This window comes from Vicia villosa, linkage group LG5 (genome assembly GCF_029867415.1).
Source record: "Vicia villosa cultivar HV-30 ecotype Madison, WI linkage group LG5, Vvil1.0, whole genome shotgun sequence".
Taxonomy (NCBI): Eukaryota; Viridiplantae; Streptophyta; class Magnoliopsida; order Fabales; family Fabaceae; genus Vicia; species Vicia villosa.
In genome coordinates this window covers 158,932,743-159,004,012 of record NC_081184.1, presented here as the reverse complement: position 1 = coordinate 159,004,012, position 71,270 = coordinate 158,932,743, and the positions used below count along the sequence as shown (strand labels likewise).

Here is a 71,270-nt window from a genome sequence, read left to right as displayed (position 1 = left end):
GTTTTAATTAAAAAAAAAAAATTTTGTATTTTTAAAAATGATTTTTATAAAATGTTTTTCAAATTTATAAGTTTTTTTCAAATTCATTTACTCTAAATTAAAAGACTAATTTTAACATCTAACATAAATATAGATTATTGAAATAACTTCAAAATTAAGTGATTTTTAAAATTTTTGATATCTTAAAAAAAGTTCAATAAAATAGAAATATTTAAAATAACTATTTAAAGCAAATTTTCACAACTTTATTTATAATTGTTTTTACACAATTTAATAACACTAAATATTATTTTAGAAAAAACTAACACAAACAGGCCAAATAACTCAAAATTATGGTCCATAGAAAATACTCTATCATGATATTTGTTGGGAATTTTTTATTGTACCCTTCCTCTTTCTCTTTGGTCTTGTGTGGAATTTTTAAAATGTCTCTCTATTTTTAGAGATGTATCTTTGGACGCACCAAATCTCCATTTTAACTACAGGTTAATTCTGAGATGGATCTTCGAAGGGCTTTATAGGGTGTGTTCAGATATACATCTATGAATACACATTTTTGTTTAAATTCAACAAACTATTTCGAAGGTGCATCTCCGAATTAAGTGAACATGTATAAAGCTTGCGTCAGACTCTCTCTCTTTCTTCATTTTTCAAAAACTCAACTTTATCTCTACCTCACTCTATCCATTTCCTGTTTTCACTCAAGCTCAAGTTTTGAAGCAACATTTACTTGTATCTTTCCATTTCCAACTCCCTATAACTATTGCATTCTACATTCGACCACCTTACACCCTAGTCAACATATTTTTTTAGCAAGTTTCTCGTTTAATTTATTTTGATTTTTGATTAATGTATTAGCTCGAATAGGTTAGTTTTAATGCATTAGATAACATTAACATTTGAAATAGATTATGTGTAAACTATGTTTATATGATTTGGATGATACTTGAATGGTTAGGGCATTTGCAGAAAAGTTTATGCCATTGATTATATTCAAACGTGTTGTTTGTGAAAATATATTGTCTCGATTGCTTTATCATTATCAGTGCATATAATGATAATGATAAAACAATCGAGATAATATATTTTCACAAACAACACGTTTGAATATAATCACAAGAGCAATGTATTTCCAATGAAATATATAAGTACAAACACAAAGGGGAAAATTATTAAACACTTGAGATGCAATCAATGTTGATAATATTTTTATTATGGTTTTGTTGATTTAAAACTCAATTAGAATCTTATGAATTGTAATCAAATCAACAAAAGTCTTAAAATGACAAAAAGTTTATCTAACCGTTTCTATTGCACAATCAACAAATTTAACAACTTACAATTGAAAGTAAATGAGAGAGATAGAGAAAGAGAGATAGGACACAAGGATTTGTGTAGGAAGTTCACCAATCGTCCTCGCTATGGCTACGTCTACCCCTAATTCTAAACGGAATTGAGATAATCAATCTTACTTAGCAAAAGTTATTTACAAGAAAACAGTAGCAATCCAACCCTACAACCCCTATGTTTGATGTTGATTCTAGCTCCTCCTCCGACAGAACCTCAAGATTTCTAGACGATCCTCCAGTTACCGTTACTCCTTTGGTAGAACCACCTTCTTCGAAGCTTTCACTCGGCTGAATCCAAATTGTAAAATATTATGCAAGACTCCCAAATCAAGACCTTGATCTTGGAGGGCAAACCCTAAATGGTTTTTCCAATGAAACCCCCAAAGATTCTCAACCCAATTTACAATATAACAACCTAAATTGGACGTTATTAATATGAATCTAGATGGCACCCAACAAGAATGATTATGTGTAATTGTGGTGTGTATGCATAGATGTGAGAGATTGAAGATGAAAAGAATTCTTTGTATGTTTATGGTTTCATCACATTTAAAGTGATGCATGTACGAGGTATTTATATGTATGCAAGTTAGAGGCAAAAAGAAAATTCAAAGTTTAGAAAAGAATGCAGGTTTTCAAAAAAATTTAACACATCTAAGGCATGTGTCGACTCATCTTGACACATGTGTCGACACTTCCAAGTCACGAGTCGACTCATGGCAGATAATTTTCTGTTATGTGTCGGCCTAAAGATCCTTATGAGTTGACTTATGCAAACAAAAGCCACAAACTTTCAAAAGAAAGTACATGTGTCGACTCATAAAAGAAAATTTTCTTCTATGTGTCAACACATGCATTACAAAGCCTACAGGATTTAAAACACATGCACATGTGTCGACACATAGATTGTATGCGTCAACACATGCAACTTGTTTTTCACATAAAAAATATGTTTTTAATACATAAAACCTTTTCTAAATGCATTCTAAGATTCCTAATACTAAGATGCACATTAAGACTTAGAGATACCGTCCAATATACAGAAATGCTAAAGTTTTCCTAATTTTGACATCATGCAAAACATATTTAATGGGATAGTGCATTCACATTATCTTCAATCATTTGAATTTATGTAACTGTTTGTATGGAGACCCTATCTTAAACTTCAAGGTGGGAATCCAACTGAAAGTGACACGTGTAGTTCAACAACACTTTTAATCTGCTTCACTGTATTTGAAATCCATCATTTAGATAGGATTAAACTCCAACTTGGCATTCAACAAGATATACTGGATCCTCCAAGATCCATGGAGGAGTATCACACATGTCAAGCGTCCGACCAATGGAAATTCAGTAATTAGAAAGACCATTACAGACAAGAGCGTCATCAATGGCGAAACCTTTGAAATACTGTCTTACATGGTGATATCATGTCAGAAGAATGTAAATCGAGTAGGGATTACATGGATTGGTATAAATATTTGTCAAATTTGTACCACTCACAAGATAAATTCTTATTTGACCCTCGTAACCAACCCACTTCTTCAAACTTCCAACACACCCGGCCATCAACAAACACTTACACCCAACAACATTGCTTTAACACCTAACAACCTTTCATCCCAACACAACCACCTTATACCCCAAGCCAAAAAGAACATCAACAATACCCATCATTTAACCCAACCCCCTACAACACCCAACTACAATATCCAAATTTTACACCCTCAATATCACACACCCGACCACTCACCATCCACCATAACCAACACTCATTCACACAACCTACCACACAAGACACAACTATCAAACGACCCAACCACAAATTCCTTTTAACCAGTCACAAACATTTACCCAAGATCAACAACCCTACGTCCAATGAGTGCATAGCTCAATGCAAACTACTACCCAACCTAACTGAAATTACGAGAGAATCAAATTAAGTTATGAAAGTACGACAGAGATGGACTTGTTAACTGATGACATGGTCGCTAATTTCATGGATCATAAAAATGATGCGAGGGCTTCCACTCAGAGGACTGCGCGAATTGGACAAGGTTGTCCGTGTGGAACCGACCACCGCTTACCACGACCAGGTCAAACTCAACACTAAATGAAGTTTATTGTAATTTTATTTTCATTAAATAAATAAATAAATATCACTTTAATTAATATTTATATTTATCTATATTATTATTATTATTTTATTTATTAATTAAATATACTTTAATTATTTTAATTATATTTTTTATATTTTATTATCTACACAAACAATTAATATAAACAATTATAACAAATTTAAATTAGTTAAAATCTATATATTATTTAAATTAAAATTAAAATTAAATTCTTTTATAATTAAAAAAATATGTTTACACGCTTTGTCAAAAAAAATGGTAACACACTAAAAAATTTCTTATTCTACACCTATGCTCTTAATATGTTAACTGCTTTCTGTTGCTCTGCATTTTATCAGAATGTACTCTTGTACAAATTTACAAAAACCATAAACAATTTTCTATCTATTTTTCTATCTTACATTTTATACATCCAAAATATATCAATATTAACTTTTTCATTATAATTTTTTTAGGTTGTGATTACTCTAAAACTTCTCCAAATATGTTATCATTTTGCAATTTCATCTTTTTGTATATTGTTGATATGTTTCTTTTCAAATCTATTGAATATTGCTTTTTTGTGTAACAAGTAGAAATACAGTTCAACTCAGGTGTTAATGTATAAATATTTTTGATATTTTCTTCTCTTTTTGAGTGTAATTTGTCTATACTATGATCTGATCCTTCAATACTTAATTTTTCAATAATTTTTATTCTATTTAAAATATATAATTTAAGATATATATGTTTTTACCCGTGCGAACGTAAAATCTTCTACTAATTGTTTATTAATGATTGATTACTCCAACACTATAGAGTATGATCTCATAACCTAGGAGCAATTCTTGGGCGGTCGAACTCCATAACAACATGGTCACGAGTTATGTCCTTAAGTGAAGGGCAGCCACAAAGTGCCATGGTTATTTCAAGCTCATCATGAAGCATCTCAAGTACTTTCCTTACACCAGCCTCACCATCAGCTACCAATGAGAACACCACAGGTCTTCCGATCTGGCATATTAATCACATCACAGTTAGATTATTGTGATTGTTCATAAGGGTAATCAAACTTTCATTCATATATACTCACAAACACGCCAGTTGCTCCAAGAGCCAGTGCTTTAAAAACATCTGTCCCTCGACGGATTCCGCCATCCATAAAAACAGGAACTCTTTCTTCTGCAGCTTTCACAACCTTTTCAAGTGGGAAAAATAAGTTATCCCGATAGGCCAAAGAAAAAGAAAACTAATAATGATAACACTAGAGGCCTAAATCATACCTCTTCCAAAGCCATAATAGTTGCAGGGACATAGTCAAGTTGGCGAGCACCGTGATTGGAAACAACGATTCCAGACGCTCCTGCTTGTATAGCTAACCTAGCTGCATTATTTGCATAGAACCGGATTGTCAATTGAAAAATTAAATTCAAGATGGTTAAAAAAAATCAGACAAATATCAAAATGGAGAGGAAAACTTACTATCTTGGGCAGTAAGTACACCCTTTATTATGATTGGCAACGAGGTTATTGTTTGAAGCCATTTTACATCCTGTTACAATGTTCGCTCTAATTTATATTATGATTTCCATATTCAATGAGACGTATTAAGAAAGATTTATATATCTTATATCACCTTCCAGCTGAGTGATTGGTCATATAGATCACTAACAATGGAGACGGGATTAGAGTCTTTAGTCTGCAAGGTTATATCCAATTTCCCAAATATTAAAATAACAGAACAAGACGAAGAAAAAAACATCTGGTTTGAAATATTCATACTTATCAGTTATCACACACCTTTTCAAGATCCATGTCTTGATGATTCTTAAATTTCACATATGATGGAAATGTAAATCTGTACAAAACTCCGTCTAAGAAATTAGGATATTTAATTTTCAAAATAGAGATACTCATAAATTCAACTGAAAATTTTCAGTTATTGTGAACCTGTTTTTTATGTTAGCCTCCCTGTGACCACACACCGGAGTGTCTGCAGTAAGGACAATTGCCTTGAAACCAGCATTTTCTGCTCTTCTCACTAGTTGAGTAACTAGATTTCTATCCTTAAACACCTGAGGGAAGAAAAAAAACATAAACAAATTAGGTTATAGAACAAATAGTTGAAAATCTTGATAATCAAGGAAGAGACAAGTGACTCACATAGAGTTGGAGGAAACGAATGCCAGGTCCTGTTGAAGCAACATCCTCAACACTAGAAGAAGCCTCTGTGGCCAGTGTCTGGCACAAACTAATGAAAATGAATCTCCAAAGGTTGTAATAAAGACATCAATAACAGAAGCTTTTTCACACCAAGTGAGATTAATGGTAAATCATGTCCATAAACAAACCATTTAAATCTAAATCATTTTTATACCATGATGGTGCCGGCTGCTGATGCCGCTCTAGCAGTAGCGCACTCTCCTGTACAAAAATTCATGATTTGTTTTAACTTACATGTTTTTGAATATTACAACAAAAAATAAACTTCTATGGCTAACACATAAGGAAAGAATCATCAGCTTCTCTTTTAACACGACCAATGAGTATTGTTTTAGGCCGGCCAAAAGCCTAATAGAGGAGGTCCACTTAAAGTCTAATGACTACTTGGTCAAGATATATAAATTTCTAAATCCTTCAGGTACACACACTTTTCATATTTCACTCTACTTTTTATTAGACTCATTAACTGACTTGGATGTTGAGTGCTACTTTTGCAGGTCTACCACATATTCATCCGGACCGGAGATTTACAGAACTACATCAGAAGTCTATATCTCAATTCAAACATAATTTTTGATTCCGATCAAGAACAAGTATGAAGACGCACGTACCTTCAGGGTGAGCCATCTTTTGCACGGACGTAGGAGCAATCATAATCGGCATTGATATTTTGAAGCCTAATACTGTTGTTGTCAAGTCTATCTTGCTTACATCCACAAGAATACGTGGCCTGAATCTGTTTTCAGTAAACATATATATTAAAAGCAGTACACACTACACAGTACACACAAGGTTGAACTGAAGGACAAATGAAAAATCAAATAAAACAAATTTGTATAGATTACAGAATCCTTGAGAATGCATTTCGGTTTTCTTTCAATGTCCACTCATCCTCTGCCCCTGATGCATAGTGGTCATAAATCATCTTTGGCAACTTTTCCTTTGCAATTGCTTCATACTCGACAACTTTTGTTATAATCATCTTCTTATTCGTTATTGAGTATTATGTTATGTCGACAGGATCTTCTGAAAGTGAGATTAAAATGCATAATTACTCCAACATATACCTTTCATCAAAACAAAGCAAAAAACTATGAATGAATACAGTAAACACAAGATCATATATACTTGTGAAGGAGAATGGATAACCATAGAAAACAAAATGAGACATACATATAGCCAGTTGGTTGGCAAAATCTCTGGTAAACTGGAGCTGTGCAGTTGTTTGTTGATGTAGAAAGAAGGAGAGGGAGTGTGAGTGGGAGATGGATAGAAGGTAAAGAGAATGAAAAGGAAGGGACAGTTTTTTGATAATTGAAATTAATTTTTGGCCAGTTCAATTATTACAAAGGAGTACATCAATTATTTATACACTCTAAATTTAGAGAGAAAATCTCTAACTCATTTTTTTTTCTTCCTGATTTGCTAAAAACTAAAATAGCGGAATAGTAATTACAAAATAAATTAGAGTCTAACACCTCCTAATATCAACCTGACCATGTTAACAAGAGATGAAAAAGGATCAAAATGAAATAGTTTGGTAAAAACATTTACCTGGTTTGCTGTGTCAATTGTCATGACGTGCTCTTGAACTTTGTCACAAATCAAATGACAATCCATTTCGATATGTTTAGTGTGGAATCATGTTTTGTTGGTAATCAAATAAGCTCTTGATAAAATGTTTTTTTTATGATGACAACTAAATGTCAAAAATTATGACTTGATGTCATTCTTCATTGTATTACTTCTATTTGTAATTACTTAGCATTTACAACAATTAATTACACATATTCTCGATTTAAGTTTCTACTCTATTCTAGATATATAAAATATACCCCCTCCGTTTTTTATTATAAGTCGTTTTAGACTTTTCACACAGATTAAGAAAAATAATAATTGTTGTATGAAAATGAGAAATTATAAAGGTTTTTACAAAATTATCCTTCATTAATGACATGTGGAAGATAAATTTATATAATTGAAAGGAGAGAGAATAATAAATATTTAAGGATATAATAGGAAAAATAGCATTAATTATTCATTGGAATTGTAAAGCGACTTATATTAAAATACAATTTTTTTTTCCAAAACGACTTATAATAAAAAACGGAGGGAGTACACAAGAGGAATCAAATCATTTCATATTAACATCCTCCTCATATTGATGTGGCTGGTCAAGAAGCATCAATTTGTTAACAAACAATGGATGACGTGGACGAGGAACCGTCTTCGTAAAAATATCTGCAATCTAACATGAGAAAGTGATATTATTTGATCATCATAGGCATCACATATTGAAGGACAATCGACTTCAATACGCTTGGTGCATTCATGAAAAACGAGATTTGCAACAATTTGGATGACACTTTATATTGTCAGGATAACGTGTTGTGGGCTCTATTTGAGAAAATCCGAACTCACTCAAAACACCGCGAAGCCAAATTACTTCTGAACAAGCAACAAACATAGCACAATATTCAGATTCAGTGGAAGATTTAGAAACTCTTGCTTGTTTCTTACTTTTTCATGAGATCAATGAAGAGGCAAGAAACATACACTAACTGGTGACAAATCGTCGAGTGTCAGGACACCATGCCCAATTAACATCACTATAAGCACTCAATCGAGAGACCATTTTGGAAGAAAAGAATAAACCATAATGCGAAGATCCTTTCAAGTAGAGATTTATACAGCAAATTATTGCTAGGTGAAGATGGGTAGGAGAATGCATGAATTGACTTACTTATTGAACAACAAAAGATATGTCAAAGAAAGTAATAGTCAAGCAATTAAGGCTACCCAAAATTTGTCGATAAAACAAGGGATCAAACAAAAGATTACCGTCATTGCGATGATATTTTACATTAACCTCAAGAGGAGTATCCACCGGATTAGTTGTTTGGAGACCATCCATAGAAATCAAATATGTGACATACTTGTGTTAATGGAGGAAGATACCCTTAGACCTAGAATGAACCTCAAGACCAAGAAAATAATGCAAGTTTCCAAGATCTTCATATGAAATGAGGCTTGTAACTGTTGTTTAAGTCACTTAATGGAAGCATGATCAAAACCAATGATAATCCTATCATCAACATACAAAAGAAGTAGAACAATACCCTTAGTTGTGAGATGAATAACAAGAGAGGAATTATATTGACTCTGGGTAATGGAGAACTCAAGTAGAGTGGAGCGAAATATCTTATACCATGTCCTGGGCGCCTGTTTTAACCCGTATAAGGAAGGTTTAAGCTTGCACACACCCTTAGATGAAGAGAATAAATTTTGATGGGAAGTCATATAAATATCTTCAATCAAGTCACCATGAAGAAGAGTATTTTTCACATCCATTTGACAAAGAACCGCCCATTAGAAGCATCTAAAGAAATTAGAGTATAAATAATTGTCATTTTGGCAACTGGCTCAAGTGTCTCATCATAATCAATTTCATATTCCTTCTTATTTCCCAAGGCAACCAATCGAGCCTTGAAACGATTGTGGGACCCATCATAATTCAGTTTCACGGAATACACCCATTTGCAGCCAATTGATTTTATATTAGTAGAACAAAAGACAATACCCCATGTGAAATTCTCTTGAAGAGCTTGAATCTCATCATTCGTTGCCATTATCTAATGCACATCTTTAACAACCTATAAGTAACAAGTAGGAATATATATTCTAGAAAATGAGGCAATTATAGAAGTATGTGAAGAATCATACATGTCTGGTGAATATCTATTAGGTGCTCGAAGTATTCGACGAGAACAGAGTGGTTCAACAAGTATCAAATCAAGAGGCAGATCAAGTATCAAATCAAGTGGAAAATTATCGTCGGGAAGGGGAGTGTGAACAAGTTGTTGGTGTTTTCTAACATATACATGAACTGATTTATAACGCGTTATAGATTGAGGCATAATACAAAACTTAGGGAGAGAGACAATATTATTCATGACAGGAGAAACACAAGGAAACATTAACTGATTATCAAAAAAATGTCACATTCCTAGAAATGTGAAAACGTTGATTAGAGACGTCGTAATACACAAAACTCTTATGAGAGTGACTATATCCAAGCGTATGACTTTCAAATGGAGTTAAGTGAACAAAACACACACCCAAAAATATGTAAAGTACTATAATCAGGATGAATTTTAAAAAGACGAAAGAAAGGAGAATCAAAATCAATAACCATGGACGGAAGATGGTTAGTCAAGAAGATAGTTGTGGACAGTGCTTTTACCCAAAACTGGGATGACATAAAAGCTTGAAGAAGTAAGATGTGTGTTACATCAAGCAAATGAGGATTCTTGCATTCTGTCACCCCATTTTTGTTGAGGGGTATTGGGACAAGATTTTTGAGACAACATACCTTTTTGTTGAAGGTACTCATGAGTAGGGGTGGCAAAACGGGCCGTCCTCCCCGCCTAAAGCCCGCTAAAATGCGAGCAGGGCGGACAAGCTCGCCAAGTAAAATAGGCATAAAAATCATGCTCCCCCCCCCCCCCCCGCTCCAAGGTGGCGGGTTGGCGGGCGGCGGACTTGTCCGCCTATTTTTTAATAAATTAATAGTCTTTTTTTTACCTTTCAATTAAATTTTTCACTTATTTTTTAGAACAATTTTTTTATAAAACATCTTTTAAATAAATTTTACATAAAAAAGTATTGCATATATTTACAAATAAATGTATAAAATAAAACCATCAAGAATTTTGAAATGCAAACAATAAGATAGACATGCATCAAGTTCAATTTCACACATAAATTATGTTTTAAAAAAACCTAATTCCCAAAATCATAAAATTTCTCCACCAAAGCTATATCTACCTAGGAACCCACCTTTACCAAGTGAAAATGATGAAGGATTGAGTTAGGTTCTTGATGATCCAAGCTTTAATCCATGATTTCTTGAAGTTTTTCCTCTTTTCTTCATTCTTTCTCCTTTTTTCTCTTCTCTTCCTTCTTACCAACTTTTTTCTCTTCTCTTACTAACAACTGCTAATAAAAGGCAAGAGAGGGATGTGAGAAAAAGCTAGGGCAAGTAACTTGTCTCTAGTGACAAGTATCCATAATTATGTTACCAAAATAATATGCTTTCAGTAATTAGCAATTATTAAGTTAATTGAGTAAAAATTAATCTCTTTTGAGTTTATTAATTATTTTATTTGTCTCAACTGATAACAACTAATAACTAATAGAGCATTTAGGAATTTAGTTTGTCCCAACTAACAAACAACTGATAAAGATTAAAGTGTCCAAGAAAATACAAGATATTATAGTGGTAATTGTTATTGTCGACGATTGGTGCAACTAGTGTTGCTTCAGGGTTCTCCCCTGGATGGAGATAGAACACACTGCGAGGGTTGAACACCAAATCTTTGAGAACAAATGCAGAGGTTAAAGAGTGGATTGATTATCGAAGTACATCGAGGAAGATGTGGAAGCACCAAAATTTGAGGTGCACTAAGTAACATGACAAGAACAAGTAACATGACAAGAAGGTTACAAGAATGTGAACTAATAAATGACAATGAAGTGACCGAAGAAGGTGACTTGGTTTATATGGCACTCATGTTCAGCCCATCAACCATCATTAAGCCTGAATGAACAAGGCATAGCAAAGGGATATGAAAGAAGAGATAGTTATATTTGAAAGAGATGATACATATGGTAGCCATAATAGTTAAGAGTTTGGAAATTGAATCATAAAATTTGATGAGGAAGATAAAGAAATCAGAAGAAGAAAAAAAATTAGAATACCAATAATATATTACAACTCAGTATTGAAGGAGATCTATCTGAAATGCCTCATTGTATTAATCAAGATTGTCAATGTACATTATAACAAAAAGAGGTCAAATTTACATATAAGTTGATTTTCACAACAGAAAAACTATAAATGGTTAACAACTTAATAACCAACCAACCTGCCTAATATCTCAATATGAGATATTAACTCTGAACACTTCAACTTAGAAAATGGATATGAATTACATTTTTTACATTAAGACACACTCATTTTCCTATCTTTCATAAAAAACATGTTGCACCCAAATTTATGGTTTCAATTTTTTTTTCCATGACCCTGTACACTACAATCACAACCATAAAACAACATCAAACACTAGCTCTATTGCCTACTCTATCAAGATCTCCAATTCAGAAGCAGCAAACATTTTCAAGCATTGATAGTTACACTGCACAAACACACACCAGATGGTTTTATATCAGTAGTCCCCCACTCCGACCCCGGCGATGCATTTGGATCATACAACAAAGTCCTATAAGTAGGATCTTCTTTCAGCGAAAACAACAAAAGCTTACCATTCAGTATCCCAAATCTAAAACCAACACTCGAACTCCCCGTCAGAGGGACCGATACCGTTTTCCATGAATGATCATCAGGATTGAATATCGATAACTTTCGTTGATTTTTCCACTCCATACAGAACAATTTCTTTTCAAGTACTGCATGAGCAGTGACCATGACACACCCGTTTTTCATCTCACGCCAGTTTTGCTTCTCAGGATCGTAAACATCGACCGACTTTGAGTTTCCGATTGTAAAACTTGACCTTCCGCCCATCACGTAGAGCTTCCCCTCGAATCCGCAAGCAAAGCAGCCCCATCTTGGACGGCGAAGACTCTCAATCAATGTCCACTTGTTAGTATCCGGATCATATACCTCCGCGCTAGAGAGACTGTCGCCTTCTGCTCCATATCCTCCAACTGCATAAACCAGGCCATTGACTTCTGCAGAGGCGAAATCGTACCGAGCCACATTCATGTTTGACAATCTACTCCAGCTGCAATAGCAATAGCAATGACAAACTTTAAATATACAGCTATTGAAAGTCATAAGGACTCATTTCACTAATAAATTGAGATGATTTCCTCGAATCACATACTACAAACATCAGGGCCGTCGTCTAAAATTTGTCACAGTTAAAACATAATTAAACAGGGTCTCATAAAATTGCTAAACTGCGACTAATCTACACAAAGCCTCAGACGGCTATGACAAACATACCTGTCGAGGTTAGAATTATATTGGTAAACCTCTGGTGAGACAGAAACAGCTCCATCAATTGATGAATGGCCAGCCATAACAAGAAGTTGTCCGTCAAGAACCACGACACCAAACTCGGCCTTCCGTGGACCAGGCATTGGCGGAACAGACCTACGATTATGACCAAAAGAATCCATCACCTCCCAATGACTTCCTTTTCCATCACCATCTGATGTCAATACATAGAGCCATTCCTCAAGCAGCCCAGCCAATTTTCGCACCGTTATGAATTCTTTGCTCTGAATAAACCGCTTCCATCTCTTAGAGACACCGCCCATAGCCAGAAAACTCGAACGAGGCACGAGTGCAAGGCAATACTTCGAAACATCATCAGACAACCCAGCAAGAATAGGACTATTCTCATCATCATCAAGAGCCTCAGACCTCACACTACCATTTCCTTTCGAAACAGCTAAATTATCATGATTAGCCAAATTAGAAAAACTCATTTTTTTTGCTGTAAATTTTTTCTCAACAGCAATAAACCCAGGCATTTTTCAATCAACCAAACAATTGTGATTTCAACATTAGGAAATGAAAGAGAATGATAAATTCTGTTAAGAAATATATAAAACTTTGGCCTGGTTGAATTGATTGCAACAATGGATGAAGTTTTGATGGAAACGAAGAAGTTACATGAAAAATGAATGAAAGAGGTTTTATGAATGGTGGATATATATAGATAAATATATATAAAAATAAAAATAAAAATGTAGAAAGAAAGTAATATGAGAATTGTATTTATAGGAATTGGGAAGGTTAGAGACAAGATAAAACTGACACCGCTAAAACACGTCATTGTTACATGTTTTTCACCCTCGTATCGAATCTGAGTGTGTTGTGTTGTTGAATGTTGATAACAATCAACTTTGGATAACTCTTTCTTTATTTGCCATTGGAAATTGTTTAATCATTAAGGTAATATATAACCACTTGGAAGGTTATAAACTATTTTAATTATTAAATTGTGAATATTTTATATGATGACATTGCAAAGTACATCAGTACTTCGTTGATTTTTTATTTGTAGACTTGTAGTTGTATTTGTAGAGTTTTTTTTTTTTGTTTCTATGATTTTTAAATTTAATATGAATTCAACAATAATAATAATAATAATTTGTTATAGAGAAAAATAAATTAAAATAAATAATACTTGAAGAAAAGTATCGTAAAAAAATGTTGATATTTAAAATAATAAATTTATTACGTAAGTTTAAAAAAAATGATATGTAAATAAGAATAAAAAAAATATATTGTTTCTTTAAAAGTGGATGATGTATTGAAAGTGTAAATTAATTTTGGATTAATAGTTATTTATCTCCTGCTATACAGGGACTTTACGAAAAATTTCCCTGTAAAAAAAAAAGTCACATGGATGACCTTACAATTTTGAAAACGCCACAATTAAAACCTTCCTCATGCCAAGTCATCAAAAAAGCTGATCTATCATGTTTTTTTCTGATTTATTCATTTTAATTAAATGCTACATGTGTTAATATATATTTGAAAGACTCTTTTACCTTCACATGTAACTTTAACCCAATATTTTTTAAAATAAAAGTTAATTATTTATATTTTCAATTATCAACTTTAAAATTGTCAAATTTTATAAATTTAAATTGACTATTTATTAAACAATATTCAACTTATTTTTTAAAATTTTATTATATAAGAAAAGATAATTTTATTATACTCGAAGACACTCGTAATTTTAACAATCTCTTACTTTTAAAAATAAAGCCCCGTAAAAAGAAATAGAAAATTTTAGGGAAAGGAAAAAAATCCCAATCAAAACCCTTCCACTTTAAATGAAGAACCTGACATATGTAATAACTGTAAAAGAATAAAGTATGTGATCTTTAGAAAACTCTTGTAAAATTCAACAAAGGAAGAGAAAGCCTAGAAGTCTTGTTAGGAAATTAAAGAGCCTCCAATAATAAAGTAGGATTAGGTTATGAACTAAGAAACAATAATAATAATTTTGAGAATATATATATATATATATATATATATATATATATATATATATATATATATATATATATATATATATATATATATATATATATATATATATATATATATATAAAACCAAGACCGCATCTCATTGTAAGATATTAAAATGCAAATACTGTAGTAAAGAAGGTCATGTAGTCATGTTTTGTTTTATAAAGAAAAACCATGAAAGCAAAGAATGATATTATTCTTCATATTTGAAATTTTCATGTCAGCAACCAGAGTTTGAAACCTTGAGAACATGTCCTTCACTTGCTCATTCCCTTCATGATCCATCCTCAAAGAATCAAATATGGACTTAGCAAAGTCTTTATTTGTAATCTTCTCATACTCAGTATAAGAAATAGCATTCAACAAAATTTGTTCTGGATTTGTGATGATTATTTTATCTTTCTTTTGTTGATCAGCCATCTTGTTTCTTTCAAGCTTTACACCATTTGTATCCACGGGGTGTGTGTAACCTTCCATTACCATATCCCATAGATCTACATCATATCCAAGTAAGAAACTTTTGATTCTATCTTTCCAGTAATCAAACTTTTTTCCATCGAAGATTGGAGGTTTAGCAGAGTAATGATCTTTATCATTGATGTTAGTAGAAGATATACTTGTGTTTCACAAAGAAACGAATTGATCTTTATGTGACACGGTTAAGTGTTTAACATAAAATAGACAATATTATAATCGGGGCTCTGATGTCAACTGAAGGTTCAAGAAACACAAAAAATGCGGGTTTGAATTGGGTTTCTAATATGACAATTTTTCGTGCAGCCAAAGACAAACTCAACAATGATAATAATACTTAAGGATTTTTATACTGGTTTATTATTAACAAAGTCAGTCCAGTCCATTCTTCAGAGTGAGTTCACCTTCTCAATAACGACTTAATCCACTAATCAATCAGATTTTAACTTAAATACCAAATTCCAATGACTTCTCGAGGCTACTGACTAAACCTAGTCCCCCAAAAAATTCAATCTCAAAGACAAATTGTCAATGACTTCTTAAGGCTACAAACTAAACCTAGTCCCTCAAGGAATTTAATTAGAGTTACAATACAAAGATTGTATGTTTACCATCATGCTTCTCAACAAGCAGATACACTATAAGAAATTCAGACTTTACACTTAAAAAGAATATACCATTAAAAGCTCTAAGTGTAGTGAGTATTGTGTTTGTTGTTTCTCTTATTTTCTCTTTGTTTCTTATTGTTTCACACTGAGATTCTCTCAGAAATTCTTTTCACAATGCAATTTGTAACGCCCGAATATTTAATTATTCATTTAATTAAATATTTAATTATTTATTTATGAATTATAGGTTGATGTTGTGAAACTATTGATTTAAGTCGTTATGTGATTAGTTGATTAATTTAGTCGATTTAGTCGTAGAAATAATAATAGTATTGTATAAGACTAAATTATTAAGTGGGCTTAGTTATTGTGTTGGTATGTAGTAGAGTGGGGGTATGAAAATAGCAGGCCCAATGGAATAATAGTAATATATTATTATAAATAAAATAAGAGAGTATAGAAATTAGGTTTTGGTGGTTTATCAGTAAGAGAAAAGAAACGGATTTTGGAAGAGAAAGAGGCAAAGAGGCAAAGTGAGAATCCAACCGGAGAATAGAGTAACCTTCAATCCAAGGTAAGAATGCGGTTCTTACATTATAAGAGTTTGTATGATGATATTCTATGGTGGGGATTAGATTTCATGCTTTCATATCCATGTTTGCATAAAAAGTTGAATTTTGATGTGTTGATGAATGTTATGAATGGTGTGTGATTGTTGATGATGAATTTTGGTGATTTAGATATGTTAATATGCAATAGATGACACTCATATGATAGAATTCATAAAATTGTATTTTGACTATGAAATATGGTGATTATAGGGTGTTTATAGGGCTTAAGATGTGTAAACATCGTAAGGGAACTGATCTGAAAAGTACAGAAAAATTCCGCACACAAATAGTGTGCGGTCGATGCAAACAGAGGTGCGGTCGACACAAATGCAAGCGAGCGGTCGACACATGGGTCAGCGCGAGCGGACCCGAGGTAGGGATAAGTTGTGATTATGAGCAAGCGGTCGACGCATAGGTTGGCGCGAACGGACTCGAGGTAGACCAACTTTTGACAATTTTTTTAAGGCCATAACTTTTGAACTGTAACTCCGATTTGAGTGTCGTTCAAAACGTTGGGTAGCTAATGAAATAATCTACACTTAAGTGGAATAAAATGAGTGCTAGGACTATTTTTACTAAGTTTTAATTATGATGATATTTCGATACCTTATGACGATATAATTGCAATATATGTTTTCCATTGTGAATGATGTGTTATGATAAACTGTCTTGATGATGCTATATTGTTTAATGAAGAATGTGTTGATGCATTGATGAGTGATAATTGCGAAGTTGAACCTTGTTGTATATTGTTGTATCAGAACTATATGATTATAAATTACATATTTCTATAATAATTATGATGTTGTTGCTGCCACCGACTATTGGGAATTGAGATGGAGGTTATTCCTCATGGAAATTTAGTTGAAGTTGTTGTATTTTGCGAGTGTTGCATCGTTGAGTCGCATTCATTGCATTATTAAGTTGACCTGGATTGGCAAATTAAGTTAGCCTGAATTGGAAAATACGTTGGCCTCTATTAATTGGCAGATATTAAATTGGGAGTTATGCTCCATTGGTACAACGTGCATTTGCATAGTGTAAGTTGCATTGCATTTTTATGATAATATGATGTTAAGTTGTTTGGGAATGATTGTGATTATGCTGATGGTTGATTAAAAGTTGTATTGTGTTGAGTAGTGGTGAATTGTGTGTGATTTTATTTTTACTATAATTATTATCATAAGTTCCTTTATATTGTTCGATATCTCACCCCTTCTGTTTGAATGTTACCCCTATGTTGGTAACGTGCAGGTAATCAGGAATGAAGGCTAAATACCTTCGGTAGTTCGAGGTCGGTGTCGTTGCTTTCATACGTAACACTCGGGGGGATGAACGCCAATTATTTTGCTATTTATCGTATTGCTGGATTTTTAAAATGTCGTGGAAGTATTTTTATTGTTTGATGCTGATTATGTTGGATTAAGATGTTATAATAATTTAAAGTTGAATTATGATGAATTCCGCTGCTTAATTAAAGTTGTTTTTAGAAAATTGATTATGTTGTATTCGGTTCATCCAAGTTAATAGTGTTATGTATCTATTTGTTCAACAATGTGAGCACTTGTATGATGTTGTTTTGAATGTAGCATCCCATTTGATGTTGTTTGCAATTTAATTACTCTGATTGTTTATTTAAATATAACGATGGGAAAATGGGGTGTTACACTATTGTACAATACTTATTTGTTATTTTGTCCTCTTTGAATAGATGATCAATAGTACCATTTAAGGATGATATTGGAAAGTGATGATTAATAGAACCGTTAATGGGTGGAAATGGAAACTTCGTCAATTTCACGGCTGTAATAGTGGTGCGAGGTTGAGCCTCAAAACATGGAGATTTGGCAGTACCATCCTTTAGGAATTCCACCATATTTATCCTTTTATAGAAACATTTAATTTTTTCGCTTTGAATCTACTATCTCCAAGAATATTCTTTCAATTATTATTCTCTCAATCGTCGACTTCGTATTTGAGATGATTTGAAGCTTGATCATATTTTAGAACCTTGTAGATTAGACTTCAGAGTCCAATGAAAATGAGGCTTGTGATATCAAAGTGAATCTGGATTGATGATTCAAATATGTTGTCTTGATTATCCAGACGAACATTTCTTCATATTTCAACTTTGATTGTTCAGAGTCCAGAGTTTCTTTATCTAGAGTCCGGAGTCTACTTTTCTTAGAGTTCAAAATCTACTTAGTCCTAGAGTATAGAGTTTGCTTTGTGTAGCTTTGTTTAGAGTCCAAAGTTATTTTGCTCAACTTCAGATTTTGCACACTTAAAGAAATAATTAGTGTACAAAATTATTCTCTACACTTTGTTATCATCAAAACTTAGGGATTGTAGATGTAGAGCCAAACTTGTTCCAACACTCCTAACAATTCTCCAAGATTTTTGATAAAAAAACCATCAGGATACCCATCTGGCCCTGGAGATTTCTATAGAGCCATGTCAAATAAGACATATTTAACCTCTTCTGTCTGCAGATCTGATTCCAATTACTATTTGATCATCTAATTAAGGGAGACTATACCTTGTCGTGAGCCATGGATCAATGTCTCCATCTTCAGTGTAAAGTTTTTCATAACTGTCCTTGAAGAACTTTACATTTTCAGGTGGATTGTTAACCCACTCACCTTGTGAATTTTTAATCATGGTAATGGCTTTAAAAATTTAAGGGTTAAAGTTGTATTTATAGACAACTTAAAGTGACACACGTTTTGCCTAGGTGTCCTCTTTTATTTTTCCTAGTCACCACTTTTTAAATATATTTCTTGATGATGATGGACAAATTTGAACAGTTTGATTGAAACCAATTGATTCATTGTCTTTTTTGTTCAAATAGATTGGGTCGAGTTAGATCTCGGATTAATCAAGTTGTTTAATTTGAATAGTATAAAATTGCTTCAGTCGAATTCAGATGATTATTTGTTATCCGTCGAAGACTGAATGCAACTAATAATTTATTTATTTATTTTTATTATAATAGAGTCGGTCTATTATAAAAATAAAGTTTATAATATTGTCAAATTATTATCATTTTTATAATTTAATTGTATCATTTATACTCACAACATTCAATATAAATTTTTTAGTGTTATTTAATCTGTGGTTTAAAATATGATGTGACCAAATTAATTCAAATGATATTGGAAAATATTATAAAGTAATAATAATTTGTTTTCAATAATAAAAATACTTCTTCTTTTAGTTATTTTAATATATTAATGTTTTTTAATAATTAAAATTAATATATTTGTGATTTTATAAAAAAATAGTCATTTTTATGAATTTATCTCAATAAATATTTAACCGACCAACCCCGCTTCATTTATCCATCAAATAGATTTCGAATTTTTTTAAAAATTAAAATTTTATCGGTTAAAATTGAACCTTAAAATTAAAACTATAATTTGTACTTAGATTTAAGTTTTGTGATCAATCTTAATCTAAACCGATTGATTGTCTGATCCTTCTTTATATTAATTGAAATATGATAAGTCTGTTTCCGTACAAAATTAAAACTATAAACAAATATACACTCAGTGAATAATTAATAAACTAGAAGCGTTAAAAATATTACATTTAAAAGTCAAAATCAGGTGTACCAAAAAAAGTCAAAATTAGAGATAATAATGAAAATAACAATGAGCACCGGCACAATTAAGAAATGCACTAATTCGAATGATATAAATAATAACCAGTGAAATTATAACCGTTAATTTTTGTAAACGTTTGACTTTTTCTTTAAATCACATATAAAATATTTCTTTTAAGGGGACTTGGATCATCTCCTTCAATTTCTTCTCTCCAGTTATCTCCTTCACACTTTTCTATCTATATCTCTCTAATATTTTCTCTTTCTTCTTCTTTTTATCATTTTTTCTTGATGCAATTAATTCTACTACACTTGTTTTTGTGAAGGAGAGAAAAGAAGGGAAGGAGAGGATCCATGGTCCTTTTAAGGGTTGTGATGCACTGATCATATAAAATATTTTACATTGATAGTCAATGCACTACCTTTAAGCTCTTATGTTAAATCAATTAAAAAATAACTATGTTAAAGTCTTTAATTTGAAAATAATAGTAACTTAACTGAAATAATGTTTTTTAAGTTCATAACCTATTTAGAAACATTCATTTGTGTGGCGTGGCCGCTTATGTATAGTTATGTTTAAATTTGACTCAACACATAAATTGATAACACTTAATTGAAATCTTAGATTTTAAAAGAAGTACATTTTTATATTATTGGGAGTTTTAATTAAAAGTGTTTATTTGGTCCCTTAAAAATTGTTGTCTAGAAGATTTTTGCATTTAAATATCAATACTTTTTTTTTTGATAAAATATATAATATTAATATCTATTATTATCTTTTCATATATGTTTTTCTTCATTTTGCATGATTTAGCTTCATAAATATCTTTTTACAAATTGGTTAAATAAATGTTAAAATCTCAAAGTACACTTATCAAACACCATAATCTCACTAATTCATCAACGCACAATCATTTATCTCCTTCGTTCTCTTTATGTGACAGATATTCTAGTAGATATTCTAGTGGATCAGTACTCTATTGTGATTCAAGATTATACTTGGAGGTAATTCAAGAAAACTGGTGGTTTTTATCGATGGAAGAGGAAGGTCTAACATCTAAACTATGGAAGATGGCAGCAGATCTTGACATAAGAGGTGACGACAATGATTTTGTGTACATTTAAGAGATAAAGAGATTGAAGAAGCAAAACAAAGTGAACTTCGGGTCGAAGGAAGCTAAATTTAAGGGTGTGAAACGATAACCCTTTTATCTAATTTTCGAAGGGGTTGTAATTCAATCAAGAGGATATTATTTTTGAAGTTTATATTATCAGAGAAAGCTAATTTTCGCTTACTTCATGAGTCAAAGGCTCTTTCGATGGATGATTCGGTTAATTATTCTCTTAGGGACTCCCAAGAGGTGGGTTGACTCGCTAAGATCATTGCAGAAAGGTCAAGAAGACTTATAATATTATGGATCTTCTCTGTTTCTGTTTTTATTTCACTTTTTAGATAAATGTATTTCAGGATAAGAGGTTTGGAAGTCTTGTTTTGTTGGGGTTTGGATTTGAGCATTTTGATTAGGGCTTCTTGATGTTTTCTTAGACCATCTTCAATGGTAATTTTTTCTATTGAATTCTCCACCTGTATCATTAATTTAATAATTAAATATTTAAAAAATTTGTCATGTCATAATAGAGTTGCATTGCAATTCAACAACTAAAAGATTGTAGTACCCAATCAAATCAAGTTATGAGGTAAAGTTGTGGGAGCCATATCAAATTTTTATTAAAGTTAAAATTAAATAAATTTTTAAATATGATATATGGCTTAGTGGATCCCATAAAAAACTCAAATGTAAGTTGCACCATTGGAGATGCTAATTAAGTTCTTAATCCATTTAGCTGTTTCTCTTTATTTTATTGGTTTTGTTTCTTCTCTTATTATATTTGGATTGATTATCCTCCATACTGATTAGTGATTATAATAATTTTTTTCTTTAACAATCTTTTTTACTACATCTGACTAGAATAAAAATCGAAAGTGCCTATTAAAATAAAAATATATGATTAATGGTAAACAAATTAAGATAAAATAAAAAATTTATGAAAAAGTAGGATAGTTGACAAATTAGTTTTGCATTTAATTAATTTGACGTATGCTATAAGATGGACGCAATCGAAATTTGTCTCGTCACTACAGCTCAACCAAAAAAGCGTTTACCTTTCTCATCCTTTAATTAATGAACTAGATAGTAGATTAAATTCTCCTCCTTTAATTAATGGTATATCTAACATTTCCACTATTTGTATTATCATTTTTATTCATATAATAACACCAAACCAAACAATATATTAGGTACACGATTAAACTTCCTCTAACTTCAATGAGGTTTTTATTATATCTAGTAAATACATATAGGTTAAGAAAATTATACCTCGTACTCCTACCATTATCCATTTACTTTTACATTTTTTAAAATATTCTAATTCTATTTTTTAATTTATAAAATAAATTTATTATTTATTTAATATTTACCATTTGACACCCTACCAAAAGTGCACCGGATAACTTGCAATCAAGTTTTTCGGTTTGTAATTTTTCTTCACCGGATAACTTGTACTCAAGTTTTCTGGGTTGTAAATTTTTTTCACCGAATAACTTGCAGTCAAGTTTTCCAGTATGTAATGTTTCTTCACCGGATAACTTGCAGTTAAGTTTTTTGGTTTGTAATTTTTCTTCACCGGCTAACTTGCAGTCAAGTTTTCCACAACCACGTGTGGGTGAGGAAAAATTATGATGAAAAAACTCGTGTTGGTTTGTGCGACTATTCGGTAATCCTGAAAGTAGTTTGGGGCGTTAGAGACCCTACATTTAATCTTGATGAAGTCAAAATGTGATGGAAACATAAAAAGGACTGTTACGAAAAAGATCTAAAACTATTTAGAAATGATGATGGTGCATAGCTTTTCACTAACCCGAAAATTAAAAAAAAAACTAAAAAGTTTAGGCAACAAGGAAAAACCGTGACCAAAAGTAAATAATATTGTTATCTACAATATTACAAACCGGAAAACTTGACTGCAAGTTATCCGGTGAAGAATAATTACAAACCGGAAAACTTGACTGCAAGTTATCCGGTGAAGAAAAATTACAAACCAGAAAACTTGACTGCAAGTTATCCGGTGAAGAAAATTTACAAACCGGAAAACATGACTACAAGTTATCCGGTGAAGAAAAATTACAAATCGGAAAACTTGACTACAAGTTATCCGGTGAAGAAAAATTACAAACTGGAAAACTTGATCGCAAGTTATCCGATGCACTTTTGGTAAGGGGTGTGAAATATTAAATATTAAATAATAAAATTATTTTATAAATTAAAAGGGTGGAATTGAAATATTTAAAAAAATGTAGAGATAGAGGAATAATGGTAGGGGTATGAGGTATAATTTTCCTAGGTTAATAACTACACGAATATATGATTATTTATAATTCGAGTTCGAATAGGTGGTTTTTCATTTCTTCACATTTTATAAATTTGTTATTGTTAATAATAATAATAATGATAAGTAGTAAAAAAAATTATAATATTTTTTATGTATAGTAAATACTTAATAATTACTTAAAAATTCCACCTTTGATTTTTGTTTCCTCGGTATGTGAAGGATTTCTTCATTGCGGAATGGAAGCTCTTACAATCGTCAAATATTGTTGCATAATTGCGTCTTTGGCTTGGTACTCCCCTCTTAGTTGCAATGTGGCCATTCATAAATTTAACTTGACTACCACCACTTCAGCTTCCATATCGAATATTATATGTAGTTCCTCCAAGAATGCCCCATACTCTTTCGGGCTGTTAAACGTTGGGAACTCAAACCTTACTACGGCCTTCAGCGTGAGACTGTGGTCACTCTCTAAAATAATCTTGGATCCACTGCCTTTAACGTTGGAAGAGCCATTAATATCGTCCACTTAGAAAGCGTGTCTAGCTTCTAGGAAGTATTTTTTGCGATGAAGTCATCTAAAGTTTATTCTTTTAGCGCTTTGTATGATTCATAGGAGACGTCAAACTCAGAGATCTCTATGACTCTCTCCATCATCATGAATTTAGGGTGGTGAAACTTCAAACATATATAATTTGAAAAAAGTCGGAGTTACAGTACTTAACCACCTGGAAGGCCACTTTCTTTTTCCACCATGTCCTAATTCCCTGATTCATTGACCTCGGATTAAATAGACAGGGTACCCTACATATTTTTTCAACAATCAGAGGCCTAAAAGCATGGTATCTAACGAACTTCGCAATAGTAATTGTCCACATAGATAGAAGAATGGGTTCAAGGAATTAAACCTCGTCTACTCACCCTTCCTCTTTGCAAGAAATGGTTTAAATCCAGAAACCTATATTGCACCAATATTCACCAAGGAGCAATATTGGCCTCCACACTCCATCATTGGTAATGGATTGGAAGAGTGGGCATTATCATCGCTCATAGAGTATGAAAGTCACCATTAAAAAGAAAGAATGATAAATCATGAAATAAAGTAACAAATAACATAGCATGATTGATAAACTTACTGGTGGAGAAATCCTGGAGTTGTTTAAAAATGAAAGAACATTCTTTAAGAAGAAGAAACCAAGGAAGCGAGATTGAAACAAGAAAGCAAAAAGAAACGGTTTATCCATATGTATACCTCATTTTGTAAGAAAATTAGAAGACAAGTAGACAAAGATCCAACTGATGGAGATCAAGGACCCTCAAGGTCTTACACCCATTTGTAAATTGGTGTCACATCAACAGAAATTGTGTCATCAAAGTCAGAATGACAATTATGATTCCCAACAAGAATCATACCATGTGGTCCATGCCTACTAGTAAGTCATTGCTATATACCATAAACAACATGTGGTAGGACATAAAGATGAAAGATCATGTAAAGTCAGATCACGTAGTGACAAAACAAAAGAAAGAATACCACAAGACTAATAAAGATCATGGAGGGTTCGGAAGAATAAAACACTCTCTAAGAACTTATCAACATGAATAATAATTTACCATAAAAAAGAACGACTTGGAATGCAAGCCACGTCCCAGCTACATCAGACTTATCTTGGGGACAATTATTCCTTCCTAAGAAGTGTGATGGTTCAATGAGGCTGCTATCCCAAAACATTCTTTAAAGCATTAGGATCCATTAGATGAAAGAGAAGGATTAACACACCTAAGTCTTGAAGGATATGTTTCTAAGGAACGGAGAATTTAGAAACCTAAACTGAGAAGGTGACTATAAAAGGAAAATGGAAACCTTAGTCTTAGGTACACACTTTCTAACCTTAAACTACTTCTTTCGGTCGTCATTAACTTGCGCATTAGAATGTTGCAGATACCACCTCCTTTGACGTTGGAGCTAGGCAATGGAAAAAATTCAAACCCGACCAGAGGAAAAACATGTTTTTTTTAATAAAAAAAGTTACAATTTCTACGTGTGGCGATGCAAAGAAACTCACTTCCCATTGGAAAGAGGGGTGGGTAGTTAGTTGTTACCCCTGGCTAAGATTGGAGCAGGAATAAGGTGGTATAAGGAGGCAAAACAGGATTGTAATGTTTAAACTCGTCTCCATCCCGCCATGTTGCGATATCTAATCGGAGCAAAATATCATGACATCAACCCTAAATCAGGTCGCGTCATCGATTCTAAGCTCTCTCCAACACTTGTGAGCATCTTTACTAAACCATTTTAAAAATATTTTTTCGATAAAAATATATTCTAATATATTTCCTATTTTAGAATCTAATATTTAGATTTTTAGACTTGCAATTAAGACGGGTCGCCTAATCAAAACCAATAAATGGAATAATCTTTGATAGCATAGCTTGATGACCACCAATGAGGCATGGGCTCTTAGCCATGTCATTATCCTATATAAATTAATTTAAGAGTATGGTTCAACTTAATTGAAAGTTACTATGACCCATAAGATTGCCATGTGTGTGGTTACGATCTATGTGCTAGTGCTACAATTGACATCAACTACTCCCTCCTGATAGGCCTATTTTTGTTGTTATAGATTGCAATATGGTATTGTCTCAATCTTAATTACCTATGTTTGAAACTAAAAGTCATTTAAAAAAAATCATCTCAATTAATATCAGAAACAAAATCAGGTTAATGTTGATGTTGCTTGCTTAGTTTAAAACTCAAGTTCCAATTTCTGATTACTGGTTAAACTTAAAGAATATTATACCATCTTATTCAAACACTAAAAATTCCAAATTGATATTTAAGCAAATTGATAAAGGATAAGGATATAGCTGATTATAGATAAATTAATTTACCAAATTTAATGTGATTGATAAGATTAATATAAGATCACAACTATAACTAGTGTGATTCCCCTAATGTCTTTTCTATCCCTTTCATGTAATAATTGACAGTTCAAGATTTCTTGTGGGTGAAAATTAATCTAAGAGCCTTAATAGAAGAAAAATAATAATTTGTACTTTATAAATACAAACTAAAGGAATCAATCATTTATCTTTTAAATTCTTTCCAAATTTAATTTTTTTTTTTTGTGGCTTTATACCACCGGTTTAGTCCGGTTCGGGGGCGAGTTCTGGCATCAAGTGGTTTCATCCCCCTCCCGATCGCAGTTGTGGGGGATCAAACCGTGGTTCTCCCTACCAAGTCCAGCGCCAATCACCACTGGACCAACTAACGATTGGTCAAATTTAAATTTCTTTCAATACACTTTTTTTATATTCATTAACATATGTACATTTAAGACACCAATTAATCTTTTAAAACATTTTTCAATTAAGAATCCGAAGTGGTGGAAGAGTACACTATGACTATATATAATATGGGTATATGTTCAGATTATAATTGGGCCAATCTTGCATTATTAAAGATGTGTTCATTACACTTATTTCTTAGTGCAACCTATGGGGTGAAAAAATATCCTATAAAAATTCAAAAATATCCTTCAAATTTTGAAAATACATCTCCAAAATTAAAAACACACCAACAAAGACATTATATGTAAAACATAACTATTTTGCTTTAAAAAAATCTCCGGAGATACATCTCCGAATGTCAATACTCAAATACAATTTAAAATTTAATCACTGTTCAACAACAACAAGAATGTAAAGATAGAGATAAACATTTTATAACATTTGAACAATCCTACCCGGTGATTAAGGTTTTTTTTTTAAAAAAACCAAAATTCATTAAAATAAAATAGTACAAGAGATTGGGAGGACATAGAACCTTACCCAATAAAGCAAATCTAATTTAGAGACCGACATTCATATATCATGTGTACAATCTAGCAAACCACCTAGGGTGCGAAACCAAATTGCAAAAATAATATAATATATGAAATCACAATCCCTAAATAAAGATTTTGAAGACGGAGAATGAATTCGCTCGCCAACACGAAAACGACTTCATTAACCAACAAATTACTCGCAAACTGCAGTAACTAATTACGGTCATTTCTAACCAAACATTCTGAAATCAATCACAATAGACTGAACGGATCTAAGATCAAGGAGGCAGTAAACTCGAACCGTAGCGAGAATCCACAAACCCCCACCAGCCCAAAAAACCCAAAATTCTTCGACGCAGTGGAGACAAAAAAAACTTAAAACCTGCAAATCTCAACAGATCTAGGACAACCAGGAATTCAAGAATCAAAAATATCAACACACCTGCATAAAAAAATATTAGGCTCACACCTTAATCAAGTTGCATCACACCTTCCTCCACCCACAAAACAATTTTCGGTGAGGACTCAACCTGAAAAAGCAGCTCAACTTCAAATCTGGAGAAATCTGAGATCAATATGTCTGGAGAGAACAAAAGAAGGACAACTGCTACCGAAAACTATCGGAGCCCAAAGAAACAAACCACTGAAATATAGAAGAGATTCTAAGGACCACCAAAACAACTCCAAGAGAGTAAAGGGTGGAGCGGCTTGAAAGGCAACGCATAAAATACAAGAGACTCAGAAGTTTATAACCTGAGAATCAAATCGAAAAGCGACGCCCAATGCGCTGTGGTGAAAGAAAGCTGATTGGGAAAACCCATAAGGTGATAAAATAGTAAGTTTGTTGCTTCAGTATGTTAAAATTATAATGTTTTAGCATTGGTAAACATGTCATGTTCGTCCAACGAGCAAATAACTACCAAATTTACATTGCGCAAATACCACATTTAACTGTTGTTCCTGGTTGCGTCTATGTTATACCTGGGTAGGAGGTCAATGCAAAGTACGGCTCTAAAGTTGCTACTGTCTATGTAATCCTTGGCAAGTAGCTCACCTTTTGATTACTAAGCCTATAATGTTATAAATCGTCAATGTACAACAAAGGTCAGAAAATGGAAAAACATGTGCAGCCAATAACATTAAAAGACAGGGATTTCATGCATTCATGTTTTCAAACATGTTAGCCGTTTTGTGTGTTTAGCCATGTTTACAATTTATGAAAAGAAATATACTTATAAATTTGTATTTAATTTAATTTTTTATGAAATCTTCAAAATTAAATAATATTTGGAATTTGAGATATCCAACAAATGTCTCAAAAAAATGATAAATTATCTAAATTAACATTTTAAGTATAATTATAAACAAAATTTGAAGCTTTTATGAAAAAAAAATCTTTGTAAATTTTTTTACAGTACTACTAGATTAATTTTTTAAAAAGCCAAAAAAGGTCACAATGTCATGTAATTGGCCATTAGATAAAAACAAAAGTTTCCAAATTGACTCAATAATTCAAAACAGTATAACCTTAACAGTTTGAAATCTTTATCCTACAAATATCTCATACAAATAATGAAAGAAAATAAAACATGGCAACAAAATTGTTCTCTTAACATAAACCAAGAGTTCAAGACAAAGTGCCACTTGGTAGAGTTTAAGCCTTCCTCTTGCTAGAAGCCAACTGGGTCTCAGGCTGCATATACAATCAACAATGAGTATTTATTTTAACACAAACACAAAAAAAAAAGGAAAATAGGCAAGAAAAAATGAAGGAAGCAAATACCTCTTTCTTAACAGCTTCTTCCTTTTCAGATAAAATCAACTCTATGTGGCATGGGGATGACATGTAAGGGTTGATTCTTCCATGGGCTCGGTATGTTCGGCGTCTTTGCTTCTGTGCTTGGTTGACTTGGATATGGGAAACATATAGTGCATCAACATCCAAACCTTTCACCTGAAAAGAAGCAATTACCAATCATATGAGCCATCATAACAGCAAATAAATGTAAAGGGCAAACAAGAGATAGAGAACATACTTCGGCATTACTCTCTGCATTCTTGAGCAAATCAAGGATGAACTTAGCAGACTTGGCAGGCCACCTCCCTTGTCCATTGGAGTGTCTGCTTTTGGCCTGGGCTGTCCTCCCAACACCACGGCAAAAACGTCTGAATGGAATGGCTTGTTTGTGGGCAAGAACATCTTCCAAGTACCTTTTAGCCTTGATCAAGGGCATCTTCCTGATGGAAAACGCTGTTTCCCTAGTGTTCTGCATGTACAATTGAAAGAGATTAATATCAAATAACTAAAAAAAACTACTAACAATTAGACAATGAAGCTTGAATTATTTGATCATTAAACAACCCTGCAGCTAGGCGGCTTAGATACACCCAAGAACAATGGTTTTATATCCCTGAAGGTTACAAGAAGACTGCTCATATAGGAACCAGAACACGGCTAAGTTTTACTACTAAACTTGGTGTAACTTTAAAGAAGATAACTAAATTGCAAGGCAAATAATCAAATTCAAAAAAACCAAACTATATTAACAAAATAAAGATCAAAATGTTCCATCGTTTACTGAACCTACAGTCACAGAGAATCACAAAGAAGAACATAGGTTCACCCAAGAACAATGGGTTTTATATCCCTGATAGTTACGAGAAGGCTGCTCATAAATAAAACAGACCACTGCTTTTTGTCAATCAGGTTTTTCAATAAATCCAAATAACATAAGTTCAGAAAAGTAAATTGCAAAACACATAATCAAATTCAAAAAACAAAACTATATTAACAAAAGAAAAGATCAAATTGTTCCATCATTTACTGAACCTACAGTCACAAAGAATCACAAAGAAGACCATAGGTTCACCCAAAAATAATGGGTTTTGTATCCCTGATAGTTACGAGAAGGCTGCTCATAAAGGAAACAGACCACTGCTTTTTGTCAACCAGGTTTTTCAATGAACATAAATAATTGATTCACTAATAAACATAACTTCCCATAACATTGTTAATGAAAAGTAAATTACAAAACAGATATTCAAATTCAAAAAAAACAAAATTATGTTAACAAAAGAAAAGATCAAATTGTTCCATCATTTACTGAACCTACAGTCACAAAGTATCACAAAGAAGACCATAGGTTCACCCAAAAACAATGAGTTTTATATCCCTGATAGTTACGAGAAGGCTGCTTATATAGGAAACAGTCCACTGCTCTTTGTCAATCAGGTATTTCAATTACTCCAAATTTTTCAATGACTACAGATCAATGATAAACTAAAACCTATATAAATGAAAGAAAGATAAAAATGTCCCATCATTTACTGAACCTACGGTCACAAAAATCACAAAGAAGGACATAGGTTCACCCAAAAACAATGGTTTTTATATCCCTGATTGTTACGAGAAGACTGCTCATATAGGAATCAGACCACTGCTTTTATCAATCAGGTTGAAATGCAAATCTAAATCATAAGAAAATCACTAAAAAATGAGACAATGAAGTGAAGACAATTAAATTGAATTATAGTTTGAATTATCGGTGCAAAATCCTAAACCCTAAAAGTTCAATTAAAACAACAAATATCTAATTGGACAAATACACCATTGATCTATCAGTAGCAAATCTAACCTAATTCATCAATTACAAAATTAAACAGAAAACAAAATAACGAAAAATAATTACCTTGAAATGAACTCTAAGATCTGCACCTCGTGCCTTGGTGGCTGCATATCACAAAATAACACAATTGATAACAAAATCATAAAAAACCATAAGATACCAAAGCGTTACATCACATCACTAGCTACTTACACTTGGTGGGATTATCGGGCTCTCTTGAGTACTTAACCTAATAGTAAAAAAAAAACAGCAATTCAGATCAGAGATTTGAAACGGAACAACTAGCAGAAGAAAATGTAAGAAATGATAAAATGGTACCATGACGACGGCTTGATAGGTCAAGATGCAGAAGAGCTGAAGGAAGAAGAACGTAGAATAGAGATTATATAGCGGCTTCTGTAACCCTAATCTATACTATTGTTCAGATGCGGCCCAACTTGCTAACTGCCCAGCCCATAATAAGTTGAGATATTTTTAACCAAAATCAAATTGGGTTTTATTGTTTTTTATTAATTAAAATGAGTTTTCACTTTAATTCTTTTCTATTGCCATTCAAATAAAACTATTGAATGAAGAGATATTCAATTAAATAACAATATTTTATATAAAAAATTATAATACATCTCAAAACAAAATATCAGTATTTTTTTTGTTAAATTAAAACTTTTAACCAATTGATTAAGGGTATGTTTGGATTAGTGGTATGGGATAGAATGGAATATGTTTTGTTCCATCCAATTTTAGGTGTATATGATGGAATAATATATTTTGAATAAAGTAACCAAACAATAGTGTGGGATTTATATTTCATTCCGCTTTGTTATGTTCCATTCCGCTCTGTTATATTTCATCAATCTAGATAAAGCCTGAGTTATTTTCTTTCTATCACGTATGGAAGCTTTGGACTTGCCACTGTCTCGATCTCAAGTCTCAATTAGAAATTTTGTATTATTTTCCACATTAACATGTTTAATCGCTTTGTCGTCAAGCCATATTCTTTCTAAGGTCCATGTCTCGCACCTTAGCATGAAGGGCATCATAAGAACCAAGCTGACAAGCATAACTTATCAAATAAATTTCATTGTCATCCCGGAGAAGTTCGTCACATCCAGAGAGATTAGTTGAATTTTTATGAGTGACGTTACAGTTGAGCTTGATCCATATTTCTTGTGGTCTTTGTTAATAAAGTGACTTGAATCATCAGAAAGAATATGAATTGCCTTATATGGGATTTTGATAACGTTTTACAAAAATATTGATTTTAACATAATCAATTTTAAAAAGAGATATGAAGCTGGGATTTAAGTGTGAAATATAAATGACAATAGAGTGAAAAGGAATAATTAGAAAAGTTCATAGGATCAATCCACGACCTTATTACACCAATCTTTTACTCATGTTCAACTTGCAACCTTTTTAGTAATTACAATGTTACAAGAGAATGAGACTTTTGATTTACAATCACAACATGATCTGAATCAAACAGCAACTACACATCTCTTGTGTGAATTTTTCGCTCTCTCACTAATAAAATAATAAAATGTGTATAAAATTTTTCTAAGAAGATAATGAGTATGAGAGAGGAGTATAATATCAAAAGAATTGGTAAGAGGTGAGCATAATGCATCAATCAATTTCAGGCAAGCAACAAATCTCGTAGTTAAACCAAACATGGTTTGTGAGTCTAGTTTGTATCCCCCACACACAGACACATAAAACCTTTGCGAATCATTTTCATCTCATTACACAAAGTTCTCGACAACTTGGCATATTGTATATGACAATAAGGAATAGAACTAAGCGAGATTGTGGATAGTGTATGACACCAGACCAAGCTTAGGCATTGGTTTTTCCTAACCATTCAACCTATTTGGAATTTTACCAATATGATTAAACTTTCCTCTATCTCTTCTAGAATCAATATTGGATCGTAGATATATTTCAATGCTGGTACTCAAAGGAGAAAAGTCCATAATGCATTGCTATGTAAAGAGACTCAATTCTAATGTTTGAAACAAGGTTCTGTAAGCTAATATTTTGCTATAATATTGATGTAAGAAGTTGGACTAGTTGTTCCAACACCATGTTCGACATTTGTCCCCTCAGGAACATAATTTCAATTGCCATCAAAGTAGGCACCCTGTTCTGTTTTGGGTGAACTCCAGGGGATATATTTAATGTTCAAATGGAAAACAGTAAGGATAGAGGTTTAGTCCATATGCCACCTATTTTGGGTGGCACAAATTATGACTATTGGAAAGCCAAGATGGTTGCTTCTCTAAAATCCATAGACAACAAAACTTGGAAGATTGTTATTAAAGGTTAGAAACATCATGTGATCACTTCTCAAGATGGTTAAACGGGCTTGAATCCTAAAGGTGATTGGTCCTAAGATGAATATGATGAAGCTCTTGGAAACAACAAGTCTTTAAAGGCCATATTCAATGGTGTGTACAAGTACATTTTTAGACCAGTCAACACTTGTACTGAAGCTAAAGAAGCTTAAGAGATTCTCAATACTGCTCACGAAGGCACGTCTAAAGTTAGGATATCAAGGTTGCAGCTTCTCACAACTGAGTTTTAAAATATGAGTATGATTGAAGATTAATCCATATCTGATTTCAACATTAGACTGCATGATATAGCCAACAATTCTTTTCCTTTGGGAGAAAAGATGTAAGAAGAAAAGCTGGTTAGATAGATCCTCAGATCTTTACCTCAGAAGCTTGATACGAAGGCAACAGTCATTGAAGAAACTCAAGACGTAAGCACTTGGAAGATCAGTAAAGAATAACAACGAGTCTAGGGTCAATGCACGTAGGAAATATAGGAGAAATAAACGAAACCATGTGTGTTAAGAATGGTAATGAAGATTTCATGATAGCGAAAAGTTATGGAGAAACAGAACAGATCTTGGGACATTTTGTCCAACATATGTCACAAAAAGTTATGATGAGATTGAGAAAGAAAGCCCCTAAATTTCTTAAGTGTAAAGTAATCACACTAAGCAAGTACACGTCTGAAAAGAAAAAGAGCACTGTTGACATTTGCTTGCGGTCATTAAAAGGAATGTTTCTCTCTCCTATATTTCATAGAAGTGCTTGATTTGAGAAAAATCTCTTCATATGATCCACATATAATAACACATCTTTCCCTCGCAACTTGTTTCTATCAATCTATTATGCTAACACATATGCTCCACTTTATTTTCTTCAAAACCCTCATTCATGTGATATATGGGCCAAACTAACTAACAGGGACATACGGCCTAGCCTACATAGGCTCAGGCCAGACTTTTTTTTAAGTAGAAAAGGCCTAGGCTTTTTTATAAGTCTATTTAGTTAAAAAGATTAGGTTACAGACCATAAAAAAACATTTTAGGCCTATCAGGCCGACCTATATAAATAAATAAGTATAAATTTATTATTATCATATTTTATTTGTAGTTTGAAATAAAATACAAAAATAAATCTTAGTTATCATGAAGAACTTATGAACATAAGGTGAAAAAGCTTATGGGCAATGTCATTAGTTGTTTTCATAAGTTCTCTTAAACAAATAGTATCACAAAACCTATGTTAATAGGTAAACTTGAATAAGTAAATGCAAATAAGCATTTAGTCTCATTGATATTTTAAATTTTTTTTGTCGATTTAAACATTAGTTGAATTGCTTATTTATAAATGTTCAAAAAAAAATAGGCTTTTATGTAGGCTAATAGGCCAAACAGGCCTTCGAAAAGGTCAGACTCAGGCCTAAAATAAGCCTACGATAGACTACAGGTTAGACTTAAACTTTGTAATTTTTAACAGGTCAGACTCAGGCTTGACAAAGCCTAGCTCGACCTAACCTATTCACACCCTTATTCATGTCCCAAAATGACCGAGAAAGGATCATCAAAGAGAACTATGGTTTCAAATAACAACAACACTGAAGATGATGCCATCATGAACTTAGACCCAAAACCTTTGAAGCTTATTGTTCCAGTGGATATCGTGTCTAAGCGGGTGTGATTTCGAGTTTCGGGTGGGGGTTTCACACTACTCAAATCTGCACCCGAAATATTGTGTGGCACCCGAACTCAGTCAACTCGAGTTTTCATTCGTTGGCTCGAGTTTGAATGTGGATGGACTCTGCGAGTTTGGGTCTCAATGTCATCCTAATTATGGAGAGAAGATAAAAAAGTGATGGATCCCCACCATTTTTAAATCTCTCTTTTCTATTTCATTGCATTCCAAACAAGAGAAAGTGAGCATTTCTCCTCTCTTTTTCTCTTTTCTACTTCTCTTCAAATAAACAAAGGGTAAAAGGTCCAAAAATAACATAGCCTTGGAATAATAAAAGTAGAAATTTCACTTTTTTTAAAGGGATTAAGAGGAAGTCGCCTCCATAACAGGGAAAATGCTATTAATCCATTAAAATAAATTTGTTTTGCAAAAGAATTTATAATTTAAGAGGGAAGGAGAATATTTTTTATATAAATATTTATTTGATATTGTTTTAATTAGTCAAACTTTATGGACTCATCTCTTGTCTCACCCAACCTTATCTCTTTTTTGTTACCTTAATAGTATGATAATTTGTAAAAATTTCACGTTTCTTGTAGCATTTTTTCAACTTATTTTTGTTAAGTCCGAAAAAGACAGAACACTTTGCACCATCCTAAGTACACACCAAACACAAGAGAAATCTCAAACAAAAGTCAGACATAAGTCATAACCATTCACCAACCAAGGAAAATATGTCCTAATGGCTTAGACCAGCAACCTCGCCTAGTTTTCTTTTTGAATGAATGAGTTTCAAACAATTGATTTTCAAAAAGAAAATTGTTATACTTCCAAACTCCATACCTTTTTATTTTTAATGAAAACTCCGTTTTTTTTTACCACCAGTATCCAGTTTATTTGAACATTTAATCTCATTCGATGGTCCGTTCTAGTATCAAATGATTTCAAACCCCTCCCAATCACAATTGCAAGGGATCAAAGTGATCATCCTTAACAAGTCCAACATCAATAACCACTGGACCAACTAACGATTGCATAACTCCGTATTCATAAAACTATAAATATTTGGTGCATTGTAAATATCATAACTTGGTAGATATTTACGATATTCCATAACATCGAATAAAGATATAAACTAAATTAACTAATTATTCTACCAATTTCTATGACTAAAACTATCCTATACAAAAACTGTTCATTATTAAAAGGTATAGCTAGAAATGAAACTAGAATAAGCTACTACATCAACCCATTTTGGGAAAACACTCTTTAATCTCTTTGCAGGATCTACCAACTTTTGGTCCAAAACTGAAACTTCCACTCTCAATGCTTCAGAACTGTTGGCCTGATATTATCAACCAAATATAGAACTTTAGCTTTTACTGTGAAAAAGGAAGAAACTAATGCAGCATTAAACTTTACCTCTAACCAGAATGACCAGTTCCTGTCGCTCGGTCCACTAAGACGCAGTATATACGATGGTGGACCTCCATTGTACGCTTCGGTTCCTGTGCATTGCATGCAAACAAAATTATGCAATGAAAAAAATGTTATCAACCTAAGAAAAATCGATGATACGGGTTTTGTACCTGGAATCACATTATCTGCAAACGACCAACTGGATAATGGACCGGTTATGTTAAGAACTGTAACCCAGATTTCTTCTAAGGAACTGAAAGGAATATAAATCAAGTCATGCATGCATGAAAACAAGGTTAAGAAAATAGAAACCACTTGGAGCATAAATTGTGCTTTTTTACGATGCTCGGTGAAATCGCCATTTTCCACTCACCCTAAATAAAGTTCCAAGTGAACTCTTCTATGTCCCTTTTCAGAATTTGAAGATGTATTTTGAACAAACAATGTGGGAAAGAATTGATACTGCTTCAAAATAGCATCCTCGTTTGCGGGGAATTTCAGACTATTTGAAAAAAGAGAAGAAACTGGAAAAAGTACCTGCGAAGAGAAATTCCTTCACAATAATTTCTAGAACTCATAAGCGCTAAGTATATAAACCACTATATTCACGTAATAATTGCATGAAACTTACCATCCAATCATGGCGTTTAGACTGTGATGCGGACTCAAATGAAAACTTTGAAGTAACATTCAATATTTCTGCTGCTTCAGGCGAGTGTTTGAATAAGAATTGTAAGGAATTAGAATCTAGTACAGAAAAATCATAAGTGGATTCCGTTATATGACTCGAGCCTGCCAAATCACACAAATTTGTAAGAAATTTAAAAACAGAAAATAGAAGATTTGATTTAAGTACTAAAATGATAATGGAAAAGATCATATTGTCGACACTAGATTAAGTCGGGTATCAATACCTGCAGTTCGGAAAGTATGCTGAAAAACAATTCTCTTAGGAGCAGACATGGAGTAAGGAAAAAACTGAGATGATAATGCCAATGCAAGCACACTGAGATGCAACAGAAATCGCACAATCGATGACCTTGCTAACCAATGACTACAAATGGGTATTAGAGGGCCAACAGACCAACCAGTTACGAGTCCAATTACTGCAGCCACGATAATATCTGGAACATAGTATCCTGCAAGAATGTATAATACATTACTTTAGTTACTAGGCTAATATGAATATTTTTTTATAAGCAAAAGAAAAACTAACCATATGGTTGAGGAAGAGAGCCCATCATGCCCATCTTCTCGATCAAAAACTGAGCAAGAAAGCCGCCAAAGTAAACGGCGTATGCAAGGCACGGAACTAGAGGCAATATGTAAAACATTGTTGACCTAGAAAGTGAAAAAAATGAAGTGAACGGAAAAGTTATTGCAAAATTAGAATGACAGATTCCACACGAAAACATGCATATAAATGCAGTGAGGCACAAGTCAGATATATTGTAATGTGCAAAGGATTCTTGAAAGACTGAAGATGAAGACATGAAAATTTGTTTATGATAAAAAGAAAACACAGTAATGAAAATTAGATGGTTATTATGATCAACCTGAATGAACGTCGTCCGAATGATTTGACTGATAAGCAGAAGGATATCCATGAAGGAAGCATAGAAGCACATGCAAAAAATGTCACGAAACCTCCACTCAACCCAGCTGCAAGATAAGCCTGATGTTTACTAAATTTGTTAGCCAAAAAACAAAAAAACAAGCGAATACTGAATACATCATGTCGTGCTGCGAAAAGATCGAACTTTAAGACTATATATTAAATCTGCGCACCAAAGTTAATACGGCATAGAACCCAAATGCTCCCCAAAACCTTGCTTCATCAGCTAGGGCCTGAAATTTACATGTGAAATCAAAAGTTAGGCGGCTTGGACGTAGAAACCTCTCTCTTCGACAATATATTTCACGCAATGATTAACGGAACCAATAAAAACACTGAAAATTTGATCACACTAGAATTATTAAACATGTTTCAATGGACTGAAATACCTCTTTAGATCTCTTGACAATTACGGCATCTTGAGAAAGAGGAAAGTTTCTCCAGATTATTCTTGGAATAATAAGACCAACAAGTCCGCAAGGTATAAACATCATGAATGCCAAGAATGGATGAGCAAACCTGTGTGTTTCATCCATTATGTTAACACGGGAACCGAAAACATACATTAAGGAATTTCAGCTGTTACACCTTAGCTACTGATTTAAATGAAGTTACCAATTCATTGTATGAGACGAGAACAGTAATCTCAGCAAGGAAAACGCAACAGGCACAACAACTGCCAATATAATCCCTGCTGCATGGAACAAAAATCCTGCAAATCCAATAAATTTCAAAATGTCAAACATACAATTATTTAAATTTACTTAGAATAGAGATAAAACATTTAGAATATGTCTTATAAAGAAGTAACAAAAAGTAACTCTTTACTGATTTACCTTTCACAAAATCACTTAAAGTTGCGAACCAAGAATGGGACTGACCACGCGTAAAAGACATTACAAGGAATAAGAAGATAGGAATGCTATGAAGAACTTTAGCAACTCTTTTAGAATAAAATATCTGAAAATCGACAGTATAAATATAAGAAAACAAAAGAGCGAGATAGACCGATTTTAAAAATTATATTGCTATAAGTAATCAGTGCATCATAAACAAACTTCACCGCATACCATAAACCATGAGAGATAATCAAAGAATACAGCCTGCTCTTCGTTGAATAAGCTAGCTCTAACTTCAGTATAATTTTTTTGATATTTGTTTTGTAACTTAGAAGAATTAGTAAAAGCCTTGATTATGCGGAGCAAATTTTCTCCGCGGGCTTGGAGGCTTCCGGGTCTGGAGACATAGAAACACATCAAAATGATCAAATACATGCTTGAGGGAAAAATACTTTAAAAAATGGCAACCTAGTCCTATAAAAATTCTGTCTAGAGAAGGTAAGGTACATACAAGAATTGTTCCAATGTATCATAGGAGGTATGATAAAAATAACCACCAAGGAGGAAGATAATGTCAAGCCCGGGAATATCACCATAATCTTCAGAAAATATCCTATAATCTGTATCTCCAGGAATAATCGGAAAAACATCCTGCACAATGTACATTACAACAGAGAATTCAGATTTGTATCGGTGTATACGTATACGGAAAATAATTTCTATACAGCACGATCGAGTACTGAACAGGTATAAAGACAAAACCTGAGCTGCACTAGTAGCCATAGGGTACATTGCTGCCTCTGCGTAAATATTAGAAGGCCAAGAACTTGGTCCAGACTGGCACACTAAATCTGTTAATTAACAACATTATTCAGGGAAATTCCTACATTATGATATCGTACTATACATAACATAAATTTAACATCACGTTTACCAGGCCCTCCGGTCCCAGATGCCTCGACATTTATAAAAGCTCCTATTGTGTCGTGCCACTTATTTGTCTTCATGAACCCATGTGAACCCTTAAGCATCAAGGATTCAGAAGTAAATAACACCTCATTAGCAAAGATCCTAGTACATTTAAATTTTCTGATCACAATATCGTCATTTCTTCCAGACGAAATTTTAATTCAAAAGTCATATATGTAACTTCAACTCAACATTTACAGATAAGATATCCTACCAACATGAAAAGTTCCTCCGCACCGTTAAAAAGGAAAATAACCGGGCGGCGCAGAGCCGAACCAGAGTCCACGATTAGTCTTGCAATTTCCAGCATTGACGCTGAGAAAAGGGAGAAAATAAAACAAGACTTAGTATGCTCGAGTATATATTTTCCGAATAAAATCTTTCAAATACAACAAAGACTTCAAATATAGTCGCTACCAACCAACACATGAACCACAATCACCGGCACCAGGAGAACCAAGAGGACCGTCAAAATGCGCATTTACTAAAACCGACGGATCAGTATCTTTCGAGTCTATAGATGATATCCTACAGTAAAATAAACATGAAATCCACAACAACATTTAAATACAAAGCAAAACTTTTTACATCCAAGATAAGTATATAATCGACCCCCACAAGTAACAATTCATCATTGCAAATATACCTCATAAGAATATTAGTATGGTTTCTGTAACCCAAAGCTATGTGATGACGCAAAAAGTTCATATTGAAGGATCCACTAACAGTACTCTCTTCAATCTCAATTCTGCAAGACAGACAAATAATAATAAAAAAGGGAAAAAGAAAAAGCAAAATGTAAACATTGCTTAAAAAAGAATTAAAGTAACAAACCTGACATTAGAGGTAGCTCTGTCCTTTATTAATTCCAACTCTCCCTTAATGTATAGAGCAGCTTTTTTCAAACCAGGTCGCCCTTCCTATAAATTATCAATATTACTAATACAAGTCAACATCAATGTAACACAAACACCTCTGAATGTGTGTCTGTCTCAGTGTTGTGATCGTAAGTATCAGTGTCGGTGTCGTGTTTCTGATTTCCATGAAATGACTAATTAGGTAACGATGAAACTTTATAAAACAAATCTTTTATAATCCTACATTGTTTTGACCTATTAAAAAAAACAATTCATATCATATAATCCAATAACTATGAAAAATCCGTCACAGTTTGAATGAAAAACACCAGAGATAAATTATGTGATGATTTACAGAAGACTCACATGGCGGCCATCGATCTCTTGAGACAACATTCTGACATGTTCGATGGCTCTGGCTTCCGAAAACCGATCGAGAGGGGCATCAATAAGGAGAGGGTTGATGAACTTCATGTGGATGACGGAATACGTAAGCATCGAGATGAGAGCGTAGATGAGCGCCATGAGGAAGAGGAATTTGAAACCGGATACATCGTCGGATGACCCGAACCCGAAAGCCATCGCACGGACGGAGAGAGAGAGAGAGAGAGAGAGAGAGAGAAAATGAAAATTGATTTGTTTTTGTTTTTGTTTGCGTGCGTGTGTTGGATTTGATTTATAGTGTTAAAGGGTGGAAGTGGAAGTTAACTAGTGTGGAAGTTTGAGAATTATGCTTTTTGTTGTGAATTGTGATGTCTGCCAAAAAAAAAAAGGAAGACAGAACATTCCGAATTTGTTCTGGTTATTAGTGTTTTTATACCTATGTTTACGTATGTTTTAGAAGTTCTCAGCTGACTACTGGTGTGTCTTAGTATTTTTTCCCACAATGGGTTAATCAAGAGGATTTTCAATAGGAAAAACTAATTAGGTCTTTTTTAAGCCTCTCTCCATTGCAATTTTTTTCAAATAGTTTAGTAGATGGAATTTTATCTTTTAAAAATAAATAAATAAATTATCACAAATTTATAATATTTCCACACAATTAACAGTTACGTTGACTTAAGGGATATTTTAATTGTGGTTTTTTTTTTATTCAAGGAAAATCAACTCATATCATTAGTAAGTAAAGATTCAATACAAAGAGGTGTCAAATGAAAGAAATTACGCCTAGTCTAAGAATCGACCGCTTTCGTTATGGCGTGAGCAACCGAATTTGCTTGGCGCTTTACAAACTTTACCTCAAAGTTAGGACAATTAAACAATAAATTACGAATAGTAGAGATAATAGAACTAAATTCGGAGGAGCTAACAAGATCCATACGAATAGCTTGAATCGTATTATGAGAATCACTCTCAAAAGTAACTTTCTCTAAATGAAGATCAATAGCAACTGGATAGCTTCTTTGAGAGCCAACGCTTCCGCTTCGAGAATTGCGTATGAAACAAAATCTCAAGCGGCCCCAGCATAAACGAAATTCCCCAAATGGTGTCTTATACACCATCCTCTATTAGTGGTACCCCGAATAATATTAAAACTCGCATATACATTGCATTTTAATCTACCAACCACCAGCGGATTCTAATTCAAAATAGGTTGGTAAGTTTGCTCTCGATCACTACTTTATTGAGCCATAAACCACTTTTGCCAACTACGAAAAGCATGCAAGCCAAGTTTAGAGTACGCCTCACTCTCATTATTCCAAATTATGTTATTACGGTTTCTCCATAGAATGTCAATCAACATAGCGGCTCTCCTCGCCACCATGACATCCTCCCGACTACATATATCCAGAATCAAAGAAGAAGCATCATGAAAAGTATGAATTCGAGAGTCAATAATATGAGACAAACCTGTTGTTCGCCAACTCTGATTAGTAGTATTACACCCGAAGAAGACATGCTATGAACCTTCCATTTGATAATCACACAACAGGCACACAATCGGGCAAGAAACATGATATTGATGCAACCTCGTTCTAGTGGGTAGACAATCCCTACAAATCCGCCAAAGAAGGTGTTTTTATGCCCCTTTATCCACAATCTATACCCCGAACGAACACTATAGCAACCATTCTGCTCCTCTTTCCAAACCCATTTGTCTTCCAACACGTCTTCAACTAAAGGAGTTTGGAGGATATCCTTCACAAATACATAATCAAACAGATCCTGAATTAATGGTACGTTCCAAAATTTCCCGTTAGTAGACAAGAGCTCGTTAACAGTGAGATCATACACACCTTGTCATTGAGGGCCTTTCAACATTCCCCCGTTCTCCCTCCTAATCCAAGGTGCACCCGTCACTGGGATGTTCCTTCCATCACTAATGCTCCACTTACAACCAATAGTTAATATCTTCCTAGCATGCCAAATACTTCTCCAGACAAAGCTAGGATTATTACACAAATTAGCATCAAAGAACGACGTTTGAGAAAGTACCTTGCTTTATAGATTCTGGAAAACAATGATTGAGGTTTTGACAATAGATGCCACCCTCTCTTAGCCACCATAGCCATATTAAAGGGCTTAAGATCACGGAAACCTAAACCCCTTCCAGTCTTAGCACCTGTCAATCTATCCCACGACATCCACCTAATACAGTTTTGATCTCCACCACCTCCCCACCAAAAGGAATTAAGCATTTTCTCAATATCAGATACAATACCATCAGGAAGAATGAAGAGACTCGTAACATAGGTAGGAATAGATTGAAGCACCGATTTAATCATCACTTCCTTCCCTGCTTTAGATATCGGTCAACCTCTCCACGAATCAATCTTCTTCCAAATAATATCCTTCACATAAACAAAATGGCCTTCTTACTCCGACCTATTAGGGACGAAAGTCCCAGATAGGTTCCCGTACCAAGAACATGACGAACCTCCATAATGCTAGTCAGATCCTCCTGAGCAGGTATACTGATATTTCTGCTAAAAAACACCTCAGATTTTGATAGGTTGATGTCTTGACCGGACGCGTCAGCATAAAGATTAAGGATCTTCATAATATTGTTAACCTCAATGAGATTTGCCCTGCAAAACAAAAAACAATCGTCAGTAAAAAGTAGGTGAGACACACTAGGTGCTCCTCTGCATATTTGGATCCCGTGAAGATCCCCACTAGCGACAGCTTTCTTGATAAGAGTCGATAGGCCTTCAGTGATGAGAATAAAGAGATAAAGGGATAGAGGACCCCCCTGTCTCAAACTTCTTCCTGGCTGAATTGGTCCAACACTTTCTGCATTCACAAGAACAAAATAGCTCACCGACGTGACACACATCATCATCCACCGAATCCAACTCTCTGCAAAACCCAAGCGAGTCAGCATCCCCCTCAAAAAGCTCCAATCCACCCTATCATAAGCTTTACTTATATCAATCTTCAAGGCCAATTGGGCATTATTTCCCGAAGTCCTTATCTTAAGTGCATGGATAACTTCAAACACAATCATGGCATTATCAAGAATAGATCTCCCCTCCATAAAAGCTGATTGCTCCTCACCAATACATTTATCCAAACATTTCTTTAATATATTGGCAAGGAATTTAGAGATAATTTTATAGGCTACATTGCACAAAGAAATCAGACGTAAATCCTTCATGCTATCAGGATTACCACATTTTGGGATAAGACAAATATTTGTGTCATTTAGCGTTTCCGGGAAAAAGCCTCTTTCTAACCAAATCTTTGTCTCAGAAAAAATATCCTCCCCACAAACCTCCCAAAAATTCTGATAGAATGCCGGGTTAAAACCATCCGGACCAGAGGACTTGTCTGGGTGCATCTGAATCAACGCCTGATACATTTCTTCTTTCAAAATGGGGGGTTGTGAGCATCTCATTATCATTACTTGAAATAACAGGTTATATCAAGTTCAACACCGACTCGTAACTTCCTATTCTAGCTTCAAACAAATAATCAAAATAACGTTTTGCAATTCCACACATTCCTACTTGATCCTGAATTTCTCCTACCCCATCTTCTATGAGCACTTTTATTATCTGAAAGTTACGTCGAAACGACACAGACCTATGGAAAAATTGAGTATTGAGATCACCATTTCGAAGCCAATGTGTCTTCGCCCGTTGCCTCCAATAAGTATCTTCCCGAATACGAACTTTATTAAAATCATTGTGTGCCTCCATGTACTGATCTACAACTACCGGCTCATTACTTCCCCAAAACAATTCCAGCATTGCACGAAGTCGGTTTTTCTCCTCAGTATTCTGCCTTATTCGCAACGTATTCCATCGATCAATTGTGGTTCTTATTAATGTACTTTAAATTTGATTCTCTTTCTTTAGTGATCCTTCATGTCACACTTTAGTATTTACATTTAAGTTTAAATATCAAATTTGTTCTCATATAACTAGTATTTATGGGAATATTTTTCATTGTTTATTGATAACATATCCTTCTCTTTATTTTTTATTTAAAAAACTTTAAATTAACATTTATTTTCACGTGATTCGTCTTTAATATCACTAGTGGTCACCTTCTTCGATTACTACTCAATAATGCTCTAATTACCATCAATTATTATTTTGATCGTCATTGACCATTACTTCATTTAACTCAATGCCATTCTAATTATCCTTGTGTTATTAATAACAGTGTTTTAAAAATTAAATCAAACTGGTCGGTCGGACCGATTAAATTGAATAGGTCACTGGCCTGGTCCGATTATTAGATTGGTTATACTATTGAACCGGTGCATATCGGCTAGAACCTTGTGTCAAAAATAAAGCGGGAAATAGTTGACAGTTGTTGCAAAGGTTTGTTTTTATAGTTTGAGTGATGAGTTTCAGGGAGAGAAAGCACACTCTTCTGCATTATTAATCAAACAAAAGAGAGATTTGGTTAAAAAAGAAAGAACTGTAATAATATTATGTAGCAAAATTCAAAGGAAAATGACTTGGGAAAAGATTGTTAGAACATTGTGACTGAAGAAGTTTAAGTCAATCTATCATACAAACTCAGTTGCAAATTAGTCTCTTCTTGAATAATTTTCTTTCAAAGGGCTCAAGAAAAATTGTTGTTAAAAAGTTGCACAGTAATTTTGCACAACTTTCTCAAATTTCTGTGATAACTTGAATTGAATAAGGTTTTGCAGAGTAAATTTTTTAGACCAGGTTATTCGATTCGACAGATTTAATATCTATATAGTTTTGTTATAGTGACAAATTTATTCAACTGGATTTTCTTGTTTTATCCGGTTTAGGCATGCGGTTCGACAATGACGCAGAGGTTCGACCAATGAATCAGTGGCCCAGTACCCTCACCAGTTTGATGATCGGTCCAATTTTTAAAATATTGATTAATAGCACTGTGGAGCAGTGTTATAGCAATGTCGCCCTTAGACACCTTGTATACTTGCTAAAAATACAATATGTAACAACCTTTTTGCAATGCAGGGCTGTCTGAGGTTTTTAGGGTTATTGTGGTGTTAGAACAGGCTCACATAGAAATGACAAGAAACTCTATATGTGGTGTTTTGTGTAATGAATTAAGTGTCTCCCTTCAGCCTCAGGGTTAAGATATTTATAAGAACCTCGTGGGTCTGAGTCTCAAATCTAAAAGAGATAAATTTCATATGTCCCACTCTCTAAAACGTGGAAAAAAGGTAGTTATTTCTCATGTTTCTTTGGGGAACGTGGCCACCTCTATTTTACTCCCTCTCTCGTGCCGTTAGAAACTGGGACATGTCACCCTGATGTTTTCACAAAAAGTCAAGCGATCTAGGAAATGGGCGTCATAATCAAATGACGAGCTCTTGCTCTAATAAATGGGCGGCTAAAAAGCTGGTGTGGGCAACATGTTACGTCGCCTCCCCTTAGTGAACCTTCTACAATGTAACACTCCAATTTAGATTATTCTATTATATTTAAATTATTTATAATTTAATTATATTTTATTTAATTATTATGTGATGGTAATTAAATTAATTTGGGTGATAGGGATGTGTGACCTTGAGGTGAGGGTGTAGAGAGTAATTAGAAACCAGTAGAATTTAATTAAAATTATTAGAGTTTATTTTAATAATTAAAATAATAGAATTTTATTAGATTTAATTATATGGAAAATAGAGAGATTGGGGTTAAAGTGGCAATTAAAAGAAATGGAGGGGAAGGAGTTAAAAACAAGTGTTAGTGAGGGAGGAATTATAATTATAATGAAAGTTTGAGAGCTTTTTCATCCGTACCTAGGAACAAAATGAGACAAAAGCAATTTCAACCAATTTATCGATCATTATGGCCGACAACAACAATGACGCTAATGCCAACGGCGACCCCTTCCATCTCGAAAATGTCACTGCTGTCAACAGACAAAATGACCAGAGGGACAATCAAACTGCCCCTTCCTCGACTCAGGTCTCGCTGCGCATTCTTAATCCACAAGATGGCAACCCATCTACCCACGCGGACATCCCTTTAGCCCAGGAGAGACAGGAACTAGTCGCCCATCGACCACTTGAGCCAATAGCCCGATACCCTCGGTATTTAGCCCAGGGTTTAAAACCTCAAGTTGAGTGCTGCAATATCGAAGCCCGCAAGACCTGTAACACCCCATATTTTCATTAATTGATTTAAATTAGAATTAAAATTATTTATTTGAAATTATTTGGCATTTGATTGGATTTAATTGAAGAATTATGAAAAAGGAGGTTATTGGGCCAAATGTGGTGTTAGTAAAGAGGGGGTGTTATGTTAGTAGGCCTTTTACTAAATTAAAATCTATTTTTCATAAAATAAGGAATGGAGGAAAAAAAGGAAAATAGATGTGGAAGAGAAGCAGAAGAGTAGAAGTGCTGGTACGTGAAAGAGGAACAGAAGAGGAAGAGGGCTAATCAAGATCCTTGGCTAAGGTAAGGGGGGACTCTTCCGATTAACATCTTTTATCGTATTATAGATAATAGGACTGATTTAGATGCATTGTTTGTGTCAATTGGTTATATGATGGATTGGGGTTTTGGGATGATTTTGAGGGGATTGTATGATTTGATGAATTGTATGATTATATGATTGTTATAATGATTAAATGATCTTCTTTGTGTGTTATAATTGTGTTATAACATGTATGTGGCTGATATGGTGGTATTTGAGGTTCATGATATAACCTGATTTGGGTTTTGGGGATTTTGGGATGAATCCCGTAATGCTGTCAATCGATGTGAGATCTCTGGTTTTTGCCAGTTCGCGCCGCGAAGGTGGGTGCGCGCCGCGAAGGCGTAACTTTTTCTCGTTCCGCGCCGCGAACCTGTGTTTGCGCCGCGAAGGCGTGTTTTCTATTCGTTACGCGCCGCGAACTGTGTGTGGCGCCGCGTGCTGTAGCGATAATTATTTTCTTTGAAAAATGTAAAAATGTGTAACTTTCAAACCGTAAGTCCGTTTTAGACGCCGTTTTGGACGTTGTTCCTTAAATTGAATGTTCTACCATATAAAATAAATATAACAACAATAACTTGATTTTATTTTGAAAAGTATCGTTTTTCCAAATGTGGTTTATTATTGTTTTGCATAGTTGATGAGGTGCAATGGTTTGTTGTTTGCATAATTGAATATGTGCAATGATGGGCGTTGTTATAATGTGATTGCTTCTGCTTGTTATGCATATGGATGTTGTTCATGGTAAATATGGTTATCATGTGTTTTGATGAATGATGATGTAAATGCTCTGTTATTGTTGGGTTGATTTGTTGTACTTGGTACACGATTGTGAGGGGTGCTATTGTTGTTGCACTGTGTGGTGAATGTTTTATCTGTTATGATGTCGTGGTTGTGACTGGTAATTGATATACATATATTGTTGGTGTAAAATATGTATTTTATTATGGATGTGAAATAGCATAACTGTGTGTGGCTATTGATTATTATGGTGGTTGATGATTATGACATTTGGTTGTTTAATGTTGATGATGAGCATGTTATGGTTGATACATGCATTTCATAATCATGTTGTGGGCTGTATCCCTTATGGTGGTGGGACAGCGGTAGCTAATTCCCATTGTGTGGAATTGGTGAGAGAAGTAGCCGAATCTTTATGGTGGTGGATCGGTGAGATGGGTTATCCCATGTTTGGTACCACATGCATATAGTTGCATTGCATTAGGTTGTTGTGTATAATTATAACATGAATGGAAGATTGTCCAATGTTATAATATTTGATGATGGTGTAATTGTTATGGTGATGTCTTTTGGTAATGTATTCTATTGTTGTTGTGTGTTGATAAGTACTTCCTGACAATCTGAATATAATGAAATTGGATGAATAATGTGACTATGATGTGTTATTGTTTATGATTCGATAACATTTGTTAATTGTGAATGAGACTCACCCTTACTTTGATGATTTCAGATTGGCGAGTAGCGGCTTTTGGCTCTGGTGAGGATAGCTCATAGGCCAGTTTGTTTAAGTATAGTGTCGGTGTCATGCTCTGATATTGTAACACTGGGGGAACGCTAGTTTAGAGTTGATGATGATAATCTATTTTGTTGTTATTGGAGTAATTTTGTGAGATATTGCATAGATGATGTTATGCTTATCTGTTGATTAATGTTCCGCTGTATAGAAACATGATTCTGTTAAATGGATGATTTTCCCCTAAGTGAAGCATGACAATTGATTTATGATAATTTGTTTTAAATTGAATTGTGGCACCCTTATTTTCATGTTTTACTCTGAATTATTTTATTAATTTCCGCGGGGTTTAGAAGGGTGTTACAATAGTGGTATCAGAGCAGGTCGGTCCGTCCGGCCAATTGTCGAGTCAGTTGAGTTGCACGACGGTTGAATACTGTCGGCATATTATCCCTTGGTACGCGACATGTGAGTGAATCACTGTCGGTACTTTGTTGTTTGTTGTGGAAGTTGGTTTGAAACAAGTGGGGGAGAAGTTTCACTTCTCAGTTATGTTTCAGTTGTAAGATGATTGATTCAGTCGGCTGTTGTTGGCAACAATGCAAGCATTGTTGGAGTTGTTGTTTTCCGAATCGAAGGTGACTTGGAATTAAGACTTGGCTGGGAATTGAGTTGGAACATCTTGAAGGAAGGTGATTAGAGGTAATTGACAGTTATTGTAAGAGAAGGAGATTGGAGAGTTGCGATGTGTCAGCTCTGCTGGTGTGCTGCGAAGTTGTCAGTTGAGTAGCCTTGCGTCTCGGAAGAGGTTCAGTTACGAGTTTGCAATGAGGATTGATGTCGTGATGTTGCAGAAAGCGGACTTCGGCGGGGGAATGTGTCGCTTAAGTTATAAGGATGTTTGGAAGTGAAGAGATACGATAAGGGGCTGTTTGGAATGTGATAGAGTTGAAGAGAATGAGTTTTGGAGAGAGATTTTCGTAAGCAAAACGCAGGAAAATTGCTGAATAGCTGCGGAACTTCGAAAATTCATAACTGGAGTTCTGGACATCCGAATCGAGTTCCGTTTGAAGCGTCGGAAAGCTAACGAGATGAACTTTGTTATAAAAATGGTTGCAGCGGCTGTAACATAATTAATTGTGACAGGATGACGTTGGAAGGAGGCGAAGTTACGGTTACTCTTGTTCTTATAACTAGACTTGTTTATTGGTACTGCACGGGATGTCAGTGTCAGTGTTGAACGGATTGAAGGAACGATTAGAAGGTTGTTGAGAAGTGATTTTAAGAATTGAATATGCCATTTGAAGAGATTTGAGAATACCGTATAGAGAGTGTCGGGGCATGATGTCGGTGTTGGATTTTCGGACAACGATTGGAAAAATCATATCTTGAGTTCCGAGTGTCGGATTAATGTGCCGTTTGAACCTACGAAAAGGAGAGATTATGTTCTACCTTATGGGAGGGTTATAAATACAGTAGATTGATCCTATAAGGAGATATTGTGGAGTCGGTTAAGGAAGCGTGAAACTGGTTGAATAGGAATGCCTACTACCGTGATTGTTTGAAACAAAAGTTGAGTAAGACATGTTGTTGATGAATAAGTCGATGAGATATTCGGTAATAAAGATGATTTGAGTACCGATGGATTTTAGTGAGGATTGGATTAGTAGCAAAGACGGAATAAACTTTAGAACTCTTGGAATAATATTTGTGATGACAAAATGACGATAAGTATAAAAGAAGAATTGTAGGGAATTTCTAACATTTGTTGACGTGAGGAAGACTTTGTTGAGATTCCGAGTGGAATGATATTTGGACGTGAAGGATGTAATAGAATTTGGATTAAAACCACGAGTTATGAATGTTGTGCTATTGTGTTGCGTAAGAAGTCTTTAAATATGTCGGTGCTAATGATGAATGAGTTGGATTTAATTGGACAATTTTGAGATTTGAGTTGGTATGTGAAGGTGATCCTAATAGTGTTAGATTGAGTATGCTAGAAGATGACTAGTGGTATTCTTAACGAGATTAGAGAAGGTCAGAAAGATGATGTTGAGTTGATCGATAGGTTGACTTTGAATTACCAAGGTAAAGGCGGTGAATTCAGAATCGACGGGAATAATATAATGAGGTTGAGTGATTGGATTTGTGTAACTGAGGTTTTGAGCTTCGGAAGAATATTCTAGAAGAAGGACACCGTAGTGGATTATTGAACTATGACGATGTTAATGAGTTTGGGTGCAAACTCGGAAAGGGACACTATTATGTAGTAACGACGGTTTATGCTTAAATATGATTTTCAACTAATATTGACAAATTTAGGACTTGATCACCCTAAATCTCTTGTTGGTAGTAGATGGGATCATATAGAAGAGATAAGCTTGTTTTGTTACCTTAATGGTTTAAGATGTGATGAATACTAAGCTGTGAGAATAATCACTCACTATGTTGTGTGAACTTACGAAGAAGTAAATATGAAAGAGTGCAACATGGTGGATGATGACTTAAGACGGGTAATCAGAGTCGCGCAGCGAAAGTGCGATGTGGAGTAGTGTTATGAGTACTACTTGAGGGAAGTGAGGAATTAATATGTCAGGAGCTTACCTGGAGAATATGTGTCGATCAATATGTTGGATTTAGAACCCAGTGGATGTAAGGATGTCGGGTCGAAGAATTATAAATCTTTTGAATAATTGTCGAGATGATGAAAATGTTATTACGGTTGTACGTAGTTAACGAGTATGTATTCGACGAAATTAAAACGAAGAGTTGATACTATATGATGCTGTAATAATTTTGTGTTGTTATTAAGGTGATATTGTAAATTCCAGATATAATGAGTAATTACACTCTATGAAGGACGAAGTGGATTTAATTCTTAAAGAAGATTGGGATTCGGTTTGAACTAGTATGTAAGCAATGGTATATCGAGGCTGATGAGTGTGATTATAACTACTTGTGCGTACTCGTTCCGATGGCCGGAATGTTTAATAGATGTAGTAACGCAGGAATTTGTTTTTGAGTGCGAGTAAGTATTACTGAGTGGTAAAATGGTACCATGAATGATGATGAATGATTCTTGAAACGAATGAGTAAAGAGAGTCGGAATCGGGTAAAACTCAGAAATCTATTTGGTATAGATGATTGTGATGAGTAGTCAGAGTATTGCGGAAAAAGTAGAATGTAACGTGTTGGATAATTACTGGTGTGACTTAAGAGGAGTCAGATAATTAGAATTCAATGGTATAAGAATATGAGTATTGAGTTTCTTGAAGCAAGCGGTTGGTGAAAAGTGTAAGTATTACCTTATCGCTCAGATGGAAAAGCGTGTCTAAGGTTGGTACGTTCGAATATGGAATGCATGGTTGCAGTGTTGATCAGGTGTGATCATACCACGGGTTGCGTGATTATATTATTCAGTTATTGGGCGTATTGTATGGGTTGCACTTCAATGTACTATTGTTGTTAACCTTTTGGAGGTATAACGAGTAGTACACCTTTGGGCAGTCAAATGTGACGTAAGAGCTGAGATTGAATGCGTGAGACGTGCTTTCTGTTGGTTATATCAGATGAATTTGAGGATTGAAGACCAAAAGTTGAAGTAATTGCGCGGTAAAGAGATAGCATTGGTCAGAGTGGCTTAGGGAGGACCAATCATGTGGTAATGTTAATTAGGAGATGGAGAGTCAGGTGAAGGACTCTTATGCGAGCTGGTTGCTTGAAGTATGTTTTCGAGGACGAAAACTCTTTTAGTGGGGGAGAGTTGTAACACCCCATATTTTCATTAATTGATTTAAATTAGAATTAAAATTATTTATTTGAAATTATTTGGCATTTGATTGGATTTAATTGAAGAATTATGAAAAAGGAGGTTATTGGGCCAAATGTGGTGTTAGTAAAGAGGGGGTGTTATGTTAGTAGGCCTTTTACTAAATTAAAATCTATTTTTCATAAAATAAGGAATGGAGGAAAAAAAGGAAAATAGATGTGGAAGAGAAGCAGAAGAGTAGAAGTGCTGGTACGTGAAAGAGGAACAGAAGAGGAAGAGGGCTAATCAAGATCCTTGGCTAAGGTAAGGGGGGACTCTTCCGGTTAACATCTTTTATCGTATTATAGATAATAGGACTGATTTAGATGCATTGTTTGTGTCAATTGGTTATATGATGGATTGGGGTTTTGGGATGATTTTGAGGGGATTGTATGATTTGATGAATTGTATGATTATATGATTGTTATAATGATTAAATGATCTTCTTTGTGTGTTATAATTGTGTTATAACATGTATGTGGCTGATATGGTGGTATTTGAGGTTCATGATATAACCTGATTTGGGTTTTGGGGATTTTGGGATGAATCCCGTAATGCTGTCAATCGATGTGAGATCTCTGGTTTTTGCCAGTTCGCGCCGCGAAGGTGGGTGCGCGCCGCGAAGGCGTAACTTTTTCTCGTTCCGCGCCGCGAACCTGTGTTTGCGCCGCGAAGGCGTGTTTTCTATTCGTTACGCGCCGCGAACTGTGTGTGGCGCCGCGTGCTGTAGCGATAATTATTTTCTTTGAAAAATGTAAAAATGTGTAACTTTCAAACCGTAAGTCCGTTTTAGACGCCGTTTTGGACGTTGTTCCTTAAATTGAATGTTCTACCATATAAAATAAATATAACAACAATAACTTGATTTTATTTTGAAAAGTATCGTTTTTCCAAATGTGGTTTATTATTGTTTTGCATAGTTGATGAGGTGCAATGGTTTGTTGTTTGCATAATTGAATATGTGCAATGATGGGCGTTGTTATAATGTGATTGCTTCTGCTTGTTATGCATATGGATGTTGTTCATGGTAAATATGGTTATCATGTGTTTTGATGAATGATGATGTAAATGCTCTGTTATTGTTGGGTTGATTTGTTGTACTTGGTACACGATTGTGAGGGGTGCTATTGTTGTTGCACTGTGTGGTGAATGTTTTATCTGTTATGATGTCGTGGTTGTGACTGGTAATTGATATACATATATTGTTGGTGTAAAATATGTATTTTATTATGGATGTGAAATAGCATAACTGTGTGTGGCTATTGATTATTATGGTGGTTGATGATTATGACATTTGGTTGTTTAATGTTGATGATGAGCATGTTATGGTTGATACATGCATTTCATAATCATGTTGTGGGCTGTATCCCTTATGGTGGTGGGACAGCGGTAGCTAATTCCCATTGTGTGGAATTGGTGAGAGAAGTAGCCGAATCTTTATGGTGGTGGATCGGTGAGATGGGTTATCCCATGTTTGGTACCACATGCATATAGTTGCATTGCATTAGGTTGTTGTGTATAATTATAACATGAATGGAAGATTGTCCAATGTTATAATATTTGATGATGGTGTAATTGTTATGGTGATGTCTTTTGGTAATGTATTCTATTGTTGTTGTGTGTTGATAAGTACTTCCTGACAATCTGAATATAATGAAATTGGATGAATAATGTGACTATGATGTGTTATTGTTTATGATTCGATAACATTTGTTAATTGTGAATGAGACTCACCCTTACTTTGATGATTTCAGATTGGCGAGTAGCGGCTTTTGGCTCTGGTGAGGATAGCTCATAGGCCAGTTTGTTTAAGTATAGTGTCGGTGTCATGCTCTGATATTGTAACACTGGGGGAACGCTAGTTTAGAGTTGATGATGATAATCTATTTTGTTGTTATTGGAGTAATTTTGTGAGATATTGCATAGATGATGTTATGCTTATCTGTTGATTAATGTTCCGCTGTATAGAAACATGATTCTGTTAAATGGATGATTTTCCCCTAAGTGAAGCATGACAATTGATTTATGATAATTTGTTTTAAATTGAATTGTGGCACCCTTGTTTTCATGTTTTACTCTGAATTATTTTATTAATTTCCGCGGGGTTTAGAAGGGTGTTACAAGACCTATCTCCAAGTAATCTGACCGCTAAGCCTTGATCTTCTCGACAAACTCAGCACATGATTTCAAAGTTTTTAGCTCGTCAGACTCGTCGACAGAAAGTGCCAACACGTTCCTCAAGTCCTCCTTCAGTTTTTTTCTTCTCTGACCACCGAGACTTCTCATCCTCAAGCTTATTGGACAACTCGTCCCCATTCTTCTTCATATTTTCCTTGGCAACGCCCAATGCAGCCTCCAGTTTCCTCGCCTTGTCCTTAACATCCCTTTTCTCCTCTTCCAGCATCTTTAGGGCCACTGCCGAGCTTGTCCCTCGCGAGATAAGACTAAGGCCATCTCCAGCACCCTCACCATAAAAGCACCGCCTTCAGCCAGTTTCGTCGCCCGGGACGCCGGGTCAAGATCCTCAATCCATTGAACATCCGTTGGAGTCATGGTCAGGGGAAAACATCCAAAGTACCCATCTTCAGTAAAGCACGGGGCACCTAGAAGGCTCGGTTGCAAGACACGTCCCCAAAAGTATCCTACACGAGGTCACCACTACAATGCATTTTCCTCTGAATGAGATCTAACCCAGGAGAGTTCGGGGCAACGTTGACATTCGGAGATGACGAACCAGAGCCGTCCCTAGCTTAACTCGGAGGAGGGACGAAGTGACTTGGTTTCCTTTTGATAATCTTCTTGTTTTTGTGAGCCAACTTAGTCAGCTTTTCATGAGTGATCGACATATTATCTACAAAGAAAACAACACAGATTAACACAAGTGAAAATAAACACGAGCGTGGAATATAATGCATTCATGCAGATACCTAAGAATGCCTTCGCCTCCCTATGTGTCTTGCACGCGATGAACGCTTTCGTATTAATAGCTCGAGCTTCCCATACGAGCTCTCCATATTCATCAATTATATGATTTCCCTCCCTCGTCACCCATTTGGCAGGGAGGAAACCATCAACAAATTTACAAAGAGATGCGTAGGAATTTTTATCCTCTTCATCCAGCTCCTCATCCTCGACAAAGTAAAATCGAGGCCCTTTCTCGAAGTGCCCATTACACAAATGGAAGGGAAATAACGGGACCACTTCAGTCCAGACCTGCCCATTATCGCCGTGGAGCACATTGTCATCCTCGTCAACCAGGGTAAACAACTCCAAGGCAGAAGCATAGGCCTTCTCGGTCGCCAAACGAACGTGGTAGTATCTATCCTTGAAATCACGCACAGAGTCCATAAACATAGCCTTTTCTCTACATTCTTGAGAGAGACCCAGTTGTGCTTTCCCGCCAATGTTTGTCGTTGAATCTTAAAGCAACGAAAGAAGAGGCGAACTATGACCCCAATCCCGAGGTACGCGCACACAATCTTAAATGCCCGCATGAAGGCGATGGCGTATGAGTGCAATTGAGAGGGCTCCAGTCTTAGGTGCCCGAATACCCTGATCTGGAAGTCGGTGAAAGGAAGGAGGAGCCCCATCTCTTTAAAAACAAAATCGTACATGGGAAACTGATCGTCATCGAAGAACGAACATATTTTCTCCGTCTCTAGCGGACCGGAAAGCTTCCAATTTCTAACGCTGCCCGACATTTTGTCCTCCACTACTCTGAACGCACCGTCCAACGAGTCGACGTAGTGTAATGCAATCCCCTAGGGCTCTTCGGTGACTAAATCTAGACTGGGGTCAGTCATAGAGTCGACCATGGGACCCTCGTGCTCGGGTGTCTGCACCCCTTCCTTCTGATCGGCCATATCACCTGAAAAGCAGAGGAAAATAGAGAAATCGATGGTCAAATCAAATATACGCTTCCACCGCAAATCAAGTGAAAGGGTGCAGTTTGGGACGAGGACACACTCCCCGACCAGACCCCTACTTGACGAGTCAAAGGAAAACCAAGGCCAACCAAATCGAAAAAGGGTCAAGTGAACTTAAACTTAAAAAGTTTAAGTGCTTCACAAGGAAGGACACCGGGCAGGCATAGGCGCCACGAGGAACTCATGAGTATCCCGAGCGAATCCATAAATCTCGCAGGCGAAATCAGGAATCGCCCGGGCTAAATCATGAGTTTCACGAGCGAAATTATGAATCCCCCAGGCAAAGATCATGAATTTCACGAGCGAAATTACGAATCTCTCAGACACTTCGAGGAGACGCATGAATAGACCAAGGAAGGTTTCACAAAACGTGGAGTTCACCTTGAACTCTATGGATATCGCGGGGAACACCGTTCCCTAAACGCGAACTTCATCCCAAAATTCTTGAATACCTCATGGAGGAAGCCTCTTAAAAATGAAAGCACATCAAAACGACAATAATCACGCAGAAAAGGAAAAAAATTACAAGTAAGGTTCTGGGACGAAAGATACGGCGGTAGTATAACGACAAGTGTCACGGCTCTTGGAAGCTGAAGACGTTCCAAAGGCAGAGTATCAAGAAAGAGATAACGATTTGTGAAAAGTTACAAATGAGCCTCGAAACCCCTTTTTATAGAACCTCTGCGGAAGGCGAAACGACACCTCGAGTCAAGTGATGCCCTTTCGCCCCTCCTTCGTCCACGCGCTTAGAACATCATTACCTCTACTTCCTAGGCCATCATTACACATTAAATGCAGTGCCACATCACATACGAAGCTTGCCACACGCTTTCGTTTCGTCTCTCTGGTCGTCGACGAGCACCCAATTCTCCCGCGAGATCTCCCCGTCCTAACGGGCATTGCATCACCCGACCACGACTTGCAGATGAAAAGTCACTATAAGACATACATTGGGCAGGAACGCGAGCTGAACTTAAAGTCATAACTCCTTGCCCAGGAACTACGACTTGGGGGGATCCTGTTCTAGACTGGACCAACACTCGGCCCAATCCGCAATCCAAGGCCCAATTCGAGGTTAATAGGTGAAAGGCCCAATGAACACCTACCCAACAGGCGAGGAGAATGAGGCTACCTGAACAAACCTTGTCATACGAAAGCTCTGGCCCGTGCCTCTTGGGTAACTACCTCCCTTTCACGTGCCGACGAGGATACCTCCTTGTAGGATTTGTCGCAACGCGTCTCCAGATATATCAGAGCAGTTGAACCAGGTTAGGAACCTCACGTTGGTCTCCACTACACACGTAGACCCTGACAGTCTCCATATTGGGCCTTAACATCCGGCCCAGTGTGAAAACCTTGGCCCGACGTTGGGGGTTATAAATACCCTCTTTCACTAGAGGGTCTGGTATTAATTATTCATTCTCTCACTCTCTTGTAACTGTGCTCCTTTGCTCTCTTTCTCACTTTGGCATTGAAATACCTTTTAGGTACAACCCCCATTCACATCTGTCTAACAAGTTGTAGGCCCAGACAATCCATTATGATCAGGTACGATCAAAACCCAATGGTCAATACACGTGACGCTTAAACATTTGTTTAAAATGTTGGAATATTGACTTGATTATGAAAAGACAAAACAACCCTTTTTACCTTATAAATTTTGAAAGAATAAATGACATTTTTAGTAGAATGATGACATCTTTTTATAATGAATAATGTTATACTTACACCCCCAACTTACACCAATACTTACACCAAACACTGTTCACCGTATTTATACGGTGAACAGTGTTTTTTAAATTAAAATAATAATATTTATAAAAAATATTTTTTATTTTTAAAATTATGGACGACACTGTTCATGTAAGGACGTGCATTAACCAACTTCATTACTGCATTAACCAAGTTTTTACACTGCATTAACCAAGTTTGACGACTGCTAAAAATCAATTTTAATACCTGGATGTTGCATTAACCAACTTCATTACTGCATTAACCAAGTTTTTACACTGCATTAACCAAATTTGAGTAATGTTATTCTTACACCCATGAACAGTACTTTCCAGTAGTCATTAAATTTGTTTAATGCAGTGTAAAAACTTGGTTAATGCAGTAATGAAGTTGGTTAATGCAACATCCAAGTATTAAAAATAATTTTTAGCAGTCATCAAACTTGGTTAATGCAGTGTAATAACTTGGTTAATGCAGTAATGAAGTTGGTTAATGCACGTCCTTATATGAACAGTGTCGTCTGTAATTTTAAAAATAAAAAATATTTTTTATAAATATTATTATTTTATTTTAAAAAACACTGTTCACCGTATAAATACGGTGAACAGTGTTTGGTGTAAATATTGGTGTAAGATTGAGGTGTAAGTATAGCATTGCTCTTTTATAATGTCTAGATAATAGACAATAGATTTTTGAAAGACACAACTAAAAAATATTTAATTTGAAAAGGAGGGAGTAATCCTTTGGTGACTATTATAAGAAAAAATTGACCTTCCACCGGTGAATTCATATCTATTCATGAAATTAATTAATTATACACCTTTTTTTCTAATTTACATTAATTATTTTGGATCTTGAAGTAACAATAACTCTGCATTATTAACCTCATTGAATTCAAAGAGAAATGCACATCGTGCACTCCATAATTTCCTCAGCGGCATTTCCAGCAACTAAACAAATAGACCCATACACACACGGCGAATGCTACTCAACAACGATAACGAAAATAACACCGCACCTTATCACACAGCAAATAAACCAACACCAACACCATCACTATAACACCAACACTCCCAAAACCGTTTTGAAATATAAACAACCATGTACGAAAAAATAATCCTCACCTTCATTTTCCTCTTCCTCCTCATAATCTCCTACTCAATCTTCATCGGCACTCTCGACATTCGATCCTACTTCAACCAACTCCCAACCTTCCAACCCGCCCCATGTAAACCCGACCCGAAACTCCGTGTCTACATGTACGATCTCCCTCCCCGTTTCAATGTTCAAATGATTGACCGCCGGAACGATTCCGAATCTGCCGTTACGGTTAGGGATTTTCCGCCGTGGCCGGGGAATTGGGGGTTGAAGAGGCAACATAGCGTGGAGTACTGGATGATGGGATCGCTTATTCATGAAGGGGAGGAGGGTGGGGAAGGTAGAGAGGCTGTGAGGGTTTTGGATCCGGAAGTTGCGGAGGCGTTTTTTGTTCCGTTTTTCTCTTCGTTGAGTTTTAATACGCATGGGCATACTATGACGGATCCTGCTACGGAGATTGATCGGCAATTGCAGGTGAGTGGTCTTTGTTAATTGGTTGGTTGAATCGTTCAATTGCAATGCTAGTAGTTCTAGTTAGTTATGGGACACTGGAAACACGACACTGACACGTAGACACTATAATAATAAAAAAAAATGAATAAATTATACGCTTGGTTTTTAGAGGTGTCCGTGCTACATAACTAGTTACTGCTATAAAATCACAAGAAATTGATAACCTCTTGTGTATTATTATGTTTGCAATTAATAATATTGAATCGAAATATAGTTTTCCAATTGAATAGTTCTAAATCATGCCTATCATTGTTTCATATAGTTTGTGATTACGATATAAGTGTGACTTATGCTGTGAAATTGTTATGCTAACTATTTGTTGAACTATACAATGTCCAAACCTTGAACTGAAGTGATGGCCCATTTGTTGGCCTTTGAATTGGGTTATTTCTTAGAATTGCTAGTGGATTGTATAATGAATAACTCGGAACCTGAAAGGGTTGTGATAACTCAAAACCATAAAACATTGTCTCAAAATTATGTGGGGTCTTAAGACTTTTGAATGATTTGCGCCACTTCTGTCCCTCCTATTTATCATTTTCTTTTTTGTATTAACTAAAAATCTTGACAGAGATTAATGTACTAAATGGTTTGGTTTAAAATAATGCTGAAGGGTAATTACTTCAACCACTTCTTTTCGGCATATACAAAACATAAAACTTCATTCCCTATATGTAAAACATGATTTTCTTTTACTAATCACGAAACAAATATGGAAGTCTATTCTTGAAGTTCTCAAATCCTTTAAAGTTTGATGAGGAATCCATCCATGGGTTTAGCCGATCATTTGGCTAAAGGGATGGTGAATGTACTAGGGAGTAGACCATACAATGTCTGATGGAGCTCTACTATTCTTTGGTAAGTCAAACTATGTAGTCTCTCAAAGGCTCATGAGTTATGCCATTATTGCTTTGTTGCCTTTCTTATTGTTTTTGTTGGTCTTCCTTGTGTTGATCATGATGGTGGGATTAGGACTTCATCAAGTTCACAAAGATTATGCCGATGTTCTTAAGTACTGCCTTCATTACTTATTATAAGCAAAAATTTACTTTTTAGATCCGTTGATTAATTGATGTATTTAAACTATATATAGAACAGATAAATCAGTTATTCAATGAACCTAAAAATTAAAATTTTGTTTATAATAAAGAATGGAGGGAGTAGAAATTAGGACCCGAGTTCCTTACTTTGAATGGATATAGATGTGTCCTGATATACTCTTGTTGATAATCCCAAGTGTTAAGAAATACTCTCAAAGACAATCTGGTACTTAAAAGTGTGGAATATATAGAGATAGGTGTCGCAAATGTCACAATTTGATTACTCCATATAAGAATTGAACGTAAGTCATGTCCTCGTAATAACTTATAAGTAAACATGGTTGGCTGAATTCTTTGTTGACATGAGATAGAGAATGAATTCCTGAAGTAATATTAGGAAAGTCAGAACTCCCAAAAAGTAAAGAAAAAGGAAAACTTGGATCTTTTTAATCATTGAATCTTTATGAGGAGAGTCTTACCTTTGTAGTCTAAGAAACATGAAGATACTAGTAATGAAGGTAGTTTGGTTAAACCAAGATTTCCGTGGACTAATATAAAGGAATTGTATGATCCAGTGTAAGGTGTAATGGTCCAGAACATTTTTCATTTAATAGTTTCTTTTTACAAAGGGGATTTTTACTAAAATGTTTTGAGAGGATATATCATTGTTCCATATTCCCACATGGAATAGTATTGGATGTTTGGTGTCAAGGGGGAAGAGCTAAGCCACTTAAATACTCCCCCAAGCATCATGTACTACTCGATTTGGAACTTAAGAGCGTCATTATAATACCCAATTCCTCCTATCAAACTATCCCTTATGATGGATGCATTAGAAATTAGAATGATTGTTTGTTTTTTGTTTTAAAATGTTGTAGAAGTTGACTTTGTATAGTATCTTGCCATACCTGCATTGTGATTTTTTAACAAGTGCAGGGTGTTATTACTAGTACGTGATGCCTGTAACTACATAGCTTTTTTTGTTTCTCTTTTGATGTTTATACTGGGCTTGTTTCTGGTGTTAGGTTGATCTGATGGAATTCTTGAACAAGTCCAAATATTGGCAGAGATCTAAAGGCAGAGACCACGTATTTCCTATGACACACCCCAATTCCTTTAGGTTCCTACGAAATCAAGTGAATGCTAGTATTCAAATTGTTGTGGATTTTGGCCGCTATCCCAAGAGTATGTCTAATTTGAACAAAGATGTGGTGTCCCCGTATGTTCATGTTGTGGATTCTTTTACAGATGATGAATCTCAAGATCCGTACGAGGCTCGCTCCACATTGCTTTTCTTTCGAGGGAGGACTTTCAGGAAGGATGTATGTCTGGCTGACTGTTAATAAAAGAATGACATGGTTCTTAAAAGGACACGACTCTTCTAAAGTAAGTTTGTCTTTAAAAATTAGCAAGTAAGAGTGTATCCAACTTGTTTTTTTAAAATTTGAATTGCGTTGTGATCTCAACCGAGCAAGATTCAAGGTGGATACATACTTGCTCATTTTAGAGACAATGTTACTTTAGAGGAGCTTTTCCTTCTTAAAATTCCATGAAATGTGATTTTGCGAGGTTTATGGTGTGTGCAGGAAGGCATTGTCCGTGCTAAACTGGCAAAGATATTAAGTGGTTATAGTGATGTTCACTATGAGCGAAGTGTTGCAACTGAAGAAAACATTAAAGCGGTATGCAACGTAGCTATATATTTGATCTTTGGTACATGCCACTTTTCTGCTCGTACTTGGAATATTATTGCTAATCATTTCCTAAAGTTCAAAAATCGACTTTTACAATTATTTCTCTTCCTCTTCATTGTCAGTTGACAAAGGGGGGAGGATCCCTTTAAGATGCAGGATAGATTAAATATGCCAAGAAAAAAGCCCTGGTGAAAAAAAAATACTAGTTTTAGATTTCTTTCATTCTAATTTCTCACTATAAACATTGGCCTAATGCCTTGAATAAAAACTACTCCATTTGGAGGGTGCAGAGACCCCAAAACTTCCTTTTCGTAATATCAGTTACTATCTTTCCTAGGGAGAGGAGTCCTATGGTCAACTGATTTGAATTATTGTTCTTCGTGTTATTCCCCTTATGTTATCTGCTAAGATCATGAACCGTAGTAATCATTTATTTACTGCTTCTGATACAACAGTCATCTAAAGGGATGCGTTCATCAAAGTTCTGTTTGCATCCAGCAGGAGACACAGCATCATCTTGCCGCCTTTTTGATGCAATTGTGAGTCACTGTGTTCCAGTCATCGTAAGTGATAAAATCGAACTCCCGTTTGAGGATGAGATTGATTATTCCCAGTTCTCTCTATTCTTCTCTTTCAAAGAAGCATTACAGCCCGGCTACATGGTCGACCAGCTTCGCAAAGTTCCAAAGCAGAAGTGGACTGAAATGTGGAGGCAGATTAAAAATATCTCACATCATTATGAATTCCAGTACCCTCCGAAAAAAGAGGATGCTGTTAATATGCTTTGGAGACAGGTTAAACACAAGCTTCCAGGGGTTAGTCTCGCTATTCATAGAAACCGAAGATTAAAAATCTCAGATTGGTGGCGAAAGAGATGATGATTTTTGGAACTTTCGATGTTGACCTTGTACATTCACTTCCTTCAGTTTCTATGATTATCCCTGAAAGGGAATTTGAAGAATATCGTTGTCACGTCTTCTTATCTCAGCAACTTAAAATAGAGTGCTGTGTAGAAGTTTTAATGTGTGACTTATTTTGGTCATTTATGCCATACCTCCTCACCTAGGAGCATGATTTGTACAACACAGCAATGGAGATCCAGTGATATTTTGCAACTGTTTTTTCTTAGTTAATTTTGGTTGAACATGGGCATTTTAGTTGGCAAATGAAGATATATAGAAGAAAAGAAAAGAATTTCGATTTTCACTTTGTTGTTCTCCACCCAATTTAATTTGTACACCTATGTTAATGCTAATGAACTGAAGTTATTAATCATATAAGTATTTCAAAATTTGTACCCAATTTAATTTGTACACCTATGTGATTGCAAAATTCAGAAATACAATTCTGGACGTACCCCCAAAAATATATTTCTATAAGATTTGTCTTTAAATTCTTGAATCTCCCTCACTTTATACCTCATGCTACTACTGTTCAGTAAGAGTGAAAAGAGTCACAAGGTTAACGTCAATGTTAAAAGGAAGCAGTTAGAAGTAATTAATAAAACCAAATCACCCGAGAATGATCAAGGAAATATAATGTCATCGTCAAGCAATGGTTTGTGCTCTTTCAAAAAATCATATCTAAATAAGCTAGATTGGAATGTTTTTAGATCACCCGGTGTCAAGCAAAATAGATGAGTTTGTTGATTAATGTATTTCATACAAATTAAACTAAGTTTCGCTTTGTCCAAGTCCATGGGTTTTTAAGTTTGTATTTGTTGTTCTATTAACCTATTTTCTATGAGATTTGACTTATCTATAGCAAGGAGGTATAAAGGTGAAGGAGACCCTAGAATTTAAATGCAAATTTTACGGAAGTATATTTCAGACATTTGGTTTTGATAAAATGTGGACGTGATTCATTTACACATGAATTTGATGTAAATACAAGCGTCCGAAAATGCATTTTTAAATTTATAGGATTTTGAATTTGATGTAAAAAAATTACCACTCTTAAAGGGTTACTACAAGTATTTGACAGTTATTTTATATTAAAAAACATATGATTTGCGTTTTGTTCGACTCTGTCAAATACTTGCAATAACCCTTTAAGCGTGGTAATTCTTTTAACCAATGTGTTATTTGACAATTGGTTCTAAACTTAAAGAAAAGTGGTGGTAATCCGAAATAGAGAGAAAACGGCAGATACTCTTTAGAGTTCTTGAAATTTGAGGAACCTTTGGAGGTATCTTAGTGGATTTTGAGATACTTCAAAACACAGTGGGTTTATTTGATTCATATATAAGTAGTTGCAGAGAATGAGAAACACTTTGGTGGATAATAAGTATTGTTATTAGAAACAAGGGCGGATGTTTTCAAGGTACTCATTTGTAATCCTTTGTAACAACATTTGGAAGTATAGTGATTTAGAGAGTTTTGTCTCTCCCAAGAGTGAATGCGGTTTATTTGAACTGAGTAAATAAGTAATTCTTGTACTATTTTTTTATCTTCCTCTTGCTTGTTGTGGACTTTGTTATAATGTTTGGAATATTAATTTTTGTGAGAGGTCATTTATTTTGATTTTCAATATTCTTTGACCGTCACATCAAATTATTTGGCGTGGGGGATAAATTTTGGGATTTCAAAACGAGAAGTTCTTGGTATGGGTTGAACATTTCAATTTCACAACAAAATATATTTGAGGCGAAGGAAAAAAAATTTAATTATCCATTATCTAATAATCTCGCAGTCCTCAAATAAATGTGACATTTGAAAATATTGTTTGACTCAAAATAATGTTGCTATTAGTTTGCAATGAAATTTCAAGCTGTATCTTCCAACTGTACTCTCTAATTTTATTCTGTATATCACTCCCTCATTAGTTTTATCTCTCTTTGAATTTATGAAAATAAAAATAGGTCAATAGTTACTAAGATTAAATTCCTAAATTACACTTACGTCTTCCACTTGTCATTTTTTCAATTCGAGTAACTTAGGTAACTTTGATACTAGCTTCGGGACGAAGGTAGCATATGAAATGAGAACACAATCAAATCCAGGTGACATAAAGTGGAAAAGTCCACTATAAGATTTTAAAAACCATGGTCGTTGTTAAATGACAAAAAGTTAATAAAAAATTATTATGGAGATGCAGGGGATTAAACCCTGTACCTCTCGCATGCAAAGCGAGCGCTCTACCATTTGAGCTACATCCCCACGTATATAATTAATGTTGAAAATTTTAAATCAACATAACAGTATCATTTCTTAAAAATAATGGTAAATAAGTTTCATGTTTGATTAAAAATTTTAATTCTCGCAAAGAAGATGGAACACAATAAGAGTCGAATAAAACGCAAATCATATGTTGTTTAATTTAAAATAACTGTCAAATACTTGCGACAACCCTTTAAAAATCATATAATCACATACGTATGAGACGGAGAATACTCTCAATACAAAGGCTCAATAATCTAAGTTTAGAACAAATTGGTTAACAAAATTACCACTCAAGCAATGAAAGCATTAAAGAAAATTGTTATAATGCATATAACACATCTCAAACGAAAGAATGACAAAATACTACAGATGAATTCTCTATACTTTTAATTTTTTTCTGTGAGAAATACTATTTTTTAGTACCTCACACAAATAAAATAGTGGAATAATCATATATAAATAAAAGGATTAAATATAAATAAGTAATCCTTAAATCATTGATTTATGAAGAAAATTATGGTAAGTTTTAAAATTTAAAAAATATCAAAATGCACGAAAAATAGCTTAAAAGTCATTTAAGGACATTAGATCCGTGGAGATGCAGCATCACGAGGAGATAAGCAGCGACATAAAAGCCTCAAGGCGTGTGTTTTGCAGCCAATGGAGACGCATGAACCGCAATTGTTTTACGATTATCAACCGGTGACTGGCATTAAAGATGATGATTAAATAGAAAAAATTTAGGAGGATTTGGCTCGTGGCAGCGCATATAGTGACGAAAAATTTCTAGTGGTTGGAGGAAGAAACAACAAGCATGTGACATCTACGAGACTCAAGTGATAGAGGTCGGATGTGGAGGGAAGAGGTCCTTGAGAAGTAGGTCTGAATCGTGTGGTATGTGAGTATCTGATCTAGTCGATTTAGTTCATGGAACCATATGTTGATGGATCGTCGTGTCTAAGACGTGTATTGGATCTTTGGGATTCTAGAATTTATACATTTTATTTTTTAAAATTATTTTAGTATAAAGTGAAGACTAAAAGATAGAGAAAAGTGGTGGTACTCCGAAATAGAGAGAAAACGGCAGATACTTTTTAGAGTTCTTGAAATTTGAGGAGCCTTTGGAGGTATCTTAGTGGATTTTGAGATACTTCAAAACACAATGGGTTTATTTGATTCATATATAAGTAGTTGCAGAGAATGAGAAACACTTTGGTGGATAATAAGTATTGTTATTAGAAACAAGGGCGGGTGTTTTCAAGGTACTCATTTGTAATCCTTTGTAACAACATTTGGAAGTATAGTGATTTAGAGAGTTTTGTCTCTCCCAAGAGTGAATGCGGTTTATTTGAACTGAGTAAATAAGTAATTCTTGTACTATTTTTTTATCTTCCTCTTGCTTGTTGTGGACTTTGTTATAATGTTTGGAATATTAATTTTTGTGAGAGGTCATTTATTTTGATTTTCAATATTCTTTGACCGTCACATCAAATTATTTGGCGTGGGGGATAAATTTTGGGATTTCAAAACGAGAAGTTCTTGGTATGGGTTGAACATTTCAATTTCACAACAAAATATATTTGAGGCGAAGGAAAAAAAATTTAATTATCCATTATCTAATAATCTCGCAGTCCTCAAATAAATGTGACATTTGAAAATATTGTTTGACTCAAAATAATGTTGCTATTAGTTTGCAATGAAATTTCAAGCTGTATCTTCCAACTGTACTCTCTAATTTTATTCTGTATATCACTCCCTCATTAGTTTTATCTCTCTTTGAATTTATGAAAATAAAAATAGGTCAATAGTTACTAAGATTAAATTCCTAAATTACACTTACGTCTTCCACTTGTCATTTTTTCAATTCGAGTAACTTAGGTAACTTTGATACTAGTTTCGGGACGAAGGTAGCATATGAAATGAGAACACAATCGGTAACTTTGATACTAGCTTCGGGACGAAGGTAGCATATGAAATGAGAACACAATCAAATCCAGGTGACATAAAGTGGAAAGTCCACTATAAGATTTTAAAAACCATGGTCGTTGTTAAATGACAAAAAGTTAATAGAAAATTATTATGGAGATGCAGGGGATCGAACCCTGTACCTCTCGCATGCAAAGCGAGCGCTCTACCATTTGAGCTACATCCCCACGTATATAATTAATGTTGAAAATTTTAAATCAACATAACAGTATCATTTCTTAAAAATAATGGTAAATAAGTTTCATGTTTGATTAAAAATTTTAATTCTCGCAAAGAAGATGGAACACAATAAGAGTCGAATAAAACGCAAATCATATGTTGTTTAATTTAAAATAACTGTCAAATACTTGCGACAACCCTTTAAAAATCATATAATCACATACGTATGAGACGGAGAATACTCTCAATACAAAGGCTCAATAATCTAAGTTTAGAACAAATTGGTTAAAAAAATTACCACTCAAGCAATGAAAGCATTAAAGAAAATTGTTATAATGCATATAACACATCTCAAACGAAAGAATGACAAAATACTACAGATGAATTCTCTATACTTTTAATTGTTTTTCTGTGAGAAATACTATTTTTTAGTACCTCACACAAATAAAATAGTGGAATAATCATATATAAATAAAAGGATTAAATATAAATAAGTAATCCTTAAATCATTGATTTATGAAGAAAATTATGGTAAGTTTTAAAATTTAAAAAATATCAAAATGCACGAAAAATAGCTTAAAAGTCATTGAAGGACATTAGATCCCTGGAGATGCAGCATCACGAGGAGATAAGCAGCGACATAAAAGCCTCAAGGCGTGTGTGTTGCAGCCAATGGAGACGCATGAACCGCAATTGTTTTACGATTATCAACGGGTGACTGGCATTAAAGATGATGATTAAATAGAAAAAATTTAGGAGGATTTGGCTCGTGGCAGCGCATATAGTGACGAAAAATTTCTAGTGGTTGGAGGAAGAAACAACAAGCATGTGACATCTACGAGACTCAAGTGATAGAGGTCAGATGTGGAGGGAAGAGGTCCTTGAGAAGTAGGTCTGAATCGCGTGGTATGTGAGTATCTGATCTAGTCGATTTAGTTCATGGAACCATATGTTGATGGATCGTCGTGTCTAAGACGTGTATTGGATCTTTGGGATTCTAGAATTTATACATTTTATTTTTTAAAATTATTTTAGTATAAAGTGAAGACTAAAAGATAGAGAAAAGTGGTGGTACTCCGAAATAGAGAGAAAACGGCAGATACATTTTAGAGTTCTTGAAATTTGAGGAGCCTTTGGAGGTATCTTAGTGGATTTTGAGATACTTCAAAACACAATGGGTTTATTTGATTCATATATAAGTAGTTGCAGAGAATGAGAAACACTTTGGTGAATAATAAGTATTGTTATTAGAAACAAGGGCGGATGTTTTCAAGGTACTCATTTGTAATCCTTTGTAACAACTTTTGGAAGTATAGTGATTTAGAGAGTTTTGTCTCTCCCAAGAGTGAATGCGGTTTATTTGAACTGAGTAAATAAGTAATTCTTGTACTATTTTTTTATCTTCCTCTTGCTTGTTGTGGACTTTGTTATAATGTTTGGAATATTAATTTTTGTGAGAGGTCATTTATTTTGATTTTCAATATTCTTTGACCGTCACATCAAATTATTTGGCGTGGGGGATAGATTTTGGGATTTCAAAACGAGAAGTTCTTGGTATGGGTTGAACATTTCAATTTCACAACAAAATATATTTGAGGCGAAGGAAAAAAAATTTAATTATCCATTATCTAATAATCTCGCAGTCCTCAAATAAATGTGACATTTGAAAATATTGTTTGACTCAAAATAATGTTGCTATTAGTTTGCAATGAAATTTCAAGCTGTATCTTCCAACTGTACTCTCTAATTTTATTCTGTATATCACTCCCTCATTAGTTTTATCTCTCTTTGAATTTATGAAAATAAAAATAGGTCAATAGTTACTAAGATTAAATTCCTAAATTACACTTACGTCTTCCACTTGTCATTTTTTCAATTCGAGTAACTTAGGTAACTTTGACACTAGCTTCGGGACGAAGGTAGCATATGAAATGAGAAAACAATAAAATCCAGGTGACATAAAGTGGAAATTCCACTATAAGATTTTAAAAACCATGGTCGTTGTTAAATGACAAAAAGTTAATAAGAAATTATTATGGAGATGCAGGGGATCGAACCCTGTACCTCTCGCATGCAAAGCGAGCGCTCTACCATTTGAGCTACATCCCCACATATATAATTAATGTTGAAAATTTTAAATCAACATAACAGTATCATTTCTTAAAAATAATGGTAAATAAGTTTCATGTTTGATTAAAAATTTTAATTCTCGCAAAGAAGATGGAACACAATAAGAGTCGAATAAAACGCAAATCATATGTTGTTTAATATAAAATAACTGTCAAATACTTGCGACAACCCTTTACAAATCATATAATCACATACGTATGAGACGGATACTCTCAATACAAAGGCTCAATAATCTAAGTTTAGAACAAATTGTTTAAAAAAATCACCACTCAAGCAACGAAAGCATTAAAGAAAATTGTTATAATGCAAATAACACATCTCAAACGAAAGAATGACAAAATACTACAGATGAATTCTCTATAATTTTAATTTTTGTCTGTGAGAAATACTATTTTTTAGTACCTCACACAAATAAAATAGTGGAGTAATCATATATAAATAAAAGGATTAAATATAAATAAGTAATCCTTAAATCATTGATTTATGAAGAGAATTATGGTAAGTTTTAAACTTAAAAAAATATCAAAATGCACGAAAAATAACTTAAAAGTCATTGAAGGACATTAGATCCGTGGAGATGCAGCATCACGAGGAGATAAGCAGCGACATAAAAGGTTCAAGGCGTGTGTTTGGCAACCAAAGGAGACGCATGAACCGCGGTTGTTTTACGATTATCAACGGGTGACTGGCATTAAAGATGATGATTAATTAGAAAAAAATTAGGAGGAACTGGCTCGTGGCAGCGCATATAGTGAGGAAAAATTTCTAGTGGTTGGAGGAAGAAACAACAAGCATGTGACATCTACGAGACTCAAGTGATAGAGGTCGGGTGTGGAGGGAAGAGGTCCTTGAGAAGTAGGTCTGAATCGTGTGGTATGTGAGTATCTAATCTAGTCGATTTAGTTCATGGAACCATATGTTGATGGATCGTCGTGTCTAAGACGTGTATTGGATCTTTGGGATTCTAGAATTTATACATTTTATTTTTTAAAATTATTTTAGTATAAAGTGAAGACTAAAAGATAGAGAAAAGTGGTGGTACTCCGAAATAGAGAGAA

The 71,270-nt window shown here is 34.5% G+C and overlaps 5 protein-coding genes and 7 non-coding genes across 17 annotated transcripts; 1 reads left to right on the top strand and 11 right to left on the bottom strand.

Annotated features, from left to right (window-relative positions):
• Positions 1-4,234: 4,234 nt before the first annotated feature.
• LOC131603498 (glycolate oxidase 1-like) lies at positions 4,235-7,036 on the bottom strand. Of its 4 annotated transcripts, none has more exons than XM_058875815.1 (12): positions 6,863-7,036; positions 6,535-6,756; positions 6,301-6,425; positions 5,844-5,890; positions 5,630-5,707; positions 5,417-5,541; positions 5,267-5,324; positions 5,103-5,165; positions 4,949-5,018; positions 4,750-4,850; positions 4,560-4,664; positions 4,235-4,480 (listed from the first exon to the last, which is right to left on the bottom strand). In XM_058875815.1, exons 2-12 carry the CDS (start codon positions 6,669-6,671, stop codon positions 4,295-4,297), a joined length of 1,095 nt encoding a protein of 364 aa, XP_058731798.1. In that variant the 5' UTR covers positions 6,672-6,756; positions 6,863-7,036; the 3' UTR covers positions 4,235-4,294. The 4 variants fall into 4 exon arrangements, with proteins under 4 accessions (XP_058731798.1, XP_058731799.1, XP_058731801.1 ...); XM_058875816.1 differs by having other exon boundaries at positions 6,535-6,715; XM_058875818.1 differs by having other exon boundaries at positions 6,535-6,712.
• Positions 7,037-11,609: 4,573 nt separating this feature from the next.
• Positions 11,610-13,457, bottom strand: LOC131607959 (F-box/kelch-repeat protein At1g67480). The gene is made up of 2 exons (XM_058879903.1): positions 12,720-13,457; positions 11,610-12,495 (listed from the first exon to the last, which is right to left on the bottom strand). Exons 1-2 carry the CDS (start codon positions 13,250-13,252, stop codon positions 11,868-11,870), a joined length of 1,161 nt encoding a protein of 386 aa, XP_058735886.1. The 5' UTR covers positions 13,253-13,457; the 3' UTR covers positions 11,610-11,867.
• Positions 13,458-28,753: 15,296 nt separating this feature from the next.
• On the bottom strand, positions 28,754-31,303 carry LOC131603497 (large ribosomal subunit protein uL22y). The gene is made up of 6 exons (XM_058875814.1): positions 31,224-31,303; positions 31,098-31,134; positions 30,969-31,009; positions 29,316-29,546; positions 29,063-29,233; positions 28,754-28,972 (listed from the first exon to the last, which is right to left on the bottom strand). Exons 1-6 carry the CDS (start codon positions 31,224-31,226, stop codon positions 28,934-28,936), a joined length of 522 nt encoding a protein of 173 aa, XP_058731797.1. The 5' UTR covers positions 31,227-31,303; the 3' UTR covers positions 28,754-28,933.
• LOC131608484 (small nucleolar RNA snoR74) lies at positions 29,841-29,978 on the bottom strand. Its single transcript, XR_009285742.1, has one exon. It is a non-coding gene; the product is annotated as a small nucleolar RNA snoR74 (small nucleolar RNA).
• Positions 30,087-30,224, bottom strand: LOC131608487 (small nucleolar RNA snoR74). The gene has a single exon (XR_009285745.1). It is a non-coding gene; the product is annotated as a small nucleolar RNA snoR74 (small nucleolar RNA).
• Positions 30,366-30,503, bottom strand: LOC131608486 (small nucleolar RNA snoR74). Its single transcript, XR_009285744.1, has one exon. It is a non-coding gene; the product is annotated as a small nucleolar RNA snoR74 (small nucleolar RNA).
• On the bottom strand, positions 30,590-30,726 carry LOC131608485 (small nucleolar RNA snoR74). The gene has a single exon (XR_009285743.1). It is a non-coding gene; the product is annotated as a small nucleolar RNA snoR74 (small nucleolar RNA).
• Positions 31,304-35,943: 4,640 nt separating the features above from the next.
• LOC131603496 (uncharacterized) lies at positions 35,944-41,426 on the bottom strand. 2 transcript variants are annotated; one of them, XM_058875812.1, is made up of 21 exons: positions 40,978-41,426; positions 40,589-40,674; positions 40,401-40,502; positions 40,176-40,282; positions 39,969-40,069; positions 39,720-39,807; positions 39,548-39,636; positions 39,297-39,436; positions 39,017-39,182; positions 38,783-38,906; positions 38,562-38,658; positions 38,336-38,465; positions 38,120-38,179; positions 37,888-38,006; positions 37,548-37,672; positions 37,246-37,470; positions 36,963-37,123; positions 36,705-36,868; positions 36,502-36,584; positions 36,335-36,420; positions 35,944-36,257 (listed from the first exon to the last, which is right to left on the bottom strand). In XM_058875812.1, the coding sequence occupies exons 1-21, from the start codon at positions 41,191-41,193 to the stop codon at positions 36,114-36,116; spliced, it is 2,613 nt and encodes an 870-aa protein (XP_058731795.1). In that variant the 5' UTR covers positions 41,194-41,426; the 3' UTR covers positions 35,944-36,113. The 2 variants fall into 2 exon arrangements, with proteins under 2 accessions (XP_058731795.1, XP_058731796.1); XM_058875813.1 differs by lacking the exons at positions 40,589-40,674; positions 40,978-41,426 and having other exon boundaries at positions 40,172-40,282; positions 40,401-40,501.
• Positions 41,427-59,281: 17,855 nt separating this feature from the next.
• LOC131603495 (probable arabinosyltransferase ARAD1) lies at positions 59,282-64,067 on the top strand. Of its 2 annotated transcripts, none has more exons than XM_058875811.1 (4): positions 59,282-60,003; positions 62,108-62,404; positions 62,669-62,764; positions 63,278-63,469. In XM_058875811.1, the coding sequence occupies exons 1-4, from the start codon at positions 59,533-59,535 to the stop codon at positions 63,317-63,319; spliced, it is 906 nt and encodes a 301-aa protein (XP_058731794.1). In that variant the 5' UTR covers positions 59,282-59,532; the 3' UTR covers positions 63,320-63,469. The 2 variants fall into 2 exon arrangements, with proteins under 2 accessions (XP_058731794.1, XP_058731793.1); XM_058875810.1 differs by having other exon boundaries at positions 59,283-60,003; positions 63,232-64,067.
• A 1,794-nt stretch (positions 64,068-65,861) lies between these two features.
• Positions 65,862-65,934, bottom strand: TRNAA-UGC (transfer RNA alanine (anticodon UGC)). The gene has a single exon. It is a non-coding gene; the product is annotated as a tRNA-Ala (tRNA).
• Positions 65,935-68,017: 2,083 nt separating this feature from the next.
• On the bottom strand, positions 68,018-68,090 carry TRNAA-UGC (transfer RNA alanine (anticodon UGC)). The gene has a single exon. It is a non-coding gene; the product is annotated as a tRNA-Ala (tRNA).
• Positions 68,091-70,118: 2,028 nt separating this feature from the next.
• TRNAA-UGC (transfer RNA alanine (anticodon UGC)) lies at positions 70,119-70,191 on the bottom strand. Its single transcript has one exon. It is a non-coding gene; the product is annotated as a tRNA-Ala (tRNA).
• Positions 70,192-71,270: the final 1,079 nt, after the last annotated feature.

Bases quoted from the DNA above. Each gene is read 5' to 3' on its own strand.
- LOC131603498 (XM_058875815.1), bottom strand. From the start codon at position 6,671: ATGATTATAACAAAAGTTGTCGAGTATGAAGCAATTGCAAAGGAAAAG. The intron at 5,708-5,843 runs GTATAAAAATGA...AGTTTGTGCCAG, and splicing joins CAGCAGCCGGCACCATCATG to ACACTGGCCACAGAGGCTTC. The intron at 5,542-5,629 runs GTGAGTCACTTG...TTCTTCCCTCAG, and splicing joins TTCGTTTCCTCCAACTCTAT to GTGTTTAAGGATAGAAATCT.
- LOC131607959 (XM_058879903.1), bottom strand. From the start codon at position 13,252: ATGCCTGGGTTTATTGCTGTTGAGAAAAAATTTACAGCAAAAAAAATG. The intron at 12,496-12,719 runs GTATGTTTGTCA...TTGCTATTGCAG, and splicing joins TATAATTCTAACCTCGACAG to CTGGAGTAGATTGTCAAACA.
- LOC131603497 (XM_058875814.1), bottom strand. The intron at 31,010-31,097 runs GTAAGTAGCTAG...TGTGATATGCAG, and splicing joins GCCCGATAATCCCACCAAGT to CCACCAAGGCACGAGGTGCA. The intron at 29,234-29,315 runs GTATGTTCTCTA...GCTTCTTTTCAG, and splicing joins ATGCAGAGAGTAATGCCGAA to GTGAAAGGTTTGGATGTTGA.
- LOC131603496 (XM_058875812.1), bottom strand. From the start codon at position 41,193: ATGGCTTTCGGGTTCGGGTCATCCGACGATGTATCCGGTTTCAAATTC. The intron at 39,808-39,968 runs GTAGGATATCTT...TTGATGCTTAAG, and splicing joins CGGAGGAACTTTTCATGTTG to GGTTCACATGGGTTCATGAA. The intron at 36,258-36,334 runs GTAAAGTTTAAT...TGATAATATCAG, and splicing joins ACTGGTCATTCTGGTTAGAG to GCCAACAGTTCTGAAGCATT.
- LOC131603495 (XM_058875810.1), top strand. From the start codon at position 59,533: ATGTACGAAAAAATAATCCTCACCTTCATTTTCCTCTTCCTCCTCATA. The intron at 60,004-62,107 runs GTGAGTGGTCTT...TTCTGGTGTTAG, and splicing joins AGATTGATCGGCAATTGCAG to GTTGATCTGATGGAATTCTT. The intron at 62,405-62,668 runs GTATGTCTGGCT...TGGTGTGTGCAG, and splicing joins GGAGGACTTTCAGGAAGGAT to GAAGGCATTGTCCGTGCTAA.